Consider the following 72,089-nt stretch of genomic DNA (forward strand, 5'->3'; position numbering starts at 1 on the left):
TGCGCCTAGCATGACACTCAATGGGTACAGCCGGTAGAAGACCAGCCTCCGAGCATCCGGCCAGGCGGCCAAGTACTGCATGCGTCATACGAACAAATGTTGGGAGTCGGATGGTCAAGCTTGTAGGCTGGTATAATTATTAAATCATTATTATGATTTTAAAAATAAAAAATAAAAAATAAAAGAAGGTATGCAAAGTTAGGCCGCCTAATACCACCTTGTATATGTATACAACGTAGGTAAACATGGAATCAAGCGCTGACTAATTCATATCATTACGTGAGAAGCACATTGCTAGCCACACGTCACTTAGACCAACTAGGTGGCAAAGTCCCATGTGATCATAACAAGGAGGCGGCTCTTCAAGTGACAAGGCACAATACCAAGGGTATATAAACCAAGGCATGTGTCGTATAACATGGAGACCAAACAAGACTTACATGATCATAACCGTCGCCCACTAAACACTCAGCTTTTGAAACGATTCGCAAATGCTAGGTGGAGTAATGGCCCTTATGCTTCTTGAACAAACCGACACCCAGGCTTCGTTCTTCAAAGCTAGTAGGCGGCAATCGGCTCCAACTCAGCCACACAGCAGTCGGCCTACTAGCTCTAAAATAGCCGGAACTCTTTAATGAGGGCCATATACGCTAGCATACAATCGACTCTCAAAATGTTGTGAGCATTACACCCTTGAAGCCGAAAATGGATACTTAAGGCACCTCTCTTAGTTCTCAAACTAATCAAAGTATCATCCAACATCACCTTTGCCAAACCTTTCTTAACATAGCACAAGCAATCGGCATCAAGATGGTATTTTTAACCAGCCGGCCAATATATGTTGTTGCTATGGTTGAATATGCGCATGCTACTACTGCTCTTCATACTTGCACTGGTAGTGGAAAGCTTGCCTAAACATGCAAATTTGGTGAACACGATGCCAGCTACTAACACGAATGGTTTCGATGCAAGTGTGGTATGAGCAGGCGGCAAGTGGGAGAACAACAGGTGCTCATATAAAGAAACAAGAACACCCCATGAGCAGTCGGTTGGTGCAACGCATCCGGCCATGCTAACGATGAAATGCAAACAAACGGCAATCTATGCAGCTGCTAAACATTCGGTCCTTCACTATTAAACCTGAACGTTACGGAACAGCCATCTCCAACTCAGTCCCAGCTAGAGGCACTAAAACAGCCGGCCTTCACAATGGTTTTGTTAAATGCATCCAGTCGCTAAAAACAGTCGGCCTAGTATCAGCCAACTAGGCGGCAGTAATGATTAAATCAGGTGGCCCTTGCAACCAAAGCAATGATTAAACGGCTAGTCATGTAAAAACAAGCGGCACCCTATTTAGGATTTTCAATTGTTTCCGTTGCAATTACCGTGAGGAAGCTCTTACCCAAGGTGAATCTTAATTACTGAGTAAATTCTGGAAGAAGTCGTTTGTGAGCTTCTAACCAGGCGGATTTCTCCTCATGCCAAGCATCTGTTTGATATAGGCGGCATCAAAGGCTGCAAGCAATACATCCGGCCAGCTCCATATATGCTCACCCAACATTTATAATGCCATATGTATTTCAATTCAAATGAAACTTTTTCCAGCTTGCATCATATGCGGGTCAACTAGTGGGTCTTGGTCTAGCTGAAACAAAACCGAAAACCAGCCGTAAAAAACAAGAGTTAGGTGCATGAATAGCAGCCGGCCATCTCTACGCAACATTAGTTAGCTCTTGATAAAACATCCGGCACTCTCAGCATTTGAGAGCAGGCGACATTATAGAGTTTGTCGGCATTCGGTCAGCCAAACAGCCGGTGCTCGTCGAGGGTAGCCTTGAAAAACCGGCTATATGTATTTAAAGCAAGAATACCGTGAATAATTACACAATCACAAGTGCTCCTCAAGATTACAGCCGGCCATACCCAAAAAAACCATTGTGCTCGGTTTACTTGAGGTTCAAAAACGGCCCCGGCATGCGAGCATCTATGATCTTTGCTATTGTGATAAGACCAGCCTGCTCTATATGATGTTTTATCATGGTATAACCGCATGGTTTTTGCTCAAAAATATAATGCCAAGTATACTTGATACAAATGAGTTTGGTTCCAGCTTGATCTTCCAAAAGTAAACAGCCAACATACTCGCACATATAAACCTCAAACCTCACGGCCTGCCGAGAGGAGTAGCGCTTGGCTCGTAGTAATATAATCGGCCATGAGAGTGAATGCTTAAACTTGTTCATGTGCTAATTCTCTTATTGTGAAAGCTGGGCATTGGCGTCTCGCCCAAAAAAAGCAGGCGGCTAAATGGCAGCCGGCCTAGTCCCAGCCACGAAGTAGCAGGTGGTAGCCACGATCAACTTTAACCATGCGTCCGGCACTTCGATGTTGGGCATGAGTTACATTGCCGAGTGTGTGAGCATGTAGCCTCGAACTTAGGCCTTGATTATAAGCGAGAGCTTGATGACTCCTACCTCAAATGCACACAAGCGTTAAAATCAAGACACTCGAATGGTTCATAACAGTCGGCACCTCATAACAAAACCAGTCGGCCCCTTAAACCATTCAAAAGAGCAAGGCGGAGTAGGAGCGCCTATGTTTGAACAACCGGCTCCCAAGCTTCGTTCCAAGAATAATATGGGCCACACCCATATCTCATTTTTATATACATGACCGCTAGCATGTCGAAGAAATCACAAAAGCCCACTTGGTATCCGAGCCTTCTTCACCAAGCGCCTCATGTTGATAGCAAAATCAAGGAGGCGGCTCTTGGGTAAAACAGCAAGTTTAAGTAATAGCTTCGAACTTGAGCATGAAAACAAGCGGCTACCTGAACAATCGCATGAACAATTCGGTCATTTAAAGTCGAACCTTAAAATGCGAGATATTTAGCTTGATATTCCGGAAACATTTAATCACAAGGCGTTCATGGGTATCGAGCATCGTGGTCTCAAAGCTGAGGATTGGAGGTCTTGCCTAAGGAAAACAAGCGGCATACCGAATGGAATTATTTATCGTGGGTTTGCAGCCTTGTTTTAGGCTACCATCATCACTATTATGATTGAAAAATAAATAAATAAATAAATAAATAAAAAATGCTGCCTAACAGTATGGCTAATTGTCATTCTCATGCATGGGAATAAGACAAAAACATAAGATCCTCTCAAAAAATATTGCCTAAGTCTATCAAGCAAGAGAGGCGGCATGAATAGTAGTCGGCCCCCTATACGACGAAGTCTCGTAGCTATGAAAGCAGTCGACCCTCATTAATTTCACTAAGGGGCTAATGACCGGCGGCAAATGTGTAGGCCGAGCCGCGAGGTCGCAAACCACATTAACAAGTTTAGCACGACCACCTGTCCCCATTCGAAGAAAGTAGAGTCATCAATCCTCCATGGAAGGGAGCTAAGTGATCTATCTACTCTAACACTTGAAATTATTTCAATACTTGATACTAATTCAGAGGGGCATGCCGCCTGTACCTTTACAGTCGGCTACTCTCCATTGATTATATCACTATATCATCAGAGGGGCATGCCGCTGTACCTTTACAGTCGGCTACTCTCCATTGAGTATAGCAGCGGTACCTCTATAGTCGGCTACTCTCTGCTTTGATTATTTTACTCTATCACTAGAGGGGCATGCCGTCTGGACATGTAGTCGGCTACTCTCCATAGAAGAGGGTCGACTAGTTCCAAAGCACACAACCACCCCCCTTATACTTAGCTAAAAAAGATTAGGGCCAGGCCGACCATGTGCCTAAACAAGCGGCTTCCCTCTTCTTACTTAGCACCTACGTTCGCCAAGAACTAACCAAGGCCACAGGCCCGATGATCAGCCCAGGCGCCAAGCCAACTTATCCAATTTTTAAACTAATACGACCTGTCCCAACATCATAGCAGGCGTCCGACGGCATCCCTCCGGATAAAATTCGTCGCAGAGAGCAGCTCCCTTTTGGGTGGAACATTGCTCTATAAACTAATTACACGGCACCTATACGACTGTCCCCAAGGGCAACCACGTAGCCGTTTTTGAGACAAGGATAACTCTATCACTAACCAAACCAGTGGTAGCAGTTGACATCTGAGTCGGATGACCCCCTGTATTACTTGGGATAAATTCAGGGGGTACCTCTTGAGTTAATAGCCAACAAACATTGGCGAATCAAAAGGTTCAGCCGGCCTCCGCCGCCTGGTACCTTTACTACTCAAGCAGGAGTGACGACGACTGAGTAACACCAAAGTCAACTCATAGGCACTCCCTCAAACTTGGTATGGAACCTAAAAGGTTTGAGTAGACCGCCTGTTTTTTGGCAAACAGGGGCACTCAAACCCCTATTCCTACTAGGTAACCACTCCTTAAGCTAATAGCCAACAAACATTGGCGAATCAAGGGGATCAGCCGGCCTCCGCCGCCTGGTACCTCTACTACTCAAGCTAGAGAGTGACGGAGACTGAGTAACTCCCATGTTAACTCATAGTCACTCTCTCAAACTTAGTATGGAGCCTAAAAGGTATGAGTCGCCCGCCTGTTTTTAGCAAACAGGGGCTCTCAACCACTACTCCTGCTAGGTTAACAACCTTTGAGTTAATAGCCAAGAAAAACTTGGCGAATCAAGGGGACTATCCGGCCCCCGCCGCCTGGTTTCCCTACCACTCAAACAAAATAGGCAGTGATTGACTAACCGCAAGGTTAACCAGTCGCCCTCCTTAGTACGGAACCTAAAAGGTATGAGGAGTCCGTCTGTTTTTTGGTAAACAAAGGTACTCGACCACTATTCTTACTAGGTTGGCTATACTTAAAGCTGCCGTCTGTAACCCAACAGGCGTAGCTACTTTGGTTGGACGTCCTGTCTGACGCCTGCTTCTATGCAGCCACCAAAGCAGACGACCAGCCATCCCCCAACGAAATAAACTAAGTACCAAACTTAGTATATTGAATCAAAAGAGGCCAATGGCCGAATAATGCTAAACGCTTACCCCTTATGCAATAGTTGACAGTCCACCTGATCAGGGGCTATCTGCATAGTGGGGCAAAGAATCGGCATCTGTCTAGTTCGGCGGCAATCATTATTATGATTGATTAACTTTGAAAATGTCATACCGCCCAAGGTATCAAAATTTTCTAAGTTAATCAAGTCCATCTCCCATTAGAACTAGACAAGATGCCGAACTAGCAAAGCTTCAAGGGTCTAACTTTCGAAAGGAGCAATCCCTCCTGGAAAGAGAAATTACTCCTTCCGAGGGGAAAATGTTTAGGGTAAAAATTACCCATGACAAATGGACCAATCCGGACCTGCCACGTGTCCACCACGTGGGCCAATCAACGTCCGCCATTTGTCACCCTAAGAGGTCCAACATGGACTAATCAGGCCACGCCACGTGGCCTCCCATATGCCAAATAGGCAAAATGGCCACCAAGGCCCAAAGTCCGAGAGAAACCCAATTTGCCCTGGTTAACCTAAACCTAAAATTGGCACGCTTCTCAAGACTATAAATACTTAATTAATCCTCATTAAAGGGGATTCAGCAGAATGACTCTCACCTAGAGAAAACCAAAACACATTGATCACTCCTCCCCAAGAGGAACCAGATCTCCCACCTTTACTTTCCGCATTTATCACTCCTCAAACAAGTACTAACTTGACCGTTGGAGGCGGAGCTCCCACCACAAGGAGTATCCGTTGTTTTGCAGGTACAGGCGCAAGGATACCAGTCCCGGAATTGTAACTCTCCCGCAAGACATCGGAAAACCCCGAAACACGTGTCATTCCTGGTATCTGTTTTAATATTATGTTATTGATAAGAAAAATGATAAACATAGCCCTAAGAGCTATGTATAGGAAGTTAAAAATGGAAATATTGAGGATAAATTAACATTAATTACATCGATTTACGTGTGATTTTGTCATGAATTCCCAACTTAATTCCATTTTAGAAAGAACATTTAATACTTATATATAGCCCTAAGGGCTACATATATCATTATCCTAATAATAATAACATAATTGTTTCAAAAAAATATTAATACTAAAATAATTAATGATAATAATAATAACAACAACAATGTAGGTGTTGTTTGGTTGGAGGTAAAAAACATAGGAAATTCTATTTCCTAAGAAATGGATATAGCATGCGTTGTTTGGTTGGCACAAATTTATCAAAGTGGAGGAAATGGAAATTCCAAGGGTAAAGTTTAAATTCCCATAAACATGGGAATTCACTTACCAAACCCACCCACCCCCTCCCCTCCTTTTTTTGACAAGAAGAAAAGTGATTTCATTTATAAAATATAGTCAAACAGCACTTACATATAATTCCTAGAAAATCAAGAATTTCAACACAAGTACACACCTTAAAACTAAATGCATTGTAGATTTGATTAACAATCGGCTTGATAAAAAAACTTCACCTGAAGCAATACAATCTATGAGTTCGCACTAATTCGGCTTGAAATCCACTTATGCGTAGTTGTTTGAGTGTAAATACTCATGTGGTCCTCCAGATTCTTGTAGGGATTATGAAACCCTAAATCTTCAATTCTATATCTCGCCATACAACAAACATAAAGAGAAAATAAACTCAAGAGAAAAATCATTGCTTTTATAAATAGATCTCATCCTTGAGATCAACCCCTCCCCCCCCCCCCCCCCGGTAAGTCATAATCCCCATGATTATTGTGGGATCTACTTGCATTATTACCACTAATAATTTAATCTCTTTCTTTCTCTCTCCAAATTTGTTACCTTGAATAAAAAATTATCAAGTTAACTAATAAAACATAGGAAATAAATTCCTTAAAATCAAAGTTCCTACATTATCAACCAAACAAATTTAAGTTAATTCCTAGGAAATGAACAAGGGGGAATTACTTCCCATGAAGTATAATTTCCTTTGAGAACTCATTTCCTATGTCAACCAACACTACTAGATTAGGTCGTTTTTCAACGGATTTGTTCCGACGGACTTAAATTCCGTTGGAAAATTCAAATATTCCGACGGAATTTTGGTCTGTCAAAAAATCCGTCGGAAAATATAAGTTGCGACGGAAAATCCCTCGGAAATATTCCGACGGATTTTTTATCCCTCGGAATTTACTGCTTCCAACGGAATATTCTCTCGGAAAATTTCTCCCGACGGAAAATTCCGTCGGAAGCTTTAAATTCCGAGGGAAAAAAATCGTCGGAACATAGTAATTTCCTACGGTTTTAAATCCGTAGGAAAAATTCCGACGGATTTTAATTCCGTTAGAAATTTCCGACAAATTTAGGCCTTTTCTGTCGGAAATTTGTTTAAAAAAAATCAAAAATAAAACCCTAAATGAAATCCGGACCCCCTACCCCCTTCCCTTTTCATTTCTCTTTCTCTCTCCCCGCCCCTTTTCCATCTCCTCCTTCTATTCATTTCTCTTTCTCTCTCCTCTCCTCCTCTCTTTCTCTCTCCTCACCTCCTCTTTCACCGCAACCCATACGCAACCCCTCACTCACAGAAGCTTTAAAACCCATAAACGGCTCTAGATTTCCCGACGAATTTTCAGGGGACGACTGAGGTTCAGCGTCAAAACAAGGCTTGGAATCGTTGAGCTGGACTCGATTTCATCAACAACAACCTAAACATCAATTGTAGATCTTGTAATTTAGGTTTGTGTTTAGATCTAGTTAATTGTATATGTAATTGTAATGTTAATTTATAAAATTTAGTAGACAATTATGTATTTATACATTTCTATTAATTTTCCTTGTTTAAGTTTGGTTTTTTGAATTTTTTAGGGTTTTTTTGGGGTTATTTCTGATTTTTTTGGGGTTAATGGTGGTGGTGTGGTGGTGTCGGTGGTGGTGGGGTAGGTTGTTGTGGTGGTGTCGATGGTTATGGGGTGGGGTTGTGGTGGTGTCGGTTTGGTTTGGTGTGGGTCGGTTGTTGTGGTGGTGTCGGTGGTTATGGGGTAGGGTTGTGGTGGTGTCGGTGGTTATGGAGTGGGGTTGTGGTGGTGTCGGTTTGGTTTGGTGTGGGTGAGCTGTTGTGGTGGTGTAGGTGGTGTTGGGATGGGGTTGTGGACTTGTGGTGGTGTCGATTTGGTTTGGTATTGGGGTGGGAATGTGGTGGTGTCGGTGGTGTTAAGGGTCTGGGTTAAGGGTGGGTCTGGGGTATGGGTGGGTAGGGGGGCAGGAGGTGGGCTGGTGGTGGGTGGGGATTTTTTTTCATATTTAATTTCCAACGGAAATTTCTGTCCGAAGGTAGTATATTTCGACGGAATTTTCCGTCGGAAGAGGTATATTCCGACGGAAAATTCCTTCGGAAGCTTGGCTTGTTGCGACGGAATTTTCTGTCGGAAACTTGCGATGGACTTCCCAATTAAGTCAAACTTGACTCCGACAGAATAAAATCCGTCAGGAATTCCGTCGGAATGGACCTTTCCGACGGAATTTCCCTCAGAATATCGCGAAATTCCTACAAAGTGTAATGCTTATTTATAAATGCCTTTGTAATAAACATCAAAAATTAATCAAACAACAGACTAAAATCTCTTAGTAAAAGTGCAACAACAGACTGAAATCTCTTAGTAAAAGCGCGCGCACACACACACAAAATAATTGGGCAACACTAATTTATATTATTACATTTTTAGTTTATGGATTGGTGCTCTACATATACGATATTGTCATTCTTTATTGCTATAAAAAAAATGTGTTTGAACCTAATCAATAATTGTAGTTTGATCATTTTTGTTTTTTGTCTTAAAAGTTTAATTGTAGATAATAGATATATATAAAAAATATATATATATACAAAAGGAGATGTTAATTGTCACTACGTCTGACGTGTCTTTCAATATACAAATTATTTATGAATGTCGAATGTTAAAAAAAAAAAAAAAAAAAAAAAAGGTTAAAAAGGTTAAAAAGGAAAGGTGAGTTTTGGAGGAAAAAACAGCATTATGATGTGACATGTGTCACTTTCAATGTCTATTTTAGTATTAAGTTTTTGATACTAATCAATGAGTAGGCCATGGAATAAGCTCATTAGCGCTGTCCATGCCCTCCATGGTGTTTAAATTGTAATTGCCTTTTATGGTCTTCATATTCGTACCATTGTCTAATATCTGGCCTTAACATTTGGGCACTAGGTATATAAAAATGGCCCATATCTAACAATGGACTATGGATGGTCAAACACTCAACTAAAAATATTAAATAATTACTTGTATAATAATAAATCATGTAGGAGATGAATTCTTACAAAGATAAAATATCTAAAACTTGGGTATAAACCAGGTAGGAGATGAATTCTCACAAAGCGCATCATCACCTTCGTAAAATTTTTTGTATCTTGAAAATGTCATCTCATATCCACGCCTATCATATAATGGGTCACCGTTACCGTAGTAGGGCTTATTATCATATAATGGGTCACCACTATTATTTGAAAATGCCATATCATGTCCACGAAATCTGATACATTCATTTGCATTCCAATAATCTTCTTCATCATCGTTAAAGTAAATAGCATTCCGTTTACAATTAGTAGCCTTTAATATATTAGCAACAATTGATGTGTTATTACCGACAAATAACAAAAAATCTCCCAAATCCTTAACTTCCTCCCACATTTTTTTCTCAACGTCAAGTTTGTGGACTAGAAAACCACAAGTATGGTAGCCCGAACGCCCATTATCCTCATTTCCTCTCTTCATTCGAGAGACTACGTGCAAATGACCCTCAAGCACCACCATATACATCTCTCCCATCCCAATAACTGCATATTTCAAAACGTCGCAGGGAACAGGTAAATAAAGCTTGGCCGTATAGGAGGGAGGTTGAAGGTTACATTTATCAGTTTTCTCCAAATCACAATAATTAAGTGTTCCATCTTGATATAAAATGAGTAATACTCCGTCCCAAAAACACACATCAATTACGTGATAATATCCACTGCAAGGGAGTGTGTATCGACGTCCACGCTTGGTCTCCGAGCCGAGCAAATGCTAGATCGTCATGCCTCCGATGGATTGCCATTACAACAAACTCATCAACATCATCAATTCGGGGCATCTTTAAAATGATGAACCTGCGCACAGTTTCTGCCAATACTCAAGATCATCTATATATTCATCCTCAAAGATCTCATCTTCTGGATCAAATGGCATCGTTAATATAGATGGGAGGTTTAATTGAGCTTTTGTAATTGGATTATATAATTCGATTTTCTTGTCACGGTGTAGCATCAAGATCCATCCATATGGTGAACCCCAACATCTCGCCCCAAAAGTCTCTGGGAGACTTAATTCATAACACTTATTTCTGCCAATACTTAAGATTTTCCTATTACCATCACTATTGTTATTATTAGGCTCACCTAGCAACAACCATGGTGTTGGTTTATTTGAACGACTCCATTGGAGTTTAACCATAGCGAAGGCACAATTCCCTGAATGACATACCGCAGAGAAATAAACAGTCTTCAATTGACTCCAATTCCAATGCAATCAAACCGAGAATGTCATGGGGCAACTTAGACCAATCAGCCATCTAATCAACATTAACACACATAATTAGAAACATTCAACCAAAACATTATGCCTAGTTTAAAATTAATATGCATAGAAATAGCCAAAATATTTTAAAGTTAGGCTTTGTTCGCTTCACCTTATAAAAAAATATTTATTAAAAATAAGTTTAAATTAGTAAAATTAAATTCACTTCAGTAAAAATAATTTCAGTTTAGAAAAACAAGTTCAATTCAATAAAAATCAGTAAGTTCAAAGAAGAAATATATAGAATCGGTAAAAATAATTGCATCTCATCAAAAATAAAGTGAAGTGAACATGGCCTTTAATGTTTAAAAACAAGATAAGTAATATTCTCACTAGACAAAAGAAATTGGGGATAACTAATGGAACAATGAAAATTGTATAGTATACCAGGGTGTACCATGCTCATGGTACACCTGGTGTTAAATGTGTGTTTTTAACATTTTATTTGTAAACTGTCAATTTGTTATTTAAAAAAATAAATAAATAAATGAAAATAAACCAATATCTTCCACAATTCATGGGATTTCAACGTAGTGATATTCTCCCTTTTTAAATGATTTCCAAAATTAAATTTCACCATATTTCAATTTCAAATTAAGAGAGAGAGAACAAAGTTTATAGTGAATTTTGTAGAGAGAGAAATACAGAGCAAAATAATGTCGTACCAATCAGAATCTCGCCATGATTTTAATTTTTTATTTGTTGATAATGCTCAAGATAATAATGATATTGACAATGGTGGTGAATATGAGAACATTGTAGGAGAAGGTAATTTAATTTTATTTGTTATGATTTTAATTTCAGAATTTTGATTATTAGGTTGATTATATTTCGTTATTATTTTGCACGATTATTGTAAAATTATCAATTTTTTTTTATCAATTTTGATATTTATGAATTTGAGATCCATATGAAAGAGGTTGAAGATGATGTTTATATTTTTTTTCAAGGGTTGAAGATGATGTTCTTTATAAAGTGTACTTATGTTCGTTATTATAATTATTGAACAATCATATGAATGTTCTTTATTTTTATCCCTTATGTTCTTTGATTCGATGTTCTTTAATTATCATGTATGTTCTTTGATTCGATGTTCTTTATGATTTATCCTATATGTTTTTTTTTTTAAATATTAATTATCATTAACTATGTATTTTTTTTTTTGAAATCAAGATCATGAAGGTTGATGACGATATTTTTTTGAGATCTCCTCTATTATAATTGTTATTCAGATCTAACGAACATCCGTAATTTTATTAAAGAACATGATAATATTATGTAATGAACATAACTTATATATATTATACCTACCACGATTCAAACAAATTCAAAGAACATTTCACAATAAGCAATAAATATTATGTGACATAAAAGTGCATTGCAATTACAATCAAGGAACATGGACATTTAAAATAATGTATCAAAAGATCTAATTTAATAAAAATCATTATATGATATAATTATGGACATAAGGAAAGATTATAATTTTGAAAATTAATTGTACATTGCAAATAACTATAAAGTACATCATGTTTTCTAATAAAGAACATTATTAAATCACATATAGAACATTACAAGAAATATATAAACTGAACCTACAATAAATATTATAACTATATATATAATTGGTGAAAAATATGAATGAAATAAAAAATTTGAAAGCTGAAATTTTGAAAATAAAATTTAAAAATTTGAATTTTGAAATTTAAAAATGAAATCGTAAATTATTTTTGGGTGAAATAATATTAGAGAATAAAAAAATTATGAGAAACTACATTTTTGGAGAGAGAGCGAAACTAATTTTGAAAAATGATAATTTTTGAAAAGATTTTATCAGTTAATATGAGTCATGGGTAGATCTTTTCCCATAATTAAAGATTTATCCTGAAAAATTCTCGCGTTCTTCTTAATTCAACACAATGTTCGTTGACTTTCTTTTTTTTATTTAAGGCTTTAATGCGACCCGTGTTTTATTTACATAGGGGTGTCGTTTTGGGCCGAGTTTACCATGCTTATGGTACACCCGGGTGTAGGGATCAGGTACTGGGCCCAAAGGACCAAAGTCCCAAACTCCCTCCGGCAAACACACATTGTTCCACCTAGGCCACCACTTCACTAATTCGCCCAGCCGCAGCAGAGCAGCGCCGTAGCGGAGCCACCCAATCACCCACCACATCCTCACGACCCTCTCACTGGAGCAGCGCCGCGGCGGAGCCACGCACAGATCTACAACTCATCAACCATCACTCAACAATCGACACTCTTCACTCGATCCTTCGTCTTTCGACAGTAGATTTCTTTTAAATAAATGTTCTGCATTTTAGTTTTGACCTTTGCTAATTATAAATAGCATTTTAGTTTTGATATTATGCTAATTATAAATAGCACTGACAGTAAATTGCATTGGTTACCTTGAGGGTAGATTCAAGTGTAATGGTTGAACATTAGATATTAAGTATGTACTTTATAAAATCAATCCCCTAAAAAATACTCAGTTTTGTTCTCGTATAATGCTGTGTAGCATTTATTTCCCAATTAATAATTTCGGGTCGGATATCCGGTGATTCGATCCGAAATTTCGGATACCCGAAAATCGGATACCCAGTTTTTTCGGATCGGATTCGGATCAATTTCTTGTCAATCTGAAATTTTTGGATCGAATCGGATCGGATATCCGATATGGCCAGCCCTACGCATTGGGGTTTTAGGTCTTGTTTGGTTGGATGTAGGAAGTAGAAATTCTTATAAAATTGTAATTCCTAGAAAACCAAAAATTGTTTGGTTGGATGTACGAATTTTTAGTTCTCATGGAAAATTCCACGGAAGACTAGGTAAGTTAATTCCCCTATTTTGTGGGAAATTCCAATTTCTACATTATTGTCAACGAAACAAGTATGCATATTTCCTAGGAAATCTTTTCGTCAACCAAACTTAGTGTTTTACTTTCCTTATACTTTGAAAAAAAACAAGTGGTGAACACTTGAACCGTGGAAGTGTATTGTACTTTCAAGTTTCAAGTGTATCTACGCAGAAGTTAAGGTACCAAGTCAATCACTTGGGATGGAAAGCTAGTTCAATTTCAGTGTACTCCGTACCAAACACAAATTCACTTAAACTAACTGCTCTAACACTTTGTCTCAAATTTTTCATTTGAATAAAACCCCTAAATTGCCTGGATTCACATATTTTAATTCAATTTTGCAATAAAAATAGAATGGTGGAGTTGAATTCTTTATGACATCAAAGGGCTATTCAAACCAATTTATTCATACCAATTAAACTCAGCTGTTCGCAAAATTCTTAAAAATTTCAATTAATAATCCTAAATTCAATATAATAACAATTAAATTCACAATCAAGATGAGAATAGAAAAATTGGTTAAAATCATCAAGACTATTAATGGTGTGTGCAAAATAATACGACCAATGGCGGATCTAGGATTTCTAATTAGGGTAGCACTATGCATTAGATAATTTAAGAAACCCTTAATTATTAGAAACTTATAATAAACTATTTAGATTGTCGCGAACGAATTAGGTTAACTTTTATATAATGTGTCGTCTTGTCATATACCATTCCATATTTTATCAAGTGTATGCCCATTTTTGACCATTTTACTATATTCATATATACATTGTTTTGACCAAAAAAAAAAGGCACATTGACTAATATTGGTGCTTTATCCATATGATTAAATATAGTTGCGTGAATACTTGTTATAATCGTATTAATGTACACTTTCCCAGGCCAATATCAAATTTTATAATTTGTATTTGTTTATAGTTTCAGATTGTTAAAAGTTCTTTGTTGATATATATGCCAATCATGCTAAATTATTCAAAACGGAGAAAGTAATAATTAACCATTTCTAAACATTTATTTACTTTTATTTTTCAAAAATTTATTTTACAAATAATATGATTTATATTCTAGTTTTCAATATACTACAATCAAATTAAATAGTATTCCTTATGTTCCATGAATTATAATGTATAAGTATAATCTATCGGTCAAAGTTTTATATAATAAGTATTGAATATAAGAAACGAATTATCACATGCGATTTTTTTTTGTATACATTTCAATGTAATTTTTCATAAATATTGTTACTAATATAAAACTAAGTAAATTAATGGTCAAATATGAGCATCGGAAAACAAGCTATGCATGGAAATGGCAAGAACTCTATGAATGGAGCGAGTATTCTAGATTAGAAAGCTAGTTTTCCTGTTAATAAAAATGTAAAAATGAATACTATGTACAAAGCTTTTATATAAAAAAAATAATTAAAAAATTAAATTTGTTGCCAAGAGGATTCGATCCCCTGACCTGCACGCATGCAACAATTATCTTTACAACTCCTACACCACCGGAGCAACACTGATTAAATTACATTACAATAATTATATAAAAACTTGCTGTAGCATTTTTACAGTATTTTTTTTTTTTTTTTTTTTGAGAGGTAGCACGTGCTACCCCTTGCTCCAACGTAGGTCCGCTAGTGAAATACGACCTCAGGTTTTGTTATCAGCAGACTACCTTTTGTATTATATATGCAAAATGGTACACCGGCTACCAAAAAAATATCTCGAGAAATATTCCGTCCATATTTATTATTATTTTTTTTAGTATTAAAAATTACTTTTTTTTCAAATTATATACTTTCTTTGTTTTTTTTTTTTTTTTTTTTTTGCATAACTTTCTTAAATTAATTCCTAACCACATGGGCTCCATTTATTTTTTCTTTCTACCTCTATCTACTCCAAAAAAAAATGCCTAAAATTCACGGAAACAAAAGTGATGCAACTAAAAAAGCGGAGGAAGTATTAGTTAATAATCTCCTTACTACCTAAATTATATATTCCGATCGCATTAGGTGTATTTGTTATCTTATTCCAAAATAAACCAAGGATATATTCAAACTCCCTTTCCTATATAATACAAGTGAAAAAAAACAAACTTTGACCGTTACTTTTTTTTTTTTTTTTGGGAATGTATTAAAAAAATAAAAAAATATATTGAAATATATCGTTAAATATAAGTAGGTATTAATACAAAATTTCATAATATCAACTTTTATATATTTTTTTGTAATATTTAGTTATATATTTAAGGTCAAACTAGTACATTGTATATGTGTCAAGTTTAGCATGTCACTCTTAGACGGAGGGAGTACTTTATATGAAAGTACGAGTAATCTGTTTACTATCATGCACGTTTGGTCTAGCAGATTGATTTGTTATCTCATACTGGTTGTGCACTTGTGAAACCAAATATAATAGATACTTTGGGGTAGAAATTCCCTCTTTGCTTCTATGTGTTTAGATGATTTTTCTTTTAAATTTGGCTAATTACTTTCTTTTTCATATTCTTGTTCAAATTTCTGGTTATTTCATTTTTTAAAAAAAAAAATAAAAATTGTGTGGTGCATAAATTTAAACCATCACTATCTCCAAAAGATGTTGGATTTCATTTTAAGGAGCCAAATTGGAGGGTCAATTACATCCCTCATACGAGTCATAACCGGTGCTTCATGGCAAAAAAATGATAAATACATGTGCAATACATGGTTCCTAACTATATAGTACAAGGGTCCAATTTTAATGGTAGTTTTAAGAATTTTTTTTTTTTCATATTAAAAGACATGGTGAAGTTTTCGTATTAAATAATGTAAGCTTCTGCTTGTTTTAAGTGAAAACATTCTAAGCTTAATTTGTTTCAAACAGGATATGATTTACGGAGTAAAAGAAAATCAAGTTTCAAACTTCATTTTCATCTATACAGTTTTTTAAAAGTGAAACTAGGCATTGAGATGAATATGAATTTGGTTTGGCTTGGCTTGGCTTAGGCATGACACTAGCACATTGCATGTGTTGAGGGCCTTGAGGCTAAGGTTGTGCTTGTTCCAAATTTTTATTAGATTAAGAAAGCACAAGCAAACTTGAGGCATGCCTTTGGCCCAATAAAACTTGATAAGGCAAATTGAACGCAACAACCCAATATGACACCATTTCGCTATGGTGTCTTCCTCCGTTTCTTATTAATGTACCTAATTTTAATATTTCACAACGAGAATTCGGGAATTAAGAAATTGAGTGTTCTATTACTAACCAGCTTGCCAATACGACCTACTGTCATCTTTAGCCAGAGTGAAATGAAAATTAAGCGTTGTTAAAATGAGAGGAACATAAGGGAGGAAATGAGGACATCTGATCGTCTAGATGCACACACACACAAAAAAAAAAAAAAAAAGGAAAAAAAAATTACCATTGTTGAAATATTTGTTTATATTAAATGGATTGGGGAAAAAAAATCCAAAAAAAAAAAAGATTTTTCTCCTAAACAAATTTAATCTAAAATTTCGTTGTAAAAAGTAAGATAACTGCATAATTTGAATAATTTATCAAAACGGGCATTGTTTAAGTTGATTTTGTATTATATTGACTTCATGTTTTCTTTCAATAATTTTGTGTGCTTGTAGTCCCCGATATTTAATTGTATTGTGGTATCATGTCAGCGATTGCCAACTCTAAAAAAATTGCAAGTAAATAAAGACAAAGAATTCTACGTACTGTATAATTTACTCCTTATACGAAGCACTCTATTACTCCTTCCGTTTTTAATACTTGCTCCACTTTTCATTTCCAGCCGTTTTTAAATACTTGTTCCATTTCCTTATTTGGAAAGCTTTTACAATGTTTAATTCATTGCTCTCAACTAATGGATCCAACATAAATCATATTTTATTAATTTCATATTCAATCTCCTCCAATTCTCTCACCTACTTTTGTTTTTTACAACTTTTTATTCTTCCACAAACCCCACTACCTCCATATTTTATTATTTTCTTCAATATTTTTTCTAAAACTCCACGCATAAAGAAATTGAGCAAGTATTTAAAAATGGAGGGAGTAATTATTTTTTTTTTTTAAAAAAAATGCATGTAACGGTGATAGTTAAAATCCAAAACATCTATGAATAAAAAAAACAATTGCTCTGCCCAATGGTTCATAATTTAGAGCTAAAAACCACTAAACTTGGTACCACAGGTCTTCCCATTCCATTGGCAAATTTTGGATTTATTTAAATTTTAATTTTAATTTTTAATATTTTAATTACAGAGTGAAGTATTTCCAAACATCAACCTACACGTATTTATCCACTTTCTATAAAATCCTTCTTTAAAAAGCTACTTTTTTTCTGCTCACTTTCATGCTCTCAGCTGACGCCAATTCCTTATCATCTTTCTTTCTTCAATCATCACTTTCTCTCTCCTCAGATTCAACATTCAATACCCAGATCCCCAAATTAGCATATCATCATTCATCTAAAAAATGAGATTAAGTTGAACCTAGCTTCTTTTTCTCGTTTGATTCTTGATTTTCTGGGGTGTTTTTAGTGTGTTTTCTTATTGCCTACCAATTGTTTGATATATTTCCTCAAAGAAACAAAATTTCCAATACCCAGTTCAGATTTATTCCAAATTTGTTGATTTAAAGCATCTTGAGATTTGATTTATTCTTAGTGTGATTGAAGTGAGCTAAGTAGCTAAGTGGGGTATTTTCAAAGATGAGTTTAGGAGCAGTTGAAGAGGAATCTAGGGAAATCCGCTTGCCAGCAGATGTAGATTGGCACATGCTTGACAAATCAAGGTTCTTCGTTTTAGGAGCCGCCCTTTTTTCAGGGGTATCGGCGGCTCTATACCCTGCTGTCGTGCTAAAAACCCGACAGCAGGTCAATCTGGCTCCGATACCATGTTCGAAGATGGCGTTCCTGATGTTTAGACAGGAAGGCCCTCGATCATTCTATAGAGGGTTTGGGACCTCTCTAATGGGTACGATCCCAGCTCGAGCCTTATACATGGCTGCCCTTGAAGTAACCAAGAGTAATATTGGGAAAGCAAGTATTAGAGTTGGATTCTCTGAAACTTCATCAGCTACTATTGCTAATGCTGCAGCTGGTTTAAGTGCATCAATGGCTGCTCAACTAGTTTGGACCCCAGTTGATGTTGTGAGCCAAAGACTCATGGTTCAAGGAAACTTTCCCAAAAATGGGTTTTCAAGTTCACCCACTTCAAATTACTTAAATGGGTTTGATGCATTTAGGAAGATTATGAGTGTTGATGGAATTAGAGGGTTATACAGAGGATTTGGCATTTCTACTCTAACATATGCACCTTCTAGTGCAGTTTGGTGGGGTTCTTACTCTGTTTCTTACAGGTTAATTTGGGATGGAATTAGTTGTTACAAATGTAAGTGGAAAAATGATGATAAAAATTGTGAAAATGGCAAGATTTTAGACCCAAATCCTTTGTGTATGGTGGGTGTTCAAGGTGTAAGTGCTGCATTGGCTAGTGGGTTTTCAGCATTGTTTACCATGCCGCTTGACACCATCAAGACTAGGTTGCAGGTCTTGGAGGCGGACCGAAACAGCCGAGGCCGGCCGCCTACGGTGGCGCAGACGGTTAGGGATTTGGTCAAGGAAGGAGGATTTGCAGCTTGTTATAGAGGGTTGGGTCCAAGATGGGCTTCAATGTCAATGTCTGCTGCTACTATGGTCACTACCTATGAGTTGCTTAAGAGATTATCTACAAAACACCAAGCTAATTAACTTTAGTTTGATTAGATTAGGATTTTCCAAGCTTTCCTTTTTCTTATAATAGAGGAAATGAATAAAAGTGTACCTCAAAGCTTGGAATATTGTATATATTCTAGTGTAATGTACATATTAGGTAATCCATCTTTTGGTTAATTGAAGTAATAATCTTTGTTGTTATAATTATTCTTCATTATCTTAGCACTTTCTTGCACATTAGATATGGATAAGGTTTTCTAATATGTTATTCAAGTTGATATTTCTAATAATGTCATTTACATTGCATTGGAGAAGACAATGTTGTCATTGTTTTAATCTTTAATTACTTAATTAGTAATATGATTAACATCAACTTGAGCTTTGAGATTGATACATTGTTAAACTAAGAAGACATAATCTTTCTAGTTGCTTTCTTAATATATATAATTAGCTTAAACAGCGCACTTCTAAGAAGTGAGAACTTGGAAGTATCATATGACCATTGACCATCATGGTATGGTCATTGGTTTCCATCTTTATCAAGAAGATTCAAGAACAGATATTTTAAGCTTTATATAGAAGCTTTTGACTTAATAAATACTTTGAATTTTTTATTTTATTTTTTGAAATACAATAATTACTTTTAATATGAGTAAGTAATATTTGTCGAAGAAATAGGTGTACTTCAGTCTAAATTATTAGGGGTGAGCAAAGACCCAGGGTACCCGGTACCGGATTCGGAACCGGTTAGGATCCACCGGGTCCGAACCCAGAACTGGTCTCACCGGTTCCGGGACCGGGTCTAAAATTTCGGACCCGGTACCCACTGGGTACCCGGTTGTATATGATATAGTATGTGGATTGTTTGTGTTTTTAAGAAATTAAAGAGTTATCTACAATCCATTTTAATTTCTAAGCCCAATTGCTTATAAAACTCTAAACCCACTATCAAACAACACCCTAAAACTTCTAGATTTTTCTCTCCGCTCTAGTATACCAGTTACCCAACATATATTGTACAAAATATATTTTAAAAAACAAAAATACGTTGAACGTAACTAATTAGTAAAATTAAAAAAAAATATTAATATTTAATATAATTAAAATAGCTTAATGTATATAAAAATATAAGTATTAAATGCTAAAAGTACAAATAAACCAAAAAAAATATTATGATTTGTATTATATTTCAACACTTATATATATAAGTGGGTACCCGGAATCGGAACCGGTACCCGGTGGAACCAATTCCAATTCCTAACTTTTAGGACCCGGTTGTACCGGTTCCAAATTTTAGGACCCGGTCCCAACCAATTCCGGGTCCGGATCCTAAAATTTTGGCCGGGTACCCGGTTTGCTCACCCCTATAAATTATCTCACCAATTAATAATCAACTAGCTAAATTCATTTCGTATTTTTCATCATTCAAAGTATTATCAATGTTTTGTTGTTTTAAAAAATAATCCAAATCTCATTGAAGAGTAATTTGAATTTCTATTTACTCCTAATTTTATCATGATCATCCTTTGACGTGTTACTTTAAAAGCATAAGTGCATCAATTAGCATATCCACAAAGACAAATAATACTCCGTACAAAATTTATGGAGCAATAATTATATATAGACTATTATTGTTTGTCATATCGATCAACCACTTTCAAAATATCAGAATTTGGAAGTTATTAAAACTTGAAAGAGGCGACAAATTAAGTTAGAATTTGTAATATAGAATACTTGTATAAGAAATCAAGAATTCTGGATGTCAAGCGGGTAAGTTAAAAGTTCTAAGGGCAATTTCCAAGATTTGGGATCAACTTCAGTTAAACATGTTTAACTATATACGCACTCCGTGTAAATCTAGCAAGCATCCTAAAATTATTTGACAATATACGAAAAAAGGCCTTAAAAATTAATATTATAACATCTGTAAGTAATTCATCACTTTTTTTTTTTTTATAATTAATTAATTTTGTCTTATTTTCTCATGTTTTTGTGAAGGAAAATACAGAACTTTTTTTTTTTTTTTTTTTTTTTTTTTGAGGAAGAAAATACAGAACTTTCTAAAGCCTAAAAGGTTGGAGAATGAGGAGTCAAGTGTACATGTTAGTTGGATTGTTGGGGCATGTAAAAGAGACACGAACTCTTTATTCCAACTCTTGATAAATTGGAGGGACACCATGGCAGCTAGCCAGCAGCTAGTGTACTGTACAAAATATTAATGTAAAATGACAGGACTTTTAATAGAGCTAAATTAGTACTCCACAATATCATAAACTTAATCAAAACCTACTTGTCTGATCTCTATTAATCTTATCTTTAAATTAAACCTTTTAGTTTATCTTTTGTTGAGGTGAAGATATTAAAGTATGATATGAATATTAATTTAAGTTAAGCAATCAGTCAATATATTTAATAATTACAGTACAAGTATGATTAAGAACTTAATTACTGATGATCATCAATTAGATTAACTATCTTTAATCCAAACGAGTGTCTATGCACAAGCATTTGTAAGACTATGTTTAGTTCAATTATTTTTATTTATTTTATCTGATCTGAATTTATTATTAAAAAAAGATATTAACTTTTATTTTATACAATCCAAGAGATGTGAGTGTAAATCTAGGGGCACCAAATAAAATACATTGGCTCATCATCAGTTGTCTAGGAAAACAATGGGCATTTTCTGAAAATTTCACAATTTCACCTTATCCTTAGGAAGTACTCCATAGCAGACATTAAATACCTTTTGCCCACATTCTGCAATCTGATATAAATCATGTACTCATGACTGAAAAAGGAGGCTTTTTTGCTATATTCATGTTCTACATGGATTACATTTTCAGGTGCAAAGAATCATTTGCAAAGGGTAATAATATAATATGGCTAAACCCTTATCCACTCTACAAATAATATTCAAAAAAGTTAATCTTAATCCGTAGATTTTAGTGAAAATCAATTTAATTAATCCCATAAATCAAATTTAATTAGGAAGAATTTATTTTATTTGTATTAAAATTAGTAAAAATAATATTGGGTAGAATCTTAGGTAGCAACAAAAGTGACCATTTATTTATTACGACTACTTGTACCTTATTAGTGTCTATTGACAATTTTTAATAATGAATACTAAGCTAGCTAATTACTACTCTTGGCGCATAGTGCCTATATGCTTTATAAACACATAGAATGACATTTTTATGAATTATGGGAACATGAGGAAAAATAAAACATTGGTGAAAAATGCGCCAGGTAGTAGGATTAAGTGACAAGTGGAAGATGTTTTGGGGGAAATATTCAACGACATAGAATGACAAAAAGTACCACTACATGCATAATAGTACACAAAAAATACTATTAAGACAACTTATACTTTAATGGTACACAAAAAGTACCACTACATGTGTATAATGGTACATAAAATGTACCACTGTAGAGAAACATCAAATGAAAAAAAAATAAAAACCCCAGATTGCCCTCCTATATGCATGCGAAATATATAGGCGCAGATGCACTTATGGCTAGTTCTATATGCACGCGATATATGCAACATATGTATGGATATCAGTACACTGACATATGGTTTGATAATGAGAGTGAGGAGTAGCTCAAGTGGTTAGAGCTCTCCTCTTGATTCCAAGAGATTTTGGGATCAATTCTCATCACCTACCCTTGTGATATGTATGGTTTGATAATTGATAGTGATCTTTATTAACTTTAGACAATTTGAGCCTATTTCTCTTGTTTGTATTGATTACCTAATTAATTTATTCAATATTATTGTTGTGCAAATTAATGTGAAAAAACTTAACAATCATTACATGTTTAGATTTAGATAGATAGTATATAGATGAATTACAAAATGTCATTGATCGTAGCTTTACCCATTACAGCTCTTTAATGTATTATTGACGCTCGATTGTACTTGTACTCTTAAAATAATGTTTTGGTATATCTTAACATTTGATATTGATCAATCTCGAGCACATAACGATTATACAAAATACGAATGACTTATACGGGAATATACACCCAATTGCATACACTTTCTTGCACTAAAAGCACATATACGGAACAAAAGAACATGATATTATAATAAGAATATTAATATTATTATATTTAAAGCACATTGATAATAGATAGAATCATGGAAACACATAAACAACAATCAAAAGTGAATAAAAGCACGACATTATAGTATAATAAAAAACACTTTAAATTGATTGTTTAATTTGTTTATCTGGTGACATGTAAATTTACATACTGTCAGATGTAACTTTGACCTATTAATAAGATATAATATGACATTTTTTCATCTCAGTGATATAAAAATGTCTCATGCATGCATTTACATTTGAGTTAAACCAAATAACTAATCATTCTGAAAAAGAAAGAAACACAATTTTACCCCCACATTTACCAACCAATGATTTTATTTGGAGTAATTTGTAAATTTTTGGTCAATGACATGATCAAGAAATATGAACTATTTGCCAAATGAGGGAGTACATTAAATTGATGGTTATTGGTTCTGCTAATAGTACGGAGTACGAAGTATAATACAAAGTACAATACTAGTATAATTGTATGTGACAATTTGACAAAGGTAACATCTACCGACTTGCTATAGTTTTACATCCCATTATTATGCAAGTTGCAATTTACAAAGTGGTCGACGAAAAAAACAAATTATGCTATACACTTGAACAACCGTGGGCCCAACCCATTCCTTAGTCTTTTAAAAATTGTAATATTTTTAATTTATGATTATGAGATCGTTTTTGTAGGTGGGAAAAAAACATTTCAATACAATTGAGCTAGTTACTAATTTACTATATGAATTTCAATGTATTATTTTACCATTAATATTTCAATTTCTTTGAAAAAATACAATAAAATTGATGAAGTATATAATTAGACAAATATAGTAATGTATCATGTGATAATGTTTTCTCTAACAAAGATTAGGAATAACACTAATAAAAATTTGATCACTCTGTAATATTATTATATTATTTATAGTACAAGATTATTATGTACTTTGTGCTAAATGCATTGTCCCATATCTAGATCAACGAATATTTGGTTAATAATTATAATATAACAACCTATACTTACACTTATATAAGAAAGAGGTGGTCTCAGGAGGTGTCCACAAGAATAACCCTTCCCCAAAAGAGCCAAAACCACTACTTCTTCTATATAGGGATGACAATTATAAATGGATATCTGTAAACCCGATTCACCTGATTTAAATAAATGGACGAAAATTCGCATTAAATGGATGAAGGGCGGGTGACGGATCGGGTCGGATTCGGGTGGGGCTCCGTTCCATCCATCACCCAATCCGCCATCCGTATATCACCCGATCCGCATCCATCCCATATAAATTTCTTTTTTCAACTTTTTTTTACCTTATATACTCTAGTAGTTCTTAAATATATTTCTAAAAATTATTAAATTTGATGTTATTTTTTTTTTACAGGATAACATTGATAATTTTGATATATTTGTTTAAAATATAGCCAACACATGTATTATTAACCATTAATTATTTTTATGTATATATAAAAAATAAAGTTATAATCACCATCTGCTAAGCATCCGATCCACCCGTTTCTCTCGCGGATGACGGATGGATCGGATGCGGGCTGGGTGATGGGTTTTGCGGGTGGCGGGTGGATCGGGTGGGGCAGATGAAGTAAGCAGGTGGATATGTGAATGGAACTCCATCCGATCCGAATCTGATCCGTTGTCATTCCTACTTCTGTACCAAGAATAGAGTCAAGAGTCAAGACAAATGAGTATAATAGCGATAAATGATAATTAGGAGAAAAATTAAAATTACCTATAGTCATTAGTAAGGATAAAATATTAGAAAATCGATTAAGTTGGCTTACTTGGATAGAAGGAAGTAAGAATGATATGAAAAATATATTACTATATCTGTTTTACATTATTTGCATAAAAAATAATTTTGTCTCACAAAAAATACTCTTTTTTTTAATTAATATGAAACGGAGGTAATACATTTTATAAGAGTATATAAAACTCTAGAAGGAGAGGAGTGGAGGGATGGTTAGTCCCTCCATCTCCCTCAGGTATGACCTAGGTTCGACTCTTCATCCCCCCTCCTCTACTCTAGAAGGAATTAGGAATGTTGTGGAAGGGATACTCTTCAAGATATATAAATACGAGTATATACTTGTAACTTTGTAAGTTTTATCTCTGACTACATGTTTATATCAATATTATCTCCAAATATGCATTTAAAATTGATTATTGGGTAGGATAGCCCAATAGATTTAGGGTTTGGACCGAGGTTATGCTGTCCTTAATGGACAATGTCATACGAAGTATGGCAAAAATGTTTAATGATGTAAAAAAACTTATAAAAATTTGTGGGAAACTACCCTATCTTTATCCGCCCTTCTTATCCCTCTTATTCTTATTCCTCATATCAAACTCCTCATAAGCCCTCAAGTATATGCTCCTTTGTCAGAAAATAATAGTCACGTATACTAATTTGAAATATTCGTAAAAATTACCTTGATTTAAATTAGAAAGTGTTAAACAGAGATGGGAAGTTCCTTGTTCTTTTGGAGGGGTATGAGACTACAAGGAAGTTGATATTGAATAGCAGATAAAGTAGCAAGATGCATATGTACTGTTTGCCATAGCCAAATACACAGGAAAGATCATAACAGAGAGCTCCCAAACTGCAACTTATTTCAGAAGAAATGCTTTCTAACAGAAGGAAGTACTCTGTATATAAATTGACTGATATCCTTCATAACCATCAAAAGCACTGAAATCCTCTTAAACTACCTAAAGCTTACAGAATCTGTCACATTAGTCTATTACCAATAGATTTTTGGTTAATATTATTCCTAATTATGAACGTCCATCGCTAATAGGTGAAACAAAATTGCGATTCTTAGTCATATCATGCCACTCTATCCAGTGTCTGCTGCACACTTTTAACAGCAAGTGTATCTGGTGCAAATACAGAGTAATTCGTATTTAATAATAAGTGTTTAATCAACGTAGTGGTAACACATACTCTATAAAGCTAATAGGAAGTCTGAACAAATGATGAAATGTTAGAAAGCAAGATCCTCAACTCTACTGCTTTAGAGCATAATGTTAGTTTGATTTTGGTTGAGAACTGGTTAAACAACAATGACATTCTGAATCCGCACAACTGCTACTTTCTTCCCCCAGCCTTTACTTTAGTACGCTCTTTAGTCTGAACAGAAATTTACTCTCCCCCTGCATTCCATTCAACCAAAATCGGCTAAGGGCATTAGTATCTCTCAACCATCCAGTTATAGCATAGTCGAACAATAGCAGACAGAATCTTCCTTACTCTCCTTGCCTATGTAGCCATGCGCAAAGTGTTCATGAGTCCGTTTGAGAGCAAAACAATGCTACTGACTGGGAGCATCTAAGTATTTGCATTTCAGCTCGTTTAAGACTGTTTGATAATCGTCTGTCACATTGGCCGGAGATCTTTTGATCAACTCTAGCGCAACTTGCTCAGCTTCAGAGCTATTTCTCTTTATAAAGTATCCTTCCACAAACACAGCAAAAGTGTCAAGATTAATCACATTTCCGTCCCTCATAGCATCACTAAGAATTCGAGCTGCTTTCTCCAATTCACCATTCTTACAGTACATCGTTATTAAGCAACTGTATGTCGTATGATCAAGCTGATGACCATCTCGTAGCATACAATCTACAAGTTCCCCAACTAGTTGAACACTTCTCCCCGTTTTACTTAAACTAGATATAACAGTATAATACGACAGGAAGTTAGGAGCAAGACCGATTTCAGGCATCCATTTCAAGAAAAGTACAGCTTCATTGAGTTCTCCTCTATCTACAAGAACTTGTAAGACAGCATTGAAACTACTAACACTTGGACGGATACCTCTTGCTACCATCTCCCTCAATAGAGCAATTGCGTTGTTTGCTTTTTCCAACTTGCAATACTCATTCACAAGCACTCCATATGCTACAACATCAGGTTTTACACCTAAGGAACTCATATCCTTCAAATGTTTAACAGCCTCGTCTATTTTCCCAGCAGCACAAAACCCCTTAAGCAAACTCGTATGCGTGACAACATCATCCTTTACACCATCCAACCTCATCTTAGTCATCATTTTCTTAGCCTCATCAACCTTACCAAGCAAACAAAACCCATTAACAATCGCGTTATAAGTGATCAAATTCGGCGCAATACCTAGCTCAACCATCTCATCTAAACACAACATCGCCACCTCCATCTCACCCTTCTTACAATACCCATCAATCAATGTAGTATAAGAAACCAAATTTGGCAAGCAATCCTGACTCATAAGCATCTTATCAACAATTTGTCTCGCCTCAACCATCATACCCTTCTTACAAAACCCGCTTAACATAGTCCCATAAGTAACCATATTCGGTCTACAACGCATTTCATCGAACACCTTGTGTGCATCCTCAATTCTTCCAATTTTACAATACCCTCGAATCATCGTCGTGTAAGTAATAACATCAACCTTAATCACACCCTCTGCAATAACCTGATCAAAAATGGCGGCAGCCATTTTAATCCGATTAGCCTTAACCAAAACACCCAATAAATTATTACATGATTTAATACAATTACCATCTTTTTCCACCATTTTAGCTCGATAAAACCAATCAATGGCGCCTCGCAGATTGCGCTCAGCACCATAAGCTCTGATCATCTTCGCAATCATGAAGTCGCAGAGCTTTTTGTGGGATTCCAGAAACTGGGTAGCACCAGAAAAGAGTCGATGAGAGAGAAGAAGATCAAACATGGCGACATAACAATGGAAGTTGTGACAGTATTTTGTGGGGTTTGGATTTGGGCGAGAAGCCCAGTCGAAGAAGACGAGAGCATGATAAGGGTTTGATTGATTGTTGATTACTTGAATGACTACATTAGGGTTTAAATAGGGGGAAAATTGGGAAAGATTTGGGATGTTTTGAGATTCGTTTTTAGGGACGGGTTTGAAGGATTGAAGGGTTTTGGTTATGGCGGTCACCAATGAAGAAGAAGAGGAATTTGAGGAGATAATTTGGCTGGTTAGAGTCTTGGAAGCCATTGTTGTGAGCTTCGAAATTGCAGTGATTTTTAGGGGTAATGAGGAAGAATTGAGAAGATGGGATTTGGGTTTCTTCTGTTCTTCGATATTGTAATAATGCTCAAAAACTCAAAAATGGCGATCATGCATTTTGGTGAATTGATTAAGGCAGATTGGCAGTTGTAAAACTTACCAGCCAGTTTACCATTCGTTAAGGCCTGGTAGGCTGGGATTGGGTATGGGTAGGATCGATACAAGGACTACGAAGACCCGACCCAAGACGCAACATAACTTGAGAGGCACGCACACTCGGACACCGGTGGGAAATATTGCTTCTCCTTGACCATCATACATACTGACCATGACACAATAAAAGTTGTGCCGTGCATAATCCCCACATTCTTATAAATGTTAGAGTCCAATCACAACATCTATCTATATACTATACTAAACTAAAACAGAGTACACTAACTCTAAAGCTGACACGTACCTTTTTTTTATTATTATTATTATTATTTTTTTGTGAGCTGTCTATTGTTAGAATGTATATCATTCTCAAAAATTTTATTGATTGCATATTATAAAATAATCTTCATAATATATAAAATCTGATATATTTGACGCATGAATATTGAATATTTTAGTTAAGTTTCTATTACATTTTAGTAAAGATATAATTGACTATATATTAAAGGTAGATTATCACTCAAATACACTAAATTTATAAATTATTTTATTTATAAAATATATTACGTAATATACTACCTCCACTTTAACCTTAGAAATTGTATATGGATAGAACTCGGAAAAGCGAGGGTATATTAAGTAGCAAATTAATTTTGTAAAAGATGTTGAATAATATTTTTATACTTTAATTATAGTAAATAATTTTTTTTATCCTACATACATAATCCTAAGAATTTTTTTTTTGTTTTTATTCTTGTATGGAACTCAATATAATGTATAAGTTTTTTTTTTTTTTGAAGAAATATAATGTATACGTATTGAATATATAGATTATATTAGTAAAAGATTTATAATATTGTATATTATAGAATAATCTATAATATCTTATATCCTCCATATTTTAGTCAAGTTTAGATTATAGTTTTGTTAATTAATGATATTATTGATAATGTAGATTATCAATCATATATCATTCAAATATACTAATTTATATAACACATGGTCTAAATAAAAAATTATGATAAGTGCATTTCCATATTTTTCATTTACTCAAATTTGATTATTTTACATATTTATACACTTATAAAAATTGTATATACTCATTTATAGAAGATGATATGATTATTTTTCGTGAATCTTAGCCTAAAAACATGTAACATTAAAAAAAAAAAAAAAAAAAAAAGGATATTTCACCAAAAAAATCAATCAAAAAAATAATTGACTAGAAACTATTATCAGAATACATACATAAAAATGATATACCACTAATTAAAAATCGATCACAAAATTATGAATTATGATTGATTATTTGATATACTACAAATTGATTTTGATTGATTCAAAAATGTTTAATAGTAGTCTTTTGTTAATTTATGTTTTAAAAAGATGTAAATTGTGAGTCAATTATGTTGATATAATACTAATTTTCTATTGTATAATTTTAGGTACATCATATCTATTTTATAAAAAAATTTACATATGGTATATAATTCAATTTCACAAACTTTCATATGCGGTTGGCCACACCGTATAGCTAGCTGCCCCATATTTCTTTATTTTTTGAAATAATGGTCGGGGTTACTTGGTCAAGGGTTACTCGGTCAGTCAGGGGTTACTCGATCACTTGGTCAGGGGTTATTCGGTCAGTCAGGGGTTACTCATTCGATCAGAGACTCAGGGGTTACTTGGTCAAAGGTTACTTGATTTGGGGTCACTCGGTCGCTCAGGGGTTACCTGGTCACGTCAACGGTTACTCATGTGTTAACTCACCACACCGTATGGCCAGCAACACACTAAAGTTGTTGATTCAATTTTTGCGATAATTATAATTTGTTACAAAATTCCTAAACCCAAAATCTTTTAGTATTATAATAGGATTTTAAATTTATGCTACACCTATAATCAAACCATTTATTTGACAGCTAATATTACAATACACTCATGCATAATATCTACAATCTACATATTTAAGATGTGGGTATTATTAGTTAGACAGTTAGTTCAAGGAATGAATATGATAATATTATACTTGATACTACGATACTTATCTATTATGAATTTATGAGTACTGAGTGTGCATAAGAATGATTTTAATTTATTTGTCTATCGTATATAAATTTGCATTATAGAAATATATAAATGCATATAAAAAAAAATATGAGGCACGTAAGTGTACCACCCTATAAGATAAACTATAATTCTCATTTTTAATATAGATTTTGGTACTAATTTTATATGTGTGTAGCCAACCACCATAGAGTTACTCGGTTAGTGTTATAGGGGTTACCCAGTTAGTGTTATAGTTGTTACTTTGTCAGTGTTGTACTTTGTTATTTAAGGGTTACTAAATAAGTATAATAAGACTCTGTTCACTTCATCTTAAAGATATAATATTTGGAAAAAATAATTTCAGTTTAGTATAAATAAGTTCAATTTGGTATATTTAATTTTAGTTCAGTAAAAAGCAATTACTTTAAAGAAGAAATATAATAGAAAATCAATAAAAAAAATTATCAGCAAAAATAATTTCAATTCACTAAAATTAATTTCAGTTCAGCAAAAATAATTTAAGTTCAGTAAAAATAATCTCATTTTAGCAAATATAAGGTGAAGTGAACAGGGCTTAGAAGTTACTCTGTCAATATGATAGGGGTTAGTTAGTTAGTGTTATAGGGGTTACTCCGTTTTTTTTACAAGCGGTCACACGGTGTGACCAGCCGCACAGAAAATATGTTGTAGATTTTGTATATGTCGTCACGAGTGATATGTAAGAATGATATGCATTTTATTTTTCTTCTCTTATATGCTTGTATATTTAATTTTTTTATTTACTATTCTATATATTGACAGGTTAAAGTCATATCACCTAATCAAAAGTAATTCCTAAAACCACTAACTAATATAGATAGGGAAGTAGGGTCGAATCCACAGAGAAACGGGTCTTTCTATTCCTAATTGATTAATATAATCTAAATTATCAAGTAACCAAATTGTTTTTGTGAGAAACTAATAACTAAACTAAAGCAAATTAAATAAGGGAGAAAAACAATAATAAAAGGCCTAGGGTATAGGTTCACCAATAAATAATATTCCAGGGTAAAACATAACAATTAATTATCAATGCAGCAATTAATTAGATCATAAAGGGCTTTCGCTACGTACTACAATCACAGAATTAATCTACCGGAATTAAATCGCATCTCTTGACTTAACCATTTATAAATTAACCTGCCTATTGATACTAAGCCTAAACATCAATTCTCATCTCTCGAATCTCGAATCGATATTGCATAACTCATACAATTAAACCAGGCCTAATCTAATTGCATAGCATTAAATCAATTAATAGGAAATCAATCAAGCATTGACAATCAACAATAATAAACTACCCCTTCATATTATTTATGGATCCCCACAAACCCTAGAATTAAACTACTCACACATAATTAAATCTAAACTAATCAAAGTAATTAAGCAAGACATAATTAATCAAAGCCATTAAATTACTGAAAATAAAAAGGGAAGAAATCGTTACCAAAATAAACGGAAATGATGAATTGTATAAATCTCAAGAGTGTAGAGAGAGAAAGTAAGAGTATTCACCAAAAGCTTAAAACTAAAAATCTAGAAATTAACTAATGAGAATAAAAAAACGTCCTTAACTGCCTAAAATAAAACGTATTTATACTTAGGCTAAAAAGATAAAACAAATTAAATGATTAAACTCTTCAGAAACACGCGCCCGGTCGGGCGGAGCTTCGCCCGGCCGGGCCCTCCTTTTTGATCCTTTAGTCTTCACTCGCGCCCGGTCGGGCGCGCGTCAGGGCGAAGCCTCTTTTTCTTCTACATGCCTCGCCCGGCTGGGCGCGCCTCAGGGCAAGGGCTTACCCGGTCGGGCGAGCTCTCGGGCAAGCTGGACCTTTTCACTTTTGGGCTATTTCTCTTGGCCCAATTTCGAATTTCCTCTTGGGTCTTGAATACTTGGTCCATTGCCTCGATCTCTTCTTTGCCGAGCCCTTAATCACCGATTTGACGACTCCAACCGGTCCTGGGCTATGAAATATGGTCATAATTCTCCAATGCTCGTAGTGGCTTATCATAAGTCCGGGAAAATACTCCAAATCTGCAATGTCCTATAAAACAGTACCAAAACTACGAAAACACTAAAAAACACATATTAGTAATAAAAGTGGCTCCAAAGAGCCAATAATACTCCTAAAAATGACCAAGGGATGGGGGTAAATCACTATATAAAATTAACATATCATATATGCAATAAAAATATAAAATGACTACATAAAATTCAAAAAAGACGGATAATCAAATAATTGACAAGCCTAAACATCATTTCGTAAAATTTTAGGAAAAAAAATAAATTATACTTCGTACTAAGCTTTAAGTTAGTGGCTTTGCAAATTTTTTTAAACGGGTAAATTTTTGGTTGTAGAAGGTGCGATAGGTGTGTGGTGATGATCAGGTGAATTCATCATGTAATAAAATCAAGGTAGTAAGTGATGGGATCAAAAATCCTATTTTTAAAAGTTTCATGTTAAACTTAAAGTGTTTTTAGAAGCCATAGAGGAGAAAAAAGATACGAAAATATACTTATGTGATATACGAAGTACAATATATAATGATCACGTTATTATAATGGTAAACTTTTCCAAAAATATATCGAGTTATAGGACGGAGATAGTCATTTAAAAGGCAAATTTTTATATGTGGCTGGCCACACCGTGTGGCAGGGGTTACTCGAGTTAATCGATCAAGGGTTACTTGAGAGGTTCAGTCAAGGGCTACTTGAGGGGTTCGGTTTGGGGTTACTTGAGGGGTAGAGGTGAGCAGTGTAAAATTAAAGACCCGGTCCCGGAACCGGTTAGTACTGGGTCCAAGATTTTGGAACCGGATCCGGAACCGGTTAGTACCGGGTCCATAATTTTCAGATTTGGAACCGGAACTGGTAGGAACCAGTTCCAGAACCGGGTCCCCGGTTGGCTTATACAAAAATGATTAAAAAAAAAAAACCAGAAACTGCCTAGCCCCCACCCCTGCTCACCGCAACCCTCAACCCCACCACCGCCGTTTTCCTCCCCCACCAGGAAATCCACGCCCCCACCCCGAAACTCGACCCCCGACCTTGCCCCACCACGGATAACACTAGAACCCCCTCCACCGTCCTAGTTTGGTTCAATTAGTTTGCTTTTCTGTTGCTTGAAATATATGTTGAGTAATTGTTAGTAATTGAATGTCTGGTTGCTGCTTTGTGTTGGTATTGATTTCATGATTGCTTCGCATGGTTTGAATGTTTGTGGTATGTTAAAGCAATTGAATTTGGTTGATTTTGGGGATGGTGGTGGGGGGAGGTCGGGCATTAGGTTTTAGGGAGGGGGAATGTGTTTTCTGGTGAGTGCATGGGAGGACGGTGGGTGGGGTTGGGGAAGAGGATAAAGGGAATAGAGAGGAGAGAGAGAGGGGGGTGGGCGGTGTGAATGTATTATATTTTTGAACTAGGGTTGGAAACTTGGAATAAGTTGGGCTATTTTTACTTAGGCTAATTTTCATATGGATATTTAAACAAAAAAAAAAATTCATAACTGGAACCGAGTACCCAGTGGGTACCGGGTCCAAATTTTCAGGTCCCGAAATTGGAACCGGTTCCAACCGGATCCGAAATTTTGGAACCGGTCCCGGAACCGGTGAGATCGGATTCGAGTCTGGACCCGACGGATCCAAACCGGTTCCGGGTCCGGTACCGGGTACCCTGGGTCTTTGCTCACCCCTATTGAGGGGTTCGGTCATGGGTTACTTAAGGGGTTACTCGATCATGAGTTACTCGAGTTACTCGGTCAGGGTTTACTTGAGAGGTTCGGTCAAGGGTTACCTGAGGGGTTCGGTCAGGAGTTAGTTACTCGATCATGGGTTACTTAAGGGGTTACTCGGTCAGGGGTTACTCGAGGGGTTACTTGGCCATGGGTTACTTGAGAGGTTACTCTGTCAGGGTTTACTTTAGGGGTTACTTGAGGGGTTCGGTCAGGGTTTACTCGGTCATGGGTTACTTGAGGGGTTCGGTCAGGGGTTACTCGGTCATGGGTCACTTGAGGGGTTACTCGGTCAGGGGTTGTTACTCGAGTTACTCGGTCAGGGGTTTAATTTACTCGAGGCCGGGGGGTTCGGTCAGGGGTTACGAGTTACTCGGTCATGGGTTACTTGAGGGGTTACTCGGTAAGAAGTAACTCGAGTAACCCCTGACTAAGTAACTCGAGTCATCCCGGCCACACGGTGTGACCAGCCACGCAAAAAAATCCCCCATTTAAAAATGAGGTGGCCAGTGGCTCAAGTAAAAATGAGGGAAAAAATATGACTTAATGTGGGTATTGATTGTCAGTTCCTTGAGTTGAATTATTTTTCAAATCTTTCCATACAATTTAAGAATAAAACAAAAAAAAAAAAAAAAAAAAAAAAAAAAAAAAAGAGGTTGTTTTCAAGTAATACTTCGTATATCAATATTTTGAGGGTTAAAAATATATGATTAAGACATATTTATAAGTAAATTCATTATTACTCATTAAATCATTTTATTTTAAAATTTTGTGAAATGAATATGTGTATCAAGATTTGTAAGCCGTGCATTGCACGGGTGCTATACTAGTAAATAATAAGATGATCGACTCATAGTCTACCATTGACAATTTTTTTTAATTACTCCGTACAAGTTAAGCCCAATGTCTGGTTTGTAGAGGCGTATATACCATGCGCATGGTACATACATTTTATAAAAAAAAAAAAAAAAAAATAGAAAAAAGAACATATTATAGAATTGTAATGAACATATAGCTATAATGAAAATAACATATTATTAAAATGTAATGAACATATATCTAGAGTGAAAAGAACATACTATTAAAATGTACTCCGTAATGAATATAATATTATCATGTTCTTTATTAATATTACGAATGTTCTTTAGATATACAAAAAGAACATAAAACTGGATGTTCTTTATAAAAAAAGCTATATGATCTTCAAAACAGTCATATATTCTTTAAAAAACAGCTATATATTCTTTACAAATGCTGGATGTACCATGCTTGGTACATACGCCTCCACGAAGAAAATTTTAAATTTCTAAGTTTAGCCTCAATTTCCTACTCGGTGAGATTTTGTAGTATGTGTAGGATTAGGCAATAGTCGATCAAATCTTAATGCATATAGAGAAGACATGCAAATATGCAATTAAACAAAAACATTTAATTTGTCAACAAAAACTTAAATACAAGTATAAGTATAATGCTACACTTATTTAACGAATAAAGATTATTTTGTTAGTACACTTTATATTAATTACTTATCAACAAAACACGTTCATCAAATATAAACATTTATGTACAATTTGAAGAATTACACAATTTACACTACGGACTGTACACTAAGGCTTCAATCTCCCACTAAGAATATCAGATATTCGTTGCTGAAGCTTTTGAATCTCAGTCTCAACTCGTTCAGGCTCCATTTTAATTAATCTATTGTATTCGCCCCCTGTTCTTTCTATTAAATTGGTTAGCTTTCCTTGCAAGCTTTTCACCTACATCACTACCATTAAAATTGCATCAATTAACTATACAAAAAGTTATATAGAAAAATGTAAATATAATCAATCAATAAACTGAAAGCATTAAAAAAACGTTCCATCTTTTAATGTATTTTGTGTGACTGATATAAATCATATAATAATACGTGATTACGTACTAAATATTATGTCGTCCCATGATAATTTAGTGATTGGACAAGAATTGAACATAACTCTAAAAGATAGGAGGTTAACCTTTCTATAAGGCCATCGATCAATCTCGAAAGAACGAAGTTTCTTTTTAATAACAGTGGCACATAAGTGTAATTCCACACTTGCATCATTTATAGTCCTATCAAAGTATTTGGCAAAATCTTCAAGTGTCATATTCTTCAATCGTTCTCTCTGTTTACCTTGCATATCCAAAAAACCAACATTCAAATAAATATTAGATAAATCTGTATTACGAAGTATTAAATAATTAAATTAATTAAATACGTTAATTGTGATAAAGATGACACAATATATTATACATATAATAATGTTTTAAAAAAAAATAAAAAATTAAAAATAAAAAGAGAATCCAAAAGGGATTAATGCAACCTGGATTGAAAGCTCAGTCCTATACAATAATGGCAATTGCTGATTGTCCTCGTCTGAGTCATACATCTCCATTCTTGAAGGGTTAGAAGACTCTCCTCCTTCAAATGATCCGCCAACTAAGGAATTTATAAAAAAAATTAATATTACTCGCTCTGTTTCTTAATGTTACTTTTATTATATTAGCAGCTAGTATAATATAAAAACAAATGTTACTATGTACTATATTAAACAAAAAAAAATTGTGCTGCATAATTAGATTTGTCTAAATATATATTGTAACATCTTCAAAATCAACTTTTATAAGTTTTACTTGTATATTATAAATTAAAGATAATATTGTAAATGATGTGTATGTCAAAACTAAAAGTCAAAATTGAAAAACTAGTAAGACAAAGGAGAGAGTATTAATTTAAGCCGTAATTAGAAATTAAATATGATTAATCGAATCGATCACTAACCTTCAAAATTTAGCCAATCAAAGCCGACGCTTAAGGCTTCATAAAATGATGAAATAGGTTCTCGCAACAATATGTATCCATTTTGTCTCTGATGAGCTATATAGCCTTTTAGATACTCTCTGGTCTCCTCGAAGGAACGCATGCTAAAACTGAATCAAAAGGCACAAATCTAATTAGCATCATAATCCAAACTTAATTACATGATAAAAGAGAAACGGATATATAATAGGGAGTATGTTTAAAATCTAACCACCAAACCATTTATACCAATAAATATATTGATTTCGAAAAAATAATAAATTAAACGACCCTCGAGACCACCAACATAGTCAAGAGTAATTTGTTAACTTACTCGATAAATTGATGATTTCCAATGTGATCATCAGAAGGTGGTAACCCGTAATTGGAGTAGTAAAGTGCATGATATATAAAACCCACATTCCCATGGATGACAAGCTTGGTAGTATGAGTGCCTTGTAACACAAAATCTTAATACATAATTTATTTAAAAAGATAATAACATGAGAAAAAGGGCATTAAAAAGTATATAAACATACTCAACAAAAACCTGAATCTCAATCACCACCATACCTTATAACTAATCAGTAATCATAATTTATGATTTACTTAATAAAAAAAAAAAAACCTTCATAATTTATTGCAAAATTACAGAAAATAAATTAGAGTTTTCTTTATTATTAAAGAGCTGAGTATAAACAATCGACTGAAGAGTAGTAATTTTCCATAAGATCCATGCCATCAATTTGTAACAATTACTTTACAGGAAATGTATTACTATAACTTTTCAAAATATAGTTTACTTCCTCCGTTAACTATTACTTGCCATAAAGAGGTATTATTTGTGAGGAGTACAAAATATTTCTTTGTTACAAGTAAAAAAAACCGGAGGATGTACATTTCTTCAATAATATTGTCATTCTCAAACTTACAATGGACGCCCATTTGGGTACACGTAAAATTTTTCGACATCTAAATACATAAATAAAACTAAAATTATAAGCGATTAATAATTGAAATTCCAAATAGAATCATTTTCACTATAATACAAACTGAATATATTTATACAAAGTCTTGCTTACCCTAAGCAAATAAGCACTTTTTAAGAACGCTATTTAACATGAATATATAAATGGATCATGCAATGGAAAAACAAATTTAAGATTAAACTAACAAACAAATGTCACAATTTTTTGTTTAATCATTTTATAGTGTGAATCAATAATACTAAGCTTAGTAAATCAAATAAAAGAAATTAATACCATTTGTAAAAGTAATTTCTCTAAGCACTTGACAAGAAGCACAAGGATCATGGTTAGGCCACACTACTTGCAATGGCAATTGATCTTGTTGTTGTAGTTGTTGTTGATCTTGAGGGGTCATATCCTCTGTCCCAACCCCTTGTTGCATTCCTTGGACACTCACATCCCTCCCTTCATCACCGCCGTCGAATCCAACATTTTGGTGATGATCATTACTTTGAACAAACGGCATATCTTGTAACGGTACGGGGTCATTCACCCAAGAATCAAGCATACTCCATAAGGCATGATCATCATCATCATCAGTAGGTGGTACCGGCGGGGCCCAGGGGTTCGAGTGCTCGGGACCGTCCATCGGTTTAGGATCATTGTTATTAGGATCCATGGTTTGTAGTTGGGGTGTAAGTTTGTAAGAGTAAATACGGATAATGTAGTGGATGGATTTTTAATGCATGCACAAAAATGGTAGTATGTAGTTTAGTACTCCGTATAATTAAAGGAAAATTGGAGGGGAATGAGATATTTGTAGGGAATGCGGGAGATGGTAGTTAATTCTGTTGATATGTATGCGTCTCTTCGTAAATAACCGCCATTTTACTAACTAAATAAACTACCCTCGTTTTTTTTTTTTTTTTTTTTTTTCTCTCTTACGGAAAACTACCCTCGTTCTTACAATCTTACATGCGAAGAAATGAAGGGTACCGGATAGATTTAATAAAAATATTAAAAAAAAAAAATTAATATTTGAATGGAAAATATTAAATAACTTCTAATCGGTTTTTTTTTTTTTGAAGGAAGACAATATCAGTAAATAATTAAAAACAGCAATTTAATTTAATTTTTTTTATTTGATTTGTACTTAACTAGTATTTAGCCTATGCGATGCACAGGTCAAACTTGCTAATTAAATATTTTTGAATAATTTGATTAAAGATTTTTTGTATTGTATACTTAGATTGCTCTACGTTTAATTCAAATCAAATTAGATGTTTATATAAATTGAATTGTAGAAAATACTGCTTATAATTTAATTCATTATTCTTAATTAAAAAGTTGTATTATATCATAAAAAAATGCGTGTTTATTGCTCGCCAAGAATAATTTATATTTTGTTTATGCATCCAAAAACATCATTAAGCATAATTAAACACTAATACTTTCAATTTTGATTATTATTATTTAACACTATTGAAAATGCAAAGGAATATACAATCATTTGTACATAACTAATCATCTAAAAAATATTAAATTATTACAATTGCTTCTCACAAAATTAATGTAGCTACCATCCAATATATTGTTCAGTTTTTGAATAATGAATTTCACCTGCAAACACACAAAATCACAATAAATAAATAAATAAATCAACAATACTAAGAAAAGTAAACCAAATCAACCTACCAATTTTTCATCTTGAATTTTGTAAAATATAAATTTTAGAGAAGTAAACTATTATTACTTCAAAATAGCACATTTAGAATCACTAAAATTTGGAGAATAGCCATGCCTACCTCACCTTCTAATCCAAAAATAAAATGAAACTATATTATGCACACAATTGACTCTGATTTTCATTTGTCAACAAAAGAAAGGATTATACAGAGGAATTCATTATGATATTTCTTAAAAAAAAATTAATTACAATAGAGGTATTCATCAATGTATTTCTTAAAAAATAAACCCATCAAATAAATATTACTCTTTATTAACAAAAAAAAAAGAAGAAGTTAACATTAGATAACAAAATCAAGGGAGCAAACAACATTATTCATGCATCTAGCCCAGAAAATTATGGAAGATATCAAATAAACTAAAACTTTCCATCATCCCTACAACAAAATAAATTTGGAATAACATCCAAGCTTTATAAACTTTAACTAACCATATATATTTTCAATCCTTTTAGAAGTAAAAATTTAAAAAAAAAACATAGAATCAGGACAAATTCAACTTTAACACATATGAAACATATTTTTTTTTAAACAAAAAAAAGCAAAAAAAAAACATATGCAACTTCTAACAAATCGACTAATCAAGCCATATAGAAATTCAAAAAACAATTGAAAAAACAAAACATTTGAGACAAAATGTTCTCAAATCTTTTGTTATGTTTTTTTTAAAAAAATAAACATAAAAACAAAAGTTGAATCAAAATAATGAAACACCTTGAAAAATAAAATAATTGATTAAACTCCAAACCGCGAAAGAGAAAAGGCAAGAGAGATAGTATTCTAACCCAAATTTAATTAAGGGTAGTAAAGAGGGAATACAGATTAAATTCATTGCTAAAACTAAATTGGGGAAAAAAAATTCATTACCAATTAATAGAAGAATTGTCGCCTCAACACCATCAACAATTCAACATTCAATCAATTAAATCCATTATCATGTCCCTGCAGTAAAAAAAAACAACATTGTAATCAACAAATTGAAGAATTGTCGCCTTAACACCATCAATCAACACAATTATCAGAAAAGGAATTGATTAAAAAATATGAAATTAAGGGGAAGGAAAATTGTAACTAACCTTGAAAAATATAATCAAATAAATTGTGAGGAGAGAAAAAGATGATTGATAAAGTAGTAGTGAAGAATTTGAATCAATTCATCTATGAATATTTAAGGGAGGAATTAGAGGATAATAGTGTCGTTTGGAATTACAAACTGATAAGAACAGATACATCGTTTGGGAATTGGGATGGAAGGTAAAAGAGGATAGAAACAACGTTTGATTGAATTTTTTGTAAAAAAAAAAAGGGAAAAAAATATTTTAAATAAAAAAAAAGGAAAAACAAAAAAAAAATTAGAGGACAAGTGTCCTTCCAACTTCCTGTTTTAAAATATTAGTATTGATTTCATTTGAGTGAATTTTAAGGTCAAAAATTGATAATAACGTTAATAAAAATAGATAAATATGATTCGTAATTTAGAAGCAAAAAGAGTAAAACGCGTAGTCGCTTAAGACAATTATGCCGAATTTATTAAGTTATGTTAATAATCTAAATAGTGAAATGATCATTTTATGAACCATAATTAAGAGTTGTAATAAAAAGTTTAAACTTATTTTTCCTTTATTTTAATAGAAAAAGATAAACAATGTTGTCTTATTGAGCGGAATACTTGTAGACACCTGATTGTGTCTCCCCAAAAATTAAACCTAGTGATGAGTATCTTTCACGTTTTGATTGACGAGTTCGATAAAGAGTAGAAGAGTCTTGCGAATCCAAATCATTCATTTCGTGTCCTTAAACCCAAAATCATCCATTTTGTTTTCTTTAAAATCATTCATTTCGTGCCCAATTTATTAAAACTTCCAAACCTGATTATTTTTGTCCATGTTCTCAGTCCAATTATTAATTAGTTTGATGGGGCTTGAAAAGAGCTTTTCAACGATACATTATAAGCCCAAATCCGACTTAAACGAATAAGCTAAGTTATGGCCAAAATACTAAACTAAGTCTAACCGAGCCTAGGTCCACCTTAGCTACGACCCAATGTTTGTATGGAGTATGAGTATCTTATTTAGGCCCTATATGATCATATTCCCAATCCTAAATCAGTTAAGAACTTCTAGTATCCCCTAGAAGGTTCTAATTTATCCTTTCCAAAAAGATAAAGATCAAAGAAGTTCGAGATTGAATAAAACTTCTTGTAAAATAATCCTTGTTCTATTCGAATACGAAGGCGTTCGGATATCTTCTGCAAACATAATTCCATTAGAAATCAAATTCCGTACAAATTATATTATCCTTTAAAACCAGCGCACAACGCCAGGACCAACGCACCGCGATGGTCCTAACGCGGCGCGTTAGCACCCAACGCGGCGCGACGACGCGTCGGAGTCAGTTTTACTTTCATTCAAATTCTGATTTTTTTTCTGATCGCCAGACTCTCTTTTTCCCCTATAAATAGAGGTCGTTTTCCCTATTTTCAAATTAACTAGAACCATCAATCATAAGCTACAACCACCTAGCTCCAATCATCACCAACAACCATCAATAATCCTTAACAACAATCATCAACAATTACCATCAATAGTCATCATAATTCTCGAAGTTCTTAAACACCCATGCTCTTAGCCTTAGCCTTAGCCTAAACACATCCTTGATATTCTCCCAAATCAGTCACAATACCTCATTCACGGGATTCGAATACTCTAAGCCATACTCAACGTTGCCTTTGACCTTGACGTGAAAGGTTGATAGTTCTGAAGGTTTGGTCCCAAATCTATATTTCAATTCATATTTGATTTATTTATTTTATTGATTTAACTTTCTTGAAGTTTATTAACATGTGTATTGTTTTAATAGCAAGAAGGTTGAGGCATCAAAGTGAGTAATTCAATCACCCTTATCATTATTCCTTTGATTTTGGAGTAGAAATCATGTTTAGGATGTTATATTAATTCCTAGTATCATGCTTAGGATGTTGATTTTGATTTCTAGTATCATGTTTAGGATAACGCTTTGATCATGTTATTATTGACATGCTATGATTTGTTATTAATCTGTTTAGTTTCATGCCTAGGATCTTACTACTAACGATGATTTGATGATGATTGTTGTGATATTAATCATATGTTGCTTGATTTATTGTTATTGTTTGATCACGCCCCTTTTCTGCAGGTTTATAAAGAGAATTTGTACTTGAAATCACGCCTAGTAAGATAATTAATAATTTGATTTAGGCTTAATATGATTTTAATTCAAGTGATCACCAATAATAGATTTGATTGTGCATTAATAATCAACCAATGTAGATTAAACAGGTTTAGGGTTAATTTGATGTATGTATGTTAATCGAAAAGCGCACATGAATATCATAAGAATTGAGTAGAGGCCTATTTAGGACGGGTTCAATCTCTTTTAGGTTGGATTCGTACCATCATCCCCGAACATGTAGTCATGGTTTCGGACCACTATGGAGTTAGCGAGCTCCGTGATCGTGAATGGGGTGTAACCTTCACACCTGTGGACGGTTTACAAGTTCCTAAAACTTGTTGGCGACTCTTTTTCTCTAGCTTCTTTTCCTTGGAACGCCGCCATGCCTAAAAGCATGAACCAAAGTAGGGCTTGAGTGGAAAAATTCCCTACAATACCTAATGCATCATTATAAATAATCGAAAGGAAAACCGAACTATTAACCCTTTGTTGCAAAGAATAAGAAACGAAAGTAATTATAATAAAAATGAGTAGAATTTTAAAAAAAATTGATGAAAACAAAAATTGAGTAGAAGTTAGTATTGACTATTGAGAAATTCGGTGACCATGCTACTAGTCATCTAATGTGTCATGGTCGATTTTATTTCTGTTATAAGAGTGCAAAGTTGGTATAAATTATTTCAGTTGATGCAAAATCTATGTTAATTAACTTTATTTGAACTTATCTTAGTTAATCTCATATCAATGTAGCATACAAAATACTTCGATTTGTAAATGTGACAAAACTCATTTCACTATATTGGTTCAGACTTTTCTAAGCTTATTGTAATTACTAGATCTATATGCACGCAATGCATAATTTAATTTTCTAAATTTTATACGTCAACCATTCTAAAAGTGTGAGTAATAATTAAGGGCAATTTTAGTCAAGTTAAAGAAAAACAGATCATAAGATTTGCATATAATCTCCCATTTTGTGTGACAGTCAAATCTTAAGATTCGTCATACTCCCTCCGTATTTTAATGAGTGTTACACTTTCCAAAATGTGGTCGTGTTTTAATAAGTGTTACACCTCCCTTTTTTTTTTTTTTTTTTTTTTGCAAAAACCTACATTTTAATATTATATCTCTCTCCACTCATGGTCTCCAGCCAAACCCACTACTACTTTTTAATTATTTCTTTTTTCTCACATTCAGGGGTCGTTTGGTTCGCACATGAGAATCGGAATGGAATGCAGAAAGGGTATGAAGGAGAAAGGAAAGAAATTCCTTTAATTTGGCCTGGTTGTTTGGTTATGTACAAGAAACGGAAAGAACTGCTCATTGATTTCCTTTGTGACTGTTTGGTTCAAACCAAGGAATTAAACCATGAATTTTTAAATTTATTTTTATTTTTTCATATAATAACCTGTTACTATATAATAAGCAAAAAAATAAAAAGAATATTTCCATATTTTCTTGTAAAATGAAAAAAGTGAAAACTCATAAAAATAAGCAAAAAAAAAAAAAAAAAAAAAAAAATAATCCCTAATGTAAGAATGTCTTTAAATCCAAAAAAATTGCAACAAATACAGTATAATCAACAAAGAAATGCAATATAATCAGCAAATGCAATATAATCAACATATTTCTGATGCAGAAGCTGAAGGTTGGATGATTATTAACCCAGATCAAAATATGGGTGGGTGGTTTCAAGGAGGTTGGATGATTCGTAAGGGTGACGGCGGTGGTCGAAGGGGCGGCGACAGTGGTTGGAGGAGTTCGAACCCAAACTTAGACCCACACAACCAAATTCAAACCAATGAAACCAAACCCACCAAGAAGGATTTGAATTGATGTCCTTTCATTGATTCCTCTTAAATTGCATTTGAAATAGAATCGAATCGTTCTAGATGAAAAGTAGAAAGGGAGGGGGGATATGGCGAAATTGGTAGACGCTACGAACTTAATACCCAAGCCACTACCACAAACCACCCAGATATACGAACCACCCACGAAACTCCGGCTGCTACCTCCCAGATCTACAAACCCACGAAACTCCGCTACTACCGTTGTTAACGGTGGAAGAACCTGCAAACCCACAAAACTTCACTACTACTGCCATTAACGGTGGAAGAATCACCGAATAATCAAGGGTTAGGGAAGGGCAGCGAGGTTCGTTCCGGTGAGGGGCGGCGAGTTCCGGCGACGGTCGCAACTGGGTGGTCGACGGTCACGGTTTTGTAGTTGGACGGAACCACTCACTGGCGGCGGCAACTTCTTCGAGCTGGTTAGGGTTCACTTGAGAGGCTTGAGAGGAGAGAGAAAGGGGTGTGGGTAATGAAGAGGAATAGGAATGCAAAAGGCTTGGGGGAGGTGGGGAATGACCATACCATGTTTTTGGGTAAACCCAAAAATAAAAAAGGGGAAAGGGAATGAAATTTTTTGGCAAACAAATGACAACAAAGGGAATAATTCCTGCCCATTCCCTTTCCCTTTGTTTTTAACCCCCAACCAAACGCCCACTCATTACTTTTCAATAAATTATTAAACCCACTATTTATAATTTTTTTTAATATACCACACTTACTTCTTATTTCATTTAAATTGTCTAACTCTATCTACGTAGAGTATTTATTAAAACACGGAGGGAGTATAATTTCCCAATTTTTTTTGACAGTCAAAGTGTCAAGTTTCAATTTCATAGAGGGGTATCCAATTTCCAGTGTCAACAAAGATTACGAAATGAAATGAACATAGCAAGAAGAACAATATTCAACACTAGGCTTCTCAATTCCTACTCAATTTCTCTCTCCAAATTTCAATCAAACAAAACTCCTCTTCATTCCTATTCTTCATCCATCTTCAACAGAGCAATCAGCGGCAATCTGCCGCCATTAAAGCACAAAAATTCAAGCTTTTCAACAATAATGTCTTCCTCTTTCAAGCCTGAACAAGCTAGGGTTCCTCCTGCTCTTCAATTGCCCACCCCTCCAATCACCAAGGTTATACCTTTTTCTATTTTAAGAAATTTTTGGGGCATTTTTTTGATTAATTGTTGTTAATTTGAAGTGGGTATTTTGTTTTAATATCTGGGGTTTACTAATTTCTGTGAAATTTTTGGTGGGCAGTATAAAATTGGCCTTTGTCAGCTTTCTGTAACATCAGATAAATCGAGGAATATTGCTCATGCTAAGAAGGCTATTGAGGATGCTGCTCAAAAGGGTGCCAAGCTTGTTGTGTTGCCTGTAAGTTTGCTAATTGTTGCATTTGCCGGTTTTCGTTGGTTGCAATCGTTGATTTGTTTGATAATTTCCATAAATTGGTCGATATTAATCCTTATTCTTGTTGTGTTATGGTTTTTTGAATTATAAATTGGGTTCGAGGACGCAGTTATTGCTAAATTTGGCTGAGTTTATAGAGTATTATGCTGTTTGTCTAGCAAGTATAGTGTTGAAATTGCTAATAGATCCATTGGATAGTTGTACCGGTTGAATTATGCTGCAATTGGGAGGTTATCATTTTTGAACATATGAACTGAAATTAGGGAGTAAGTAGAGGTATATATGATCATTGGATGAATTGCTTGTGGCGACGTTGAAGCCGAGTTCTCTAGAGTGGAATTTCGGGCAATAGGATCATAGGATGTGTACATTGTGGATTTCCTGAGATAAATTCCTTTTGGAGTTGGATTGTCAGGGCCTCAGGGGAATTATATGCGATCAAATTCTAAATCCTTATGGCTGTGCTACCTTGTCCTCTAGGATTTTCACTTTTAAGGTGTACGGATGTATATCGTTTTGGAAATGCTGATATATTAGCATGTTGAGGAAAGTTGGGTGAGTTTTTTTAAGAATACTGGAAGTTGAAATTTTGGGTCCAATTTGGCCAATAAAAATATATTTTCAATAGAGGTATCTGCTACTCGTTTAACTAGATATCTCCGTGCTGTAATTTACTGACCTAGGGGACAGTTGTGGCATCAAATTTAATTGAATTTTCCATAAATAAAGATATCACTCATTGTCTTGTTGTCCTACTGAAGCTAGTGGTCACTATCTTGTATGAAATTGCATATGATGGTAGCGAGTATGTGATTTGTATAATTCTATTTTGACAAAATTGGCCTCAACACTTTGAACTATGGCTTAAGTGCACTCAGCGTAATAGCTAAAACACCACAAACTAATGACTTGGATGCAAAGCATACCTTTTGTGAGCTTTCCGGCCACCATTCTCTCCGGAGCCGGTGAATTAAATATTTATTTTTTGATTTGCGTGTCGAAAAGTGTCCGTTAAGGTTTTGAGGGTAATTTTGACCCATAAGGATCCAAATTGAGCTCGAAATAAGCAAAAAAATAGCGTAAATGACTCGTTTTGTGTGTTAGAAAATATCTCGATTTGCATGTCATTGTTTTTTAAGCCGAGTTGAGTCATTTATGTTATTTTTTTTGTTTGTTTATTTTGAGCTCAATTTGGACCCTTAAGAGCCTAAATGACTCCCGAAACCTTAATGGGACATTTTTTGGCATGCAAATCGAAAAATAAAAATTTAATTCACCGGCTCCGGCAAGAATGGTGGCCGGAAAGCTTACTAAAGGCACGCTTTGCAGCCAAGTCATTAATTTGTGGAGTTTTGGCTACTACGCAAAGTAGGGTGCACCCATGCCATTGTTCTTGAGGCCAATTTTGCCTTCTATTTTCTATATACTTCGTATTTAAATAGGTAAAATATGCTTAAAGTTGTGCCTAAATGTCATAAAAGATCTTATGTTTGTGGATATATTGTAACCGCAATAGTAAAAGTGTCAATATTAGTTGGGCTAGTTCTAATCATATTAATAACATTTCAATCACGAAGATGTCAGTTTGACAATGCTGTGACTGAAATAAATTAGTAGAAAGATTATAAATTAAAATTACACAAATAATGTAGGCAAATAAGAGTTAGGAAAGAGGGAGAAAATATAGCAAGATGATGGTAGACTTATGCAGGATGGCTTAAGGAACAAAGAGTATATTCACACAAAAGGTAATCTGGATGGTGAATGAGCTGACCTAAATTGTGGCAGACTTGAAAACAATAAAGGAATTCCTCATGCATGGTTTAGCCTTCTTTTGTTTTAGAAGATGTAGTATCACAAATTCACAATGGAATGTTAAATGCTTTGATCTTAAAAACCCATGTGTGTGTGTGTGAAATGGCTATTATACTTCATGATGATATTGATGTTTGTATCAATTCAGGAGATTTGGAATAGTCCATATTCAAATGATAGTTTCCCTGAGTATGCTGAAGATATTGATGCTGGTAGCAATGCATCTCCTTCGACAGCAATGCTCTCTGAAGTTTCTCGCGCCTTGAAGGTCACAATAGTTGGAGGATCCATTCCAGAACATGCTGGGGATCGTTTGTATAATACATGCTGCGTTTTTGATACTGATGGAAAGCTAATTGCTAAACATAGGAAGGTATGCTACTCCCGTCCCTTGCTTCTGTTGTTTGAATGGACCATATTTCTGAACATAACTTTTCTGACTACAGATACACCTATTTGATATTGATATTCCTGGAAAGATCACTTTCAAGGAATCACAAACTCTTACAGCAGGAGAGACTCCTACAGTTGTAGATACAGGTTTGATGTAGAACATGTCTACAAGGGATAATTTATTTGAATTTTTACTTTCTATTTTTGTGGGATATGCTGATATGGTACTCAAAGATTTTGAATAGCTCCATCATTCAACTGTGTTTATTTGGTGCATCCATATATAAATGTTTCCCATCACATGCTTAATCCGCTAAGCCCTATATTGGCAGAGGGTTTGCTTATGATTTTGAGAGTCATAGAACTAGTTCGTAACAAGTTTTTCAATTTTTACTCGCTCAGCTTCCTCCCCAACCCACCCTCTATATTAAATCAAGGTTGTCAATTTTAAGATTCTATGATTCAGAAGCAGTTGATACCAATTTAAGAGAGAAGCTTAATTTTGTAATCTGTGCCTCCCAGAATCTTTTGAAAGCAATAGAAAGAGAATAGGATCACTGCCTCACTGGTTAATTTCAAGTCCAATTGAAATACAAATTACATATGAAAACAAAATTTACACATTCCATTGTACTCCCTCCGTGTTTAAATAAATGAAACGTTTTGATTTTCACGGAGTTTTAGGAAGGTTAGTTGAATTTATTAAAATAAAAGGTAGTGGGGTATGCATTTGAGGAGACAGAAAAAAGTAAGGGTTTTTGTGGGGACCATTAATTAGTAGAATATTATTAAAAAATAGAGAATATTATTAAAAAAAATAGAGAGAAGTTACTAAAAGAGGAAACGTTTCATTTATTTTAACACGGCCGCAAATGAAAAACGTTTCATTTATTTAAACACGGAGGGAGTATATGACAAGCATATACTTTGTTTGTAAAGGAGGCTATATGTATGAAAAGGAGAGATAAGACCAGTAGCTTACTTTATTATCCTCATGAATATTCTTTCTTATGGATATTTGATTCATCAAGCATGCTTGTTGATGGTGAAGAATTATCTTTTGTTTTATTTCAAATCTGTAAGCATTTTGTTGGTATTATTCATTATGGGAATCTGATTTTAGCAATAATCAAACTTACTAGATTCAATTCTGCTATTTCCACTCAAAGGGAGGATCTTTGGCTGGATCTTATCTAACATTGCTAGTATAATGGTCATGTTTGTCATTGAAATGTTTGCACTGTACTGTTTTCTGTTTTGCGAAAACTTTTCAAGTGAAACATGATGTCTCATTTTTTTTTTTCCAGAGGTTGGACGCATTGGAATAGGCATCTGTTATGACATTCGCTTTCAGGAATTGGCAATTCTATATGCCGCAAGAGGTATTTACTTCTGTAATTTTAATGGATCTGCATGTCCACAGTTCTCTATTAGCTTCCATCTAGTCTATTTTCAGTGTTTATTTTCATCAACATTGACTTGTATCCCCTTCTTCGATACTGTTTTCTAGTTCTCTTTGCAAACACTTTGTCGGATATTTTTCTTGTACACCTTGCTTGTGATGTCTTTGTAAGTCTTTCTCTTGGTATCTTGATGGCTAGCTAGTAACAGAAATTGCTGAATTTACAAGAATTACAAATTTTGCCTTTTCCCCAATGTTGGATACTTAAACCATCCTTTTTTATGAACTAAAACACAGGAGTGTTTGTCATATGAGGAGTATTTAAATTGTGTTGGGCTTAGGTATGTTGTATTCTTAGTTTAAAAGTTGTGGTTACACTTCACTCTTTTGCATAATAGGAGCTCATTTGCTGTGCTATCCTGGAGCGTTTAACATGACTACTGGACCGCTGCACTGGGAATTGCTTCAGAGGGCAAGGTAGTATTCACAACTTGACTTATTCTTCTTTCAAATTAATGCATTACAATTGCTTTATCTGTTTAGGCCGATGTTAATAATTGGCTTTCATGAATTATCTCACTAATATTGTTTTTGGACTGTTAAGATTGAGGAATTAAAGATGTGTAAACTGAGCTGCTGTTTTTTTAGTTTCTGCCCTTGTTTCATTCCAGAATTTTTTAAAATTTTCTTATTGGCAGTATTCATTATAATTGCTGAATTATTGCAATAGAACAGCGTTATCTTTGAGACATGAATCTGCTAGGATATGGCCAGAGTAAATTGAGTATTTAAGAAAATATGATGACTGACATATGGAGATATGGATATTATGGACTCCCAATTGTGTTTATTATTAAAAATAGGGGTGCCCAAGCATGGAATCTTAACTTACAACTGCCTCGAAAGAAACACAAGAGCTATATTTTTCATGGAGTCTGATTCATGAGGAGAATATGTAGAGTTTCTATTTTTTTGTTTCATTATTCTGTGTTATTGTGTATACTTGTTAATTAATGATAACAGTAGTTACTCCCTCCGTGTTTAAGTAAATGAAACGTTTTGACTTTCACGGAGTTTTAGGAAGGTTAGTTGAATTTATTAAAATAATAGGTAGTGTGGTATAAGTAGGAGGAGAGAGAAGAAAGTAAGGGGTTTTGTGGGGACCATTAGTTAGTAGAATGTTATTAAAAAGTAGAGAGAATATTATTAAAAAATGGAGAGAAGTTGCTAAAAAAGGAAACATTTCATTTATTTAAACACGGCCGCAAAAGGAAATCTTTTCATTTATTTAAACACGGAGGGAGTAAATTGGATTGTTGGGTAGAAAACTCCTTCATGTTCCCAGGATTCTTTGATAATTGCCTTTTGCTCTCATAATTAAGTAGTTTAATAGCCTTGCTTAAGGCAAGTATGTGGCTCTGTTCTGAGTCATAACTCTCATAAGAACATGTTCTTTGGGACAATGAACTAATAACAGATCTGCTAAGTATTTATTCTCACAAAAAATGTTGGTTTATAAGGTACAAGATGGCTCATTAAAACATCCACTGATACATGTTTAGCTTGTTATATGATGTAGTCAAGGTATATTTAGATCTATAAAGTTTGTGATGAAGGGAATCTGTTTGCAGTTTATTTTCTTAAATATTATATATCATCACATACGGACCCAAATTTATGATACTTAGTCTTTACTGGGGGGTCTTGGTTGGGTCACTTGGGTGGTTGTAACAACTTAGTTGCTCGGAGGTAAGCTGCCAAAATGCCTTGACCATTCCTAACCTATCCTCTGTATCTTCCTTGTAGTAATCCCTGAACAGTTAATTCATTGACTTTCGGGAAAATTCTGCTGTGGCTACATGTTTGCTGATGCATCCTATAATTAATGCTTATTGTCCTCTGCTGAGTATGAAATGAACCCCTGAGTTGCTTGTTTTAGGCACCTGATTGACCAATGCCACTTCTTGTTGACTAAACATAGTATATTGCTTTATAGAGTACATCTGGAGTGTTTGAGTTGCTTGTTTTAGGCACCTGATTGACCAAGGCCACTTCTTGTTGACTAAACATAGTATATTGCTTTTAGAGTACATCTGGAGTGTTTGTTTATACATGTTATTCAGGCACTTTCATCTTGCTGTTTGGCTTTAGCAATATTGTTGATATCCATCACAATGAAGCTCGTTTCTTTTGGATTTATTTAATCTAGTACATGATTCAAGCTTATATGGCAGCTATATTGTTGGAGTTTTATTATTGTTATTTTTTTAACTTTGCCGATTGTTTTCCCAATGAATACCTAAGAATGTGTTGTCTCTTTTTCTTTTTGCAGGGCTGTTGATAATCAGGTAACTTCAGGACCTATATTTTTCAGCTTAAGCTGATGCATGAGCTTAGCATCAGTATTAATATGCTGCATGACATTGTAATTTGTCCGGACTTTTTTACTTTTTCCTTTTTATTGACAATCCTTGTCAAGTCTGATGTTTGACCTAATAGTAGTGAATAGAACCTTGCGAACATCCTGCCAAGCTGTCATAGTCCTGACAAGAGGTACTGTAGGAAAGGAATCTACAACTTCTCAAAGCCTTAAGCATTATCCTTCTCTACAGTATACACTCTGTAATTAAGATAAAGTTTTAAGGGGATGGCAGGAGGAAATTATTGAACAAAATATATTTGTTGATACTGGATTTAGTGGTCTTTTCTTTCTGAAATGTGGCTCTGAAGGATCATATCCCAGTCCAAAGAGAGAGGGAGGGAAAGAGAGAGGGGAGGGGGGGGGGGGGGGGGGGGGGCAGGGGAGGCTCTATCATTCTTATGACGTACATGTTTTAGAATACTAAATGCAAGAATTATCTCTAGTGAAGAGTCAATGAAGAACATACTGAACTTTGGGTCTAAATGGTGAAGTTTCCAGGGTTGCATAATACTTACGAAAGCTCCCAATGCATGTTTTAATGCTAGTTTAGTAGAATTATTGGCGTCTTTCTGTTGGCTAACATGTGTTTTCTTCTTGCAAATACCAGTTATATGTAGCTACTTGCTCTCCTGCACGTGATGCTGGTGCTGGTTATGTCGCTTGGGGTCACTCTACACTTGTTGGACCTGTGAGTTATTGTATCCCACTTGTTCTGCACTTAACCTTGATTATCTCAGCTTTGATGTTTATGTATTTTCTCTCTCATACTCTGGTGTACACAAAATTACCAAAAATCAAGAAGACAAGAACAAAAACCCCTATGCCTTTGAAAACCCAATGACTTGATGGAAATTCTCCACATAAAAAGAGCCCAGGGTGGGTTAGGCAATGTTAACTAAGGTATGATATAGCATAGGGCTTACATAATACACCTTTGTATTGGGAGGCTGACTCCGTAAGGCCCTCCAAGAGTGTCAGCCTCAACCTTTCTCTATCTGGTGACACAACTAATCTTAAACGACTCTTGAAGTTGAAAATACTTTTTTTAGCTGTACATGATAGAATTTATATCCTTAAAGAACTTTTTGCTTATACATGGCTTTTGTTTAGAACTCCAACTCTTTCAGCAAATAAGTAGGAATTATTTATCTAAAGGTAATGCATCTTTCTTGAAGGGCTGAGTTACGATATTGTCACTCTTTTCCTAAATCCCTGCATTATCTAAATCCTCACCATGGTTGTGATTGCTTACTTTACATGCTGTTTCTTAAGAAACTTAGTGTACATCATACGCATAACATTTAGTCATCAAAAGGTAATTCACATTTTACCATAGGAGATACCTTTACCAAATTTATACTGTTAAAGAAAATTTCTTGGATGAATGACTCACAGATTTATACCATTCTCTCAATGAATTTCTGAGAGATTAGATTTTCACTTAGATAGGCATCATGAAAACAACTGAGGCCTACTTAGCTTCTTCTGAAATACCTTAGAAAGTGGTAGATTCTTGTAATGTTGTATGTTATATTGCTCAACTGAAAAGTCATTTGGCAGTTTGGAGAAATCTTGGCCACAACAGAACACGGTGAAGAGATCATAATAGCTGACATTGATTACTCATCAATTGAACTCCGAAGGTGAAAATAAGTTGGCCGTAGAACATTAAAACATTAACAGTTTATAATGTCAAATTGCTTCCTTTTTTTCGTTTGTGATTTGTTTTCTCTGAATAATAGGACTAATCTTCCATTGGAGAAGCAACGCCGAGGGGATCTTTACCAGTTGGTGGATGTACAAAGATCATGATCTTTATGGCATGCTGGGAGCCTGGGATATATATGAACATTAGATGACAAACAACTTTGAGAAGGTGAATACTGCATTCATTAGCAAACTTGGTGGCTTTCAACAGACTAGAATAAATGTATTGCTTGTAAAGTTTCCACGTTGAAATGAGCTTAAGCGAAGTGGATAGCAGTGTTGAACAAATTTCTTAGGCAAAATAAGAAAAAGGTAATTGCATGAGAAAACTAGTTGAATATGACTGGAGACTTTTGTATTTCACAAAGGAGTAATATGTACCTCTAGTCGGAATCAAGATTAAGAAGACGGAGTATTGACATTATGATCGTAAAGTGTCAGTCTGTTAGATATTGTAAATTACTCTATCCTAATATATGAAGACAGAGTATCGACATAATAGTACTAGTACTTCAATTTGAATCTCTCCTAATTTGATAAATCCAAAGTGTTTTTGGTTTGTAATGACAAATCAATGGACGACCCAAGTTTTGAAAAATATTTAGGATTAAGAAAAAACATGTTTTTTATTTTTTTTATTTTTATTTTTTTTTTTGACATTAAAAAAAAAAACAATTATAGGCAAATTTCCAACCAATTAGATTCAGGGATGTACACAAGCCCATTAAAGCCATAAAAAATAGTAAAATAGGCCCATTGGGATAGGTGCCATTACTGCAACAAGCAGCAGAAATTGACTCTTAAACATTGGTTAGCACGTGATTCTTAAATTAAAGTTTTTTTTTTTTTTTTTTTTTTTTTTTTTGAAAAAAAAAAACGCAGTGCACGTGGGTGGGTGCAAAAATGGGCCAAAAAAAGACCCGACAAAAATCCAACATGAGAAGTGATTTTGTCAGAAACTTAGATAATGACATTATACGGATTACTTTTCTTTTCTTTTCTTTTTTTTTTCTTTTTTTTTTTTTCGGGTGGCGAAAGAAAAAGAATGAATTCAGCTATGATATCCTATGTTCTTTTTTAGTGTATCTGTAAATATGCATGTTGTGTTTACGAATAAATTTTAGCTTTTGTTATGAAATGAATACATACATGTATGTGTCCATTTATTGTATCTTTTCTTCTTTTGAGTTAGTTCATGGCCTTCCGCCTTTGCTTTGGGATAGCTATATATATCTCTCCTTATATCTTGTACTCTGTGCTCATGTGTCGGATAACATGTTCTTATGATCTCTTCGTTTTTGAATACTTCTAATAATTTGAGTGATATATTTGTCAAAATAAATGTAACTTGTATGGAATTATGCATGGGTAAATAAACAATACATTTGCCAAGCTAAAACTAAAAAAAATAAAGCTCAATATAGCTCGGCTTAAGTTATAACTCGTGTATGTTTCTTAAAAGAGCGATGCTTAGTTGGGGCCTAAGAGGGTCATGGTCCATGTGGTGTCCTATTCCTTCGTTGTAATCGCGCTTATTGAAGTGACCCCTATAGCCCTATATTTTAATTAGACCAGCCTCCCTCCTCAATCAAGTCTGACTTCGCCCTTGGTTTCTTGTCAAGCTCAACTTGACACGATTTGTTGACCATCTTTGATTATGTTCATAATATATAAAGAAAATTTATGGCCAATTATATTAGCAAAGAGTGTACCGATTTCAAGTACTTGCAGGCCAATTAATAAAACATTATCATAAACCAAGCAGCATGATCTTAGCTAGTGTGTGAAAATGAGAAGCCGTCGTTATCCGAACATATTTGAGACATACCAAACTTTGGGAATACTTAAACCTAAGTATACATCATTAAAAGTTATTACTTTCGATCTCTAATAGAGTTTTTAAAACTTTAAATTAGCCATTAATAAGCGCTAAACTCTCACATGCTACTTAGTTACTATCTTTAATGAGCATGCACACTATAAATTAAATAAATAAACAAGCTCATTATTAGTTATGTGGTCAAAAAATATTTATTTGTTAGTTCTTAGGGTTTAGCTGTATATACCTTATGAAATGATTGTTGTAGATGCAACATTTGTCAAAAGAAACTGCATATTATATACTTCAAAAGAAAGTGCTTAGCTATGAATTATGATAGTTAGCTTAATTGGAGTTTTGTTTAATGGTAAGAATTGTGTAGCTTAGGCTATAATAAATGCAAGATTAACTAAGAGATTAATCATAATGTTAACATAATCTAGCATGGTTTAGATAAAATGATAACTAGCTAGTGCTTCGCATGTCTTACGAGTAATCTAAAGATGAGAAACAGGAGATCGAATTTATTCCTACTCGCCATCGAGGCCAAATTGCTGTTATTACAAGTTCATGCTCTTGATCGCAACTAATAATAATTGCTATACGTTATTATGATCCACATGTATATTTTTATCTTTTTAATTTTTTTTATACATTGAATTTTTTCCAAGGGGCTAGATACAATGTCATTTTCAGTTATTAGTGGGGAGTTTATTGAGGTTTGGCATAGCAATTTTGTTATTTTGTTAATGAAGTCCAAATATTAGATATACATAATCCTTATATCTTTGACCATGGTATTTTAACTGTGAGAAATAGAATAAACTATAGGAAATTGCTTGATTTGCTTGTATAAGTTGAATCTTAATTTGTCTTACATAACTATGACCAACGGTTACAATTCTTATTCTATAAGAACGTATCACTAAAACTCTACTTTATCATGTGCGAAAGAAAGTACATAGCTAGGTAGTGGGAAAAAATGCAATACATTCTCGATTACTTATGACTCGTCAATGCAATATAATTAATTTAGACATTATTAAGATATACTCGTATAGTCGTATGATATATAGTTCAATTTCTAAATTATATGAAGTACAAAGTATTTATTAAAATGTGTTCATATTATCAAGCACCCATAATGAAGTAACATGATTAAGACATAAAAAAAAAACTTGCTTTACAGATCTAAAAGAAATTAAATTATGAATGACATATATAAATCATATACGCCATTTTATATATACAATCAGAAAGAGCGTTAAACTTCCAATTTCATGATTTTTTTAAGAAACTTCGAATTTCATACTAGTTAATAACTAGGTAAACAATTTTACAAATTTTTTCACTAATAACTTTTCATGATTAAAAAGGTAAAATGTATTGTCCCTGCTCTATATCTGGGACATACATAAATATATAAGTAGTTGATTATTCCAAATTTCTTTGTTTCCGTTAGCATTGGCTTTTAAATGATGAAATGTCAATTCTCCAATAGTATGTTGCGAGACATGGCTCCTGTGTCTCCTTTTTTGTTCTTCAAATAATGCTCAACACTTTATGATCCATATTGGATGATGCAAAGTTATTGGGTTAAATCACTTTCTCTTCTTTTCTTTAATCTGCTAATTCTAACACCCCTTAGATAAATCACATTTTTAAAAGTAAGCAATTAGAGTAAAAGATTTGGCTTATATCTTTACCTGATTTCGGCAACATTATGGAATTGTAACCTAGGCTCATTTTTATCCCCCTTATGCTTATTACTTGCTTTGTTATTTAATAGACGAAATACAAACAACAAAAAAAGTTCACTAAACTACTCAAATGAGCTTTACTAGCTCTAAACAAATTAATATTACAAATAGCAGTAAAATACAACTTTCTTACAATAAACTACCAATTTCAGAACCCAAGATTTCGCCTTCGAGCATGCCTCTGGAGATATATACCAAGAATTACAATTACCTTTGTTGGATCCCCGTTTTCGTTGAGCTTGGGGAAAGAACGGAAAAGCAAAGAACACAAAGTTGCTGGCATACACTAAAAAGACACAAAGGGTCTGTAACATTAGGAAAATAGAACAACCAAGACTTAAAAACACATAATGAGTACAAATAACTTGGTACCCTTAATTGTGCGTACCTATGTCCCCTTCTTTAAGGAAGAGACCATAAATATACTGAAACCCTCCAAAATTTTCTTAAGCTAGAGGGCCTCATGTTGGAGAGCAGTGTTAAGATAAAGAATTTTCAAACCCTTTGATTGAAAATACATAGCTAAGCTGAAATGAAGGTTATCAAGAGACCACACTATTAAGGCCATCCCAAGAGTTTTGAACCCGAAAACCAAACCACTTAAAGAACATAATAAACAATGCAACAAACTTTAACTCCATAAAGAAACTAAACAGCCTATTAAACTAACATAGGAAAATAAGAAGACTAACCCAAAACCTAGTCTGAAACTATGACCATCCAAACAAAGTCGTGACCGCACCCAATTATGGCCACACCAAACAAGAACCCATTCAAGATTTCACGGTCAATCACAAGAGGTATTACGAGTAGTTATTAACTTATTACTTATATTTATGTTCAAATCAAATTATGCAACTAGCAAAGCCTTGCCTATTCTATGATTAAACTACATTTTAAACTTTTTCCATGACAAATCTCCAACAAATTTATCTTCAACGTTTAATTTGGTATTTCCTGATCCATACAAAAATGAACACGGAAGATAAAATAAAATACATTGTACTACAATATTTAGCATAATAGACTAGAATAATGCAAGGTGAGTAGATTTTCATAGAACAAACTGAAATGGAAAATGGGTACACATAGAACATCAAAGAAGGAGGACTAACCTAAATAGGGTATGTGTAAGTTTAATTTACTTATTTTATTATATTATATTATTTACTTATTTATTTTTATTTTTATTTTTTTTTATTTTTTATTTTTTTTTTATTTTTTGTGAGAAAGGGGAGCCAAAATTGGATCAAATAATAAGTTTTGGAGAATGCTCAAGAGTTCCTCTTACTATGTGATCTATATATATATTTAAGCTAGGTGGTTTTGAGAAGCCAAGTGTCGTTCAATTACATAATTATGTCATCCGTGATTAGTCCACTACTAATAAAAAATATATAGAATAATGAAAGAAAAATAATTAATTAAGGCGATTAAGCTTCTATTAGTTTCTATTATACGTAGTATATATTGTCCATATCATCCAATAAAATCAATATCCTTTTGTTTAATCTCATCTAACACTTTGTTAATTCTATATATATGGTGAAGTAATGGTAGTTAGTAAAACATTGTCAATGCAAATGCCAGCTCAAATGATCTTCCTTTTCACATCATTTTAATTAAGGATATACCAACTAACTATGAGCCTTCCTTGTCATTTTCTGTCTTTTTTCTATCACAACAAACAATTAATTTAATTCTTCTCCCCTTAATTAACTAATTAACAAACAAAAATTTTCTCTAGAACGTACAGTGTATATAATAATAATGCTTCACTAATACAAAGACATGCATGTACGTTGTTGTATATAATTATGAACCAACGTATTAAACCGTTGATAACGCTATTGCTACATGCTTGCCAACGCAGCAATATCAAAATTGAATTTGCTACTTCGAACCAATTAGTATGTACAAATAATTGTCGCATTATCTCAATTCTTGGTTATTAACATGTGACTTTACTTAAAATATCTTTTGCTATGATTGGACTATCTCTCAATCTTTTTGAGCATTTTGTTCCATTTTCAAATTTCATAATTTGTGACTTTGTGAGAAATCGTGTTTAGAAGATAGCTAACTAGTGGACTATATTAATACATTTATTTTTGTTAATGTAATGAATTTGAGCACTATTTCATTTGAATAATAGAGACCGACACGTCAAATGAATTGACCATGTATTAGTAATGTCAAATGATGATGGTTTGATAGTTTTTTTTGCAAAAAAAACCCAATATTTATATATTTGATAAATTCCCAATCAATATCTAATTAAATTCAAAGTATTACGAATAGCTTTATATAGACTTATGTAATTTGGTTCAACATTTACAATAATTCATCGCGTCCTCGTAATGATAATTATATAACAACTTTTACAACTATTTGTACATAAAATTTTCTTCTTTTACATATGGACAATACTTTTGGTCAAATTTCCTAAATTTTTCTGTCAAACATAATCAACGGCTTTTGCCTCCAATCAACAGGAGAGGTTGGGGAGCTCCCAAATTCCAAACTTGACCAAAGGTGGAGAGGCATCTCATCTTACCACGTCACATCATTTTTATTTTAATCATTTTTTATTTTTACAAAAAATTTAAAAAAAAAAAAAAATTTAAAAGAAAAACCATTTATCAGTACTTCTATTTGCTACTCTTAAATTTGCAAGATTCTTTATCCTCCCAACTTCTTCCCTCTAACTTTACAATGACAAACTGGCACTAACAAAACAAGAACTAAATTCCTCCATCCTTAACATGCACGCGCATGCTCTTCTTTTTTAAAGCATCACAATTTTTATTTTCATTCTCTCTCTTATAATTTTGTTCTTCACTAAAACCATATTTCTAACCCACAAAAATCATAAACACCTTTTGTCTTCTTTTTCTAAATTCTCTCTTGGTTTTGTTTTTGTTTCTTTTAGCGACAAAAGAAACAAATTACATGAAACTATAGACGTATTCCCAAAAGGAATAATGTATAATTGGGAGAAATCCAGGTCCAAATCCAAATCCAAATCCAAGTATGGTCATGAATATGATCCCCATACCCCAACATTATCATCCTCTTTTTTGAACAAATTCAATAAACCCCCCAAATCCCACCACTCAAAAACGTCGCAAATTCTTGTATCAGACGGTCTCAACCCTATACCTTCTAACAAAACACACCCAGAAGAAACTACAAGCACAAAAATTAGAGGATCACCAACAGCAAGACCACGAACAACAGCATTAGAGGATGAGAAAATGTCGAGTCTTAGAAGGGCATGTTTGGTGGAAAAATGGATGGAGAAGAAAGTAAGCGACAAAGTCATTACTCGAGGAGTAGAGAAAAAATCAAGCTCAAGATCATCATCATCTACTACTCTACTCGAAGAATTTGACTTACAAGATGCTTTGTTTTTTAGTAGTACGACGACTACTACTACTACATCTTCTTCATCTTCTCCATCAGAAACAGAGTGTTCTGATTTTCCTGTTCCGAAGCAAAAGCCTAGAGCTACTTGCTTTGCTCCTCCAAGGCCGAAACCAATCAAAACTCACTCAATCGAGTCAAAGTATCTTAAAAAACTCAACGATGAAGATTCAACAAGGAGTTCCAGTACAACAAGATCAAGAGCAGCTCATTTTTATTCAAACTTGAAGAATTTAAAGCAGCCGATTTCACCAGGGTTGAAACTAACCAATTTTATGAATTCATTGTTCGCAAAAGAAGGTAAAAACTCTAGGAAAAAAAGTAACAACAACATTGTTACAACAAACCAAGGTAACACGAAAGATGAAACTCGTTCGTACTCGTATGCCTATTCGTCGTGCTCCTCTGCCTCATCATTTTCGCGTTCGTGTATGAGCAAGAACAAGAAGCTACAAGACGACGGGGTTAAGCGGACAGTACGATTTTGTCCTGTAAGTGTAATTGTAGACGATGAATCACAACCTTGTGGGTATAAATCTTTGCGTGAAGAAAAAGGAGATCGTTTGTTGAACTCGAAATTTGGAAGATCTTTGTCAAAAAGTTATGAAGAATTAAGGAAGTTTAATGGGTTGGAGAAAGAAAGTGATAAATTGCAACAACAAAAGAAACTTGAAGAAGTTGCTTTGGATTTATTAAGTGGTTATTGGGATAATAGATTGAGTAAATCCCATGATTTGTGTAGTAAAGAGAAGGTTAATGAGGGTAATTATGGAGTTAATCGCGGCGTAAATTATGATCAACATGATGATGAGGAAGAAGAGGATGATGGTTTTAGTTGTTCTAGTTCAGATTTATTTGAGTTAGATCATCTTTCATTAATTGGGAATGAACTCCCGGTTTATGAGACTACTCAATTTGATAACTAATTAAAATTATGTTTTTTTTTTTTTTTAAATAATTATTTTAGTGAAAAAGAGATAAATTAAAAATAATTCAAGTATAGGAGTTTATTTATCTTTTTTTGACATTGTGTTAACCTCTTTTTGTTTAAATTTTATGGTAGGAAAAATTTCACTAACGTACTTGTAAATGTGACCTAATCACACTTTAATTTGTTGAAGCCTTGAAGGGAATGACAAGACATCATTTTAGTGATGAAAGTGCAAATTGTAAATTAAGTTATGTGTAAGTCAAATGTTAAAATGATTTGCACATTTCTTTGAATGATTTCTTGCTTTCTACCATCATTAAGGAATATAGTTTCCAATGTTTGAGACTTTGTAACTCAAATTTTTTTATTTTTTATTTTTTAAAACAAAGTAGATACTATTTCACAACAATATGCTCCTGTTTTGTAAAATATGGAAAAAAATAGGCAAATCGAAAATAAAGCAAGTGAATAGAACGAAGTACATGGATGGACTTGTTTGGTTGCACAAAAAAAATGAAGGAAGTGAAAAATCATGGGAATTTGAAAATGAAAGGGTTGTTTGGTTGACAATAAAAAGTGTAGATGAGAGAATTGCAAATTCATGAGAATTGTGACTTCTCACAAAACGGGAGGTTAATTACCTAACCTCCCCCTTGGTAAGTCAAAATTCCCATGATTTGCAATTTCGTTCATGCCAACCAAACAATTTTATGCAATTCCTAAGAATTTAATGTAGGTATTTAATTCCCAAAAATACAAATTCCTATGAAAAATAAATTCCCATATCAACCAAACGACACCATAGTATAAAATCTAACCAAAATTTGGGTTAAATGTTACATTATTTTTAATAATAATAACAATTATTTTTAATATCAATCTGGCTATTTAATTAACTTGAAGTTGGTATGTTTGGGCCCGTTCTCACAAAGCCTAATAGCTTTGGTGGGTCTGAATTTGATTGAATAAAATGCTCGCTCTCACTTTCCTTCAAAAAAAAAATGTGTACAATTAACTACAATTAGGGATATATTTTGATTATTAGAATTTTTTTCATTTACCTTCACAATATATGTAGGGAAAAAATGGGCTCATGCAAATAAATTAGTTTGGCAAATATATTTTTCTTGAGATTTCATATCAATATATACCTAACATATACTGTATAGATCGAGTTTCCTTGCCTAATTAATAAGACTAATTGTATTCTTATGTTCAACTTTAATTTGGGACTGTCCTTAATCATCCCACTATTTAAGGGGGCATGCACTCCAAACGTCTAGGGCTAAAACTAGAGCACTTGTCACTTCAACAAATGCAATGAAATGATCGATTTTATTATCTTCACCGCCCTCTTAACATTAATGTCATTTCCAAAGATGATATTATGTACGACAATTTTCCACCATTTAACTTTGAAGATTAATTGAATTCTACTCTACTTTTACATTATCTTTAGTTGTCCCAATAATACAAGATTTTATTAGAAAATGTATTATTGCATTGCCATCATGCATATTCAACATGGTTATTTGGGTTAGGATTTCCTTATCCCCCCCCACCCCTTTATTTCTAAGAGTCTAAGGCCCTGTTCTTTAAAGCAGCTCTACTTTGCTCTGCTCTACTTAAATATGTTTTGTTCTGATGAGCCCTACTCTTTGCTCTGCTAACTTGCTCTACTCTGCTGAAATCTGCCTAACTTGTTCAGAACCTTAAAAGAACAGAGACTAACTACATTAGAATTATTAATGATTGAAAATGACAATATAATGATATATGCGCTATGGTCATCAAAACACTCCATATCAATAAATTATGATAGAAGTGATCTGAGGCCAGAGTTCAGTTGGATGTATACTTGGATTGGGCTTTAAGCTATAATTAACTAAAAAATCTCCTTCGATAAGATTTCAGTCTGTTGAAACTCATTGTAAATCCAATTGTACGTATTCTATATTGGAAAAAGAAAAGATATGGTTCCACTTTATATGGTAGATCGAGAAGCTACTAACTATTAACCAATTAGTTTTAATATGAAACTTTGTTTGTGGATTGAGCTTTCTCCTCCTCCTTGGAGTTATAGTTAAGAATTTAAGATTTAATCTCAAGATCGAAAATAGAACAAATGTTATTTTTGAATAGGATCGGAGATCAGAGTAACTTTGAAATCGTCTAGAACGTAGAGAAAGTTAGAAGTGGGACAAAAGAAAGGTATGTACCCAATGTAGGGATGCAGAAAAAGAAACGAAGAGGATCACTTGATCGGTAGATATTTCATTTTTTGGATCATAAAGTTACCAAAATGCATGGTAGAGAACGACAGTTTGATTTGATCAAAGAAGGTCCAAAAAATAAAAAGCACATAAAAAAAGATAGAAATAAAAAAGATGAGAAATTTGTCACACTAATAATAGAATTTTGGGGGGAAAATAAAAAAAGATTCGAGATCGCAATCACAAGTAATAAAATGAAGGTTACAATTGGGATTGAAGAAAATTTCTATGGGAATAGTGAAAGCTGTGAAGAAGCTTATTAAAAATAAGTTGCTTTTGCTTTTTCTCTAAAAACAAAATAGAATAATGAAGAAAAAAAAATAATTGGATCAAACTTTGAGATTTTAATTATCATGATTCATGTTATATTTATTGCAAAAAGATAAAAGAAGAAAAATGGTCCTTGCATGTATTTGTAGTGTTGCTTCAACATTGCGTTACCTTATTTGAGGCAAAAGAAAGAAAGGAACCATTTACTTCCTAGTGTTTTAGATCACTTCCACGCACTAACAAAAGTGATATTCTTAAAGGTGGTCCTAATGAAATGGTCTAGGATTGAGTGTGTGTGAATGTTAATATGAACAAACGTTCAAGTTGAGCGTATTTTGTTCATTTTAAGGGTACTTATAAAGTTACATGCTGAAAAACATGAGGTGTTTTCGATTTTGTTCTGCTTATAATTAAGAATTTGAGGAATAAAGAGATGGAGGAATGTAGGTCTTTGGGAAGATTGAGAAAGGTAGAGGAAAATTTTTGTGGTAATGGATGTATGCTGAACCTTCCTCTTAGCTAGTTAATTAAAAGTTGTCACAATAAGTCTATGGGAAAATTGGCGATATATAATTTCTTGAAGGTCGAGAGAAAAATTGTTGCCTAGATATATTATATACTCACTTAGTCACTTTAATTTGTTCCTTTGAGTTTTTTACACTCTTTTAATTTAGGTTCCCCTTAAGTAATTTCCACTTTTGCTTAATTGATACAGAGTAAAAATCTTCATATTAAAAATCTATAGTACGGTCGGAGCGAGGGTGGAATCTCATTGAATACTAAAAATGGGAGAAATGGAATAAATTCTTGCAAACTGAAATAATATAATATAATCCGTAATAGACATAAAATTGATATTAAGATTTCATCCCAGGTATCAAAACAAAGCCCTAAATTATCGAACAAAGAATGTAATACTTTGATGTTGTTTTATGAGAACTCGTGCATGAAATACACATTTTAATACTGCCGCAAGACATCAAATTTCTTGTAGTTTATGACAAACTGACAATTAGGATCCTGTTCAGACTTATGACTGAAATTAGTAGTATCATCGAGGGAGAACTAATAAAGTTCACCTATGATTAGATCTAATAATCACCTAGCAATATACTAATTATTTATTATCGTAGTTTTTAGTTTTTTTTTTTTTTTTTTTTTTGAGACATTTATTATCGTAGTTAGGTACTTGTATAATATATTTAAGTACTTAATTACCAAGAATTAAAATATGTATTAAGACGTGCCCAAGATCAGCATGCAAGGCCTGGCAAAAATTAAGTACTACTCGTAAAATGCTGTATACTAATAATGTAATAAGGACCCACTTACAATTACAGGAATCTCCTTGGTCAAGATTCTAACATAATCACATGATTAAAAGCTAAATATATATTATACTATTAAATTGATTAACTAGTTGATTTGTAGCTAATGTGGATTATTCATTTTATGCCACGTGCAGTGCTAAACTGTCTAACTCTACTTTGTAACATAACTCTTCAAACTAGGTGTGAAACTAATGCGGTTTAAAACCGAACCAAATTATAAATCAAACAGAATTAGAAATGCGATGCATTGTAGTTTATTTATTTTATTTTTTTAATATGATAGGGTTTGGTTTGAGAAAAAAAAACTATTGCGTTTTGCGGTTTGGTTTCAATTTAAGGATTTGAAAAACCGAATTCCTAAGTGAAATATGTCCCATATCCAAATTATAGGTCTTGTAAGACTTAGGTCCTGTTTTTTAGAGCTGCTCTGTTCTGCTCAAATCTACTCTGCTATGCACTGCTCTGCTCTGTTTTCAAATAATAATTAATTATAACAATATAATAATTAATATTTAATAATAATAATAATAATTAATATTGTAATGATGATAATAATTAATGTGTTTACAAAAACAATAATTAATAATTAATAATATTAATAATAATTAATATTTAATATCCATAATAATAATTAATAATAATAAATATTATTAATAATAATAATTATTATTAATAATAATAATTATTATTAATAATAATAATTAATAATAATTATTATTATTAATAATAATAATTAATAATAATTATTATTATTAATAACAATTAATAATTCACAATATAAAGAATTAATATTTAATAAAAATATTAATTAATAATAATAATGACAATTAATAACAATTTTTTTTTGAACGAAATTAATAACAATTTCTTTTTTTTTTTGAAAGAAAATTCATAACAATTTCTAATGTTAACACGTATAGCACGCCGAATTTGGCGGGCTAATCGATCGGAAAGCGACAATGAAGGTGATAACAATGAAGATCAAAGCGACAATGAAGATGATGAAAATGAAGATCATATGGAAGTAGATGGTTAATACACCACGATGTTAAACTCTTATCTAATTATGTTCCTATTTTGATATGCGGCTGTAATAATTTGAAGATGTTAAACTATTGTCTTTTATCTATTAACATATGTCATGGGAGTTTTTGGCATATGAAAAAAGCGACTTGCTAAATATGGTACACATTTATTTATGTTTTCATTCACCTAAATCAATGGTATGCACTTGTTAATGCAGTGTCGTGTGCTGGTATTGTGGGTATTAAACATCGGTATAATGTTGTCCGGGATACCCTTGTTGATATTTGCTACAGATCTGGGATTTCAGCAAGAAAGGAGGTTAACATAGGGTTGTCTAGAGGGAATGACGGGACACTCAGACCTGCTGATGTGTTACTTTATTCCTGGGATCGTGGTCGCTATGTTTGTGTGGACTTAACAGGGTTTTCTCCTTTGACACAGACAGGGCTATCTGACTTTGTTCCTAGACGGGTTGTGGCTGATGTGGCTCATCGGAAGTGGGTGAAGTATGAAGCTAGTTGTCGGCTGATTGTATATGGTTTCATTCCCTTCTCCTTTTCTTCCTTGGGGAATTAGAGAAGGAGGCTGTTGCGTTGCTGAAGCGGGTTCAAAGGTTCTCGACGACGCAAGACATTGGGGCTCGTGCTGCAGCCCATATCTTCACTAGGGTAGGCTTTGCTATAGCTAGAGGAGTGGAGGCCCAGATTGTATCTCGGCTTCCCACTAATTTATTGTAGGTTGTATGACTTTGTCTGTTTTTGAGATAATAATAATAGTAGTAGTAGTAGTAGTAGTAGTAGTAGTAGTAGTAGTAGTAGTAGTAGTAGTAGTAGTAGTAGTAGTAGTAGTAGTAGTAGTAGTAGTAGTAGTAGTAGTAGTAGTAGTAGTAGTAGCAACAGCAACGGAAGCTCTGCTTTGCCTGCTCTCTTGAAATCTGCTCTGCTCTGCCTAGAAGCTCAAAAGAGCAGGGCCTTAGTCACTATCATTACTTCATTAGAAGTAGAACTTGTTATTTCATTATTTGCCATTTGACATTTGTTGGCTTTATTTTTGGATAATCAAACCCAAAAAACAGGCTTTGAGTAATTAGGCCCATAAAAGTTGCAAATTAAGGCCCAAATAAAAACCGAATTTAAAATGGTGTGGTTTGGTTCGGTTTAAATAGTAATATGCTGCGGTGTAGTTTGATGATAGGCAATTGCACACCTACAAAAATAATAAAAGCCTAACTAATCCTCCTAATATGTAGTAGGGTAAGTATCCTATAGAGAAGGTAGTATCAATATTGGGTTGCTATGAATAATAATAATTGAGTAAAATAAATATAGGGTTGGAATGATTATACTACTACTAACAAAAGAGAATCAAATAATAAAAACATCTAGAATTAATTATCACCAATAGTATAATCAATACAAGACAAATTCTTACCCCAATCAATCAACAATTATATGTTCACAAGGAAAGGCACGCCCTATAAAATACCAAAGATCTCTCCCGAGTTGTCAATGGCTTCCTTAATTAACACTCAAACCTACTTCCCTAGAATCATGCAAATTAAAGACATTAAATCCGACACCCTAACTTCCTAAAAATCAATTCTACCTACTTCCGTGGAGAATTTCGTATTCTTAATTAATCTATTCAAATCCGTCAAAACCCAACTTTCGTTGCGGTCAAGATAATGGAATAATAACAATACCAATTATCCCTAATCTAGTATTAACATAAGCACAATCAATTAAGCATGAAGAATATAAACAATTAATTGAGAATTTAAAAGAATAAATCAAGTATCAATCATGGCTAGGGTTCAACCTAACCCTAGAATAAAATACTACTCAAACATAATTAAAAGATTAAAGGAAGATAACAAACTCTAAGATTTCTAATCAAGTGGATGGTTGCTTGCGGCAGAACCCCCTTTATTAACTCCCTAAAGATAAGCTATACATAGGCATTAACATTAAAGAAGTAAAATGGAATTAGGAGTCTTCAAAGTCGGCAAAAATTATCCAAAACGCTGCATTGAAGCTAGCCACGACTTGCCCGTGGCCATTGAAGTCGAGCCACGGCCTGCCCGTGGTGTCTAATGCATTGGTGTATTTTGCTTGAGCATAAACGGAGGAGCCACGACTAACCCAAGGCTTAATGCACTACTAGAAAACAGGCGATTTTCAACGGAAAAATTCCGTCGAAAATACCCCGTTTGCCATCGAAAAACCCGTTTCTGACGGAATTTTCGTCGAAAGCGGTTGTCGAAAAAGATTTTGTAGGGAAAACGACCTTTTCCGACGAAAAACTGGTTCCGACGAAATTTCCATCGGAATTTTTCTGTGGGAAGAGATTTTCCGGCCCGGTAAAGTCCGTCGGAAATTTCCGTCGGAAAATCCTATTAAAAAACAAAATAAAAAATTGCACCGCCACTGCCCACACCACCAGCCCACCCAACCTGACCGCACTGCACACCGACCCCAACCACCAACTCACCCACCACCACTCACACCAGCCCCTATCCCACCACCGACATTACCACACACCAAAAATTAACCACAAAAAATGAAAATCAACCCCAAAAAAACGAAAATCAACCCCACAAAAAATGAAAAGCAACCCCAAAAAAACGAAAAGCCCAAAAAACTGTAAATTAACCCCAAAAAACAAAAATTAGCCCAAAAATACGAAAATTAACTCAACAAAATCGAAATATAGCACAAAAAAAGAAAAAAAAAAACAAAACCACTAGATCTACATATTTAATCAGAATTTCATTAAAAAAAAACCGATAATCAACCAACAAAAATTAAATTAACTATATAAATATACAATTATCTAATAAAATTTAAAAACTAACATTACAATTACATAAAAAATTAATTAGATCTACAATCTAACTTAAATGAAAACAAGATCTACAAAATAAACACCTTGAGAGTGGTTGACGGTGTTGCGCCGTTGTTGTTGCGGCTAATGTTGGTGGTGGTTGACGGTGCTTGATATTGTTGTTGGTGTTGTACCGTTGTTGTCGTTGACGGTGCTTGATATTGTTGTTGTTGACGGTGGTGGACGCGGAGAGAGAGAAGAGGAAGAAGACGAGAAAAATCGAGGAGGGAGACGGAGAAAGAGGAAATTTCCTAGAAGAGAAAAGGAAAGAGGAGGGAGGAGAAGAAAAGAAGAACGAGAAACAGAAGAGAGGGAAAAAGGGCGGAGAAGAGAGAGAAGAGGAGAGAGAGAGAAAGAAGTAGGAGGGGGAGAGAGAGAGAAAAGAAGAAATAAGGGAAGGGATGTCGGTTTAGGTTAGAGGGTAGGGTTTCGTTTTTTTTTTTTAATTACCTTCTGACAAATTCCCACTACTAGAAAACAGGCCATTTTCGACGGAAAAATTCCGTCGGAACTGGTTGTTGGAAAAGATTTTGTAGGGAAAACGACCTTTTTCGACGGAATTCAGGCCTCGGAAGAGATTTTCTGGCCTGGAAAAGTCCGTCGGAAATGATTTTGCGTCGGAAAATTCCTACGGAAATTCTGTCGGTAAAAGCTTTTAATTTTTTTTAAAAAACTCACCCCACCCCACCCCCTACCACCCACCACCACTACGTCCAACCTCTTTTCTCACCAAACCCGTTTTCCAACCAACCACCTGCCCCAAAAAACCCACCCACCACCCTAACCCTAATCCGTATCCCCTCCCCACCACCTTAACTATAACCCGCCACCCCTCCCCATCACCCAAACCCACCTCCTAACCCTAACCTAACTAGACCCACCACCTTAACACACCCTAACCCTCCTAAACTAAACCCAGATCTAAAACCACCCACCACGGCCCACCTAAACCCAGATCTAAAACAACCCAAACTAAACCCGACCCACCCACCACGATTAAAAAACAAAAAAAACGCACCAGCCACCACATCTACTGCACCAAACACGGCACCAGCCACCACATCCACACCCACCACAGCAACAAGCGAAAGTATTTAGAAAAAAAAAACAAAAAAAAGCACCATCCACCACATCCACCAAACACGGCACCAGCCACTACATCCACACCCACCACAGCAACAACCGAAAGTATTTTTAAAAAAAATTCAAGACTCGAAAAACATACCTTAATAACCGAAATTGGCTTTGAATTCTTGAATTTGGTTTAAGTAGGCCAAATTTGACCAAAAAAAACCATTAGTTTACCATCACACCACTCGCCGTCACACCACCCGCCGGAAAACATCGAGAAAGATAAGATAAATGAGGAAAGAGAAGGGGCGTAGAGGAAGAGAAGGAGAAACAGAGAAGGGGCGTAGAGGAAAGAGAAGGGGCGTAGAGGAAGAGAAGGAGAGAGGAAGAGAAGGAGAAACAGAGAAGGGGCGTAAAGGAAAGAGAAGGGGCGTAGAGGAAGAGAAGGAGAAGGAGAGAGGAAGAGAAGGAGGAGGAGAGAGAAAGAGAAAAGATGAAATGAGAAAGGAGGAAGGGAAGGAGGAGGAGGAGGAGGAGAGAGAAACGGTGGGCGGATGAAATGAGAAGGAGAGAGAAATAGAAAAGATCAGAGATGAAATGAAGGGGAGGGTTGGTTTTTTATTTTATATAATTATCTTCCGTGTGAAATTTTCGACGGATTTTAATTCCGTCGGAATTTTAAATGTCCGATAGAATATTTAGTCGGAAATCCCATATATTCCAAATTTCCAACAGATACATAATTTGTTGAAAATTTCCAACAGGGCCTACGGATTTTTAAAATTCGTCGGAAATATCCGACGGAATAAAAATCCGTCGGAATTTCTGAATTTTCCGACGGAAATACGTGTCCGTCGGAAATCGACCTATTTCTTGTAGTGTCCGTCGGAGATTTAATTATCCGACGGATTATTCCGTCGGAAAATACTATTATTCCGATGGATTGTTTGAATTCGTTGGAAATCTGCAACAGAATTAAAATCCGTCGGAAATTTCGAATTTTCCGACGGAAAAATGTGTCCGTCGGAAATCAGCCTATTACTAGTAGTGATGCAACAAGCCACGACCATGCCAAGGCTAAGCAATTTCACACTATGCTCATGAAAATGCAACTTCAAGCTTGGAATGTGATCATATGATGTCAAAATCATAATCTTCTAGATGCTCCTAACTCAACTTAGCTTGCAAATGCGCTCTTATTCTAGGCATAAATCTTACAAAACAAAGAAAGAAAGCACGAGGAGAGCAACATCGAAATATAAAGAAAAATAGCTCTAATAGATTAAATATATAGAGAAAATATGATAGAAACACCCATATATAGCATATAAAAAGG

The 72,089-nt window shown here is 34.1% G+C and overlaps 4 protein-coding genes across 4 annotated transcripts; 2 read left to right on the forward strand and 2 right to left on the reverse strand.

Annotated features, from left to right (window-relative positions):
- Positions 1–17,701: 17,701 nt before the first annotated feature.
- LOC110710275 (solute carrier family 25 member 44-like) lies at positions 17,702–19,309 on the forward strand. The gene has a single exon (XM_021888547.1). The coding sequence runs from the start codon at positions 18,101–18,103 to the stop codon at positions 19,139–19,141; it is 1,041 nt and encodes a 346-aa protein (XP_021744239.1). The 5' UTR covers positions 17,702–18,100; the 3' UTR covers positions 19,142–19,309.
- Positions 19,310–26,023: 6,714 nt separating this feature from the next.
- LOC110710338 (pentatricopeptide repeat-containing protein At1g09900-like) lies at positions 26,024–28,546 on the reverse strand. The gene has a single exon (XM_021888622.1). It carries the CDS (start codon positions 28,225–28,227, stop codon positions 26,536–26,538), a length of 1,692 nt encoding a protein of 563 aa, XP_021744314.1. The 5' UTR covers positions 28,228–28,546; the 3' UTR covers positions 26,024–26,535.
- Positions 28,547–35,818: 7,272 nt separating this feature from the next.
- On the reverse strand, positions 35,819–38,685 carry LOC110710203. The gene is made up of 5 exons (XM_021888475.1): positions 38,301–38,685; positions 37,373–37,508; positions 37,021–37,169; positions 36,215–36,372; positions 35,819–35,974 (listed from the first exon to the last, which is right to left on the reverse strand). The coding sequence occupies exons 1-5, from the start codon at positions 38,683–38,685 to the stop codon at positions 35,819–35,821; spliced, it is 984 nt and encodes a 327-aa protein (XP_021744167.1).
- Positions 38,686–45,555: 6,870 nt separating this feature from the next.
- LOC110710150 (omega-amidase, chloroplastic-like) lies at positions 45,556–54,479 on the forward strand. The gene is made up of 10 exons (XM_021888408.1): positions 45,556–45,945; positions 46,072–46,188; positions 48,188–48,412; positions 48,486–48,579; positions 49,740–49,814; positions 50,233–50,311; positions 52,167–52,182; positions 52,864–52,944; positions 53,817–53,899; positions 53,999–54,479. The coding sequence occupies exons 1-10, from the start codon at positions 45,691–45,693 to the stop codon at positions 54,066–54,068; spliced, it is 1,095 nt and encodes a 364-aa protein (XP_021744100.1). The 5' UTR covers positions 45,556–45,690; the 3' UTR covers positions 54,069–54,479.
- The last annotated feature ends 17,610 nt before the right edge of the window (positions 54,480–72,089 follow it).

The sequence above is a fragment of the Chenopodium quinoa genome, unplaced genomic scaffold (assembly GCF_001683475.1).
Source record: "Chenopodium quinoa cultivar QQ74 unplaced genomic scaffold, ASM168347v1, whole genome shotgun sequence".
In the NCBI taxonomy this organism is placed as follows: Eukaryota; Viridiplantae; Streptophyta; class Magnoliopsida; order Caryophyllales; family Amaranthaceae; genus Chenopodium; species Chenopodium quinoa.

Bases quoted from the DNA above. Each gene is read 5' to 3' on its own strand.
- LOC110710203 (XM_021888475.1), bottom strand. From the start codon at position 38,685: ATGGATCCTAATAACAATGATCCTAAACCGATGGACGGTCCCGAGCAC. The intron at 37,170-37,372 runs GTAAGTTAACAA...CTTTTGATTCAG, and splicing joins GGAAATCATCAATTTATCGA to TTTTAGCATGCGTTCCTTCG. The intron at 35,975-36,214 runs GTTAACCTCCTA...GTAGTGATGTAG, and splicing joins ATCGATGGCCTTATAGAAAG to GTGAAAAGCTTGCAAGGAAA.
- LOC110710338 (XM_021888622.1), bottom strand. From the start codon at position 28,227: ATGGCTTCCAAGACTCTAACCAGCCAAATTATCTCCTCAAATTCCTCT.
- LOC110710150 (XM_021888408.1), top strand. From the start codon at position 45,691: ATGAACATAGCAAGAAGAACAATATTCAACACTAGGCTTCTCAATTCC. The intron at 48,413-48,485 runs GTATGCTACTCC...TTCTGACTACAG, and splicing joins TAATTGCTAAACATAGGAAG to ATACACCTATTTGATATTGA. The intron at 48,580-49,739 runs GTTTGATGTAGA...TTTTTTTTCCAG, and splicing joins TCCTACAGTTGTAGATACAG to AGGTTGGACGCATTGGAATA.
- LOC110710275 (XM_021888547.1), top strand. From the start codon at position 18,101: ATGAGTTTAGGAGCAGTTGAAGAGGAATCTAGGGAAATCCGCTTGCCA.